A 72,089-nucleotide genomic window follows, 5' to 3' on the forward strand; every position below is an offset into this window, starting at 1 on the left:
CATGCCTTAGGTGAATGTCTGCTAATGAATCCAACTTCTGATCTACTCTGTGTCTATGTCAATGCGAGAAGGGAACTGGTAGAGACCCCAGGAAGGAGTCAACCATGACCTAGTCCTATTGCTACTCCATTGCTTGGAGAGGTTATGATGCATGAGTTTCCTGTGGGGTGGCTGACACATAGCTGACCTCATGCCAGTTTTCTTCAACAGAGTTCCTGCAGGATGAGGGGAACAATAGCAGAGGCCGTGGAGAATGCTACAGATGGCAGAGCTATGGGGTGAATAGGAGAATCAAGCCAGAGCATTTCCCCTGGGAAAGAAACTATACTGTGTGGTGTCCCTACTAGTTGGTATCTTGGAAATTACAAATCAACTCCACTAGAAAGACACCCACTACTCAGAGAAAATCCAAGGTCAGTCCCCGTCAACAAGGGGAAGGGCACAATAGTACTAAGTCAGTGATGTTTGAACTTTTTCATCTCTCCTAATCCTCTATCCCATTCCAACACAGGTAAAGGAATCCAGAAGAGAGAGGGGGAAGAAAAGTTGCAGGAACTGACCACATCTGCTTTCTCTGTTAGGTCCTTTAATCCATCACAGTGGGAGAGAAAAGCATTAAATAATTTAAATATAGAGCACGGTGGCTCACGCCTGTAATCCCAGCACTCTGGGAGGCCAAGGTGGGTGAATCACGAGGTCAAGAGATCAAGACCATCCTGGCTAACATAGTGAAACCCCATTTCTACTAAAAAATACAAAAAATTAGGGGGGGCGGAGCAAGATGGCCGAATAGGAACAGCTCCAGTCTCCAGCTCCCAGCGCGAGGAACACAGAAGACAGGGGATTTCTGCATTATCAACTGAGGTACTGGGTTCATCTCACCGGGGAGTACCGGACAATCGGTGCTGGTCAGCTGTTGCAGCCCGACCAGCGAGAGCTGAAGCAGGGCGAGGCATCGCCTCACCTGGGAAGCGCAAGGGGGAAGGGAATCCCTTTTCCTAGCCAGGGGAACTGAGACACACAACACCTGGAAAATCAGGTAACTCCCACCCCAATACTGCGCTTTAAGCAAAGGGGCACACCAGGAGATTATATCCCACACCTGGCCGGGAGGGTCCCACGCCCACGGAGCCTTCCTCATTGCTAGCACAGCCCACCGAGCCTTCCTCATTGCTAGCACAGCAGTCTGTGATCTACCGGCAAGGCAGCAGCGAGGCTGGGGGAGGGGCGCCCGCCATTGCTGAGGCTTAAGTAGGTGAACAAAGCCCTGGGAAGATCGAACTGGGTGGAGCTCACAGCAGCTCAAGGAGGCCTGCCAGTCTCTGTAGACTCCACTTCTGGGGACAGGGCACAGCTAAAAAATTAGCTGGGCATAGTGGTGGGCGCCTGTAGTCCCAGCTACTTGGGAGGCTGAGTCAGGAGAATGGCGTGAACCCAGGAGGCGGAGCTTGCAGTGAGTGGAGATCACGTCACTGCACTCCAGCCTGGGGGACAGAGTGAGACTCTGTCTAAAAAAATAAAAATAAGTAAGTAAATAAATAAACAAATAAATAAATAATAAGGAGTTGAAACCTGACTGGACTGGACTTGTTATACCCAGAATTGCTAGAACATAAAATGTGTGTAAGATAATGCGAAAGAGATGGGAATTTAGTAGAGAATGATTGAATACAGCTATTAGAAAAAGAGAAAGCTATGTCATGCTCATATCCGAACAGTTTTTAGACTGCTCAGTAAACTTCATGCTATTTGGAGGCACTGCAGTTGCACAGTAGTTATACTGTCTGTCATAACACTGAAAGTGAACTCACAGAACATGCCTGCTTTCATAAAGAACCCCGAGAATTCAATCTTCTTTGTAGAATGACTGCATGATTAATAATCTAAGATTCTAATCACTTGACCCACGGTAATCTACTGTGATTTTAAAGTAAGCTGTTAATTGTCTTATGTGCAAGGCTGGCTTCTGTTTTCTGTGACACATTCTGATAAGAACTTCTCAATGGGAGTGATAGATTTTCTTTGGATTTTCTATTAAAAGGAGAGAAGAAACTTTGACAAATCGGCATTTTAGATTTTGATGTCTCTAAGGAGTCAGTTTTTATTTTTTAAGAGAAGACCTGTTACACCCAAGCATGCATTCAAAAGAGAGAAAACTAAAAGAAGCTTGCAATGGGATGGATCATTAAGGACCTTCTCAGAAATAGATGAAATGGATGTGGGCTTTAGCAGTTGTTGTTGTGGATGATTCGGCACTTCAGGAGCTTGAGATAATTGTCGATCTTATGTGAATCCCTGCGCAGGCAGTGGAGCAGGTTATAATAAGCAGAAAGGCGAGACTCTTCATCAGCCATCTGCAGGGATGGAAGTCCCGTCCAGACAGGGTAGATCTCATTTTCTTTGGTTTCAGGATGAACCTAATCACAAAAAAACAGTGACTTATTCTTCATATTATTAGCATTTGTATGTCCTTGTTCTTTCTAACTGTTGGATTAAGAATTGAGAATGAGAAATGAACGTAAAGTTTTAGACAAAGGCAATGATTTTTGTATATCTGGGCCAGTGTATCAGGAACCTATTCATCTAAAAACTAGAAGCAGAATACACGTTTAGGTTTTCTGACATCTATGTGATCACAGATGAAGTATGTTTTTGCAGGAGTAGACAGATGAAGAACCGGAAAGGTACTATGTAAATATCGACATAGATTTGACCAAGAGACAATGGAGTAGCTCGCTTCGGTGCTCTCACTCGAGGAACTATTTCATTTCCCCATTTCCCCAGTCTTGTCCCTGATGTATCCTTTGTGCTTTATTCTTCCTGACATCCTTTATTTTCTTCCTGCTTTGAACTCAATCTATTCCCTATCTAGTGTATGTTCCAAAAACTTAAACAAGATGAAGATTGTACTTGTACTTGATGCTTTGGGGTACAGATAATTTAGTGATGACCATGACTAAGAAAAGCTGCTTAGCAGTCAGGAGATTTTCATTTCCTCAAATTTCTAGGGGAAACAATTGCTTTCTTTTGAGGTCCCTGGGCTGGGAGGTGCTGGGAAAAGCACCTACAAGAAAGGGGTACAGGCCGGGCAGGGTGGCTTACACTGGTTCACGTACTTTGGGAGGCTTGAGGTCAGGAGTTCAAGACCAGCCTGGCCAACATGGTGAAACCCCATCTCTACAAAAAAACCCACAAAAATTAGCGAGGCCTATTGGTGCACGCCTGTTGTTCCAGCTACTTGGGAGGCTGAGGCATGAGGATCGCTTGAACCCGGGAGACAGAGATTGCAGTGATCACGCCACTGCACCCCAGCATGGGTGACATAGTGAGATCTTGTCTAAAAAAACCAAAAGGTCGGGGGGTTGCCGGCAGCAACCCTTCAGTGGTGAGGGCTGTGTGGTAGGGTTGGGGGCATGGCTGTGATAACAAAAGGAGGCTGAACAGCACAACAGAGGGCATGCTATGTTTCTTCACACTCTATAAGCCTTTGCAAACCAGGAAAGCCCAGAGTTCTTAGAGACCAAGTAACCATTTTAGCAACTTTAGGGATGTCAGCTAGTTTGGAGAGCTATTAGGTATAAATCTGCATGTAGACACGGATCTACTAAACCTTTTTCTACAGAGTGAGAATATTTTTCAAATCTGGGATTCCCTATTGGAATTTAAAGTGTGTGTGTGTGTGCACGCCTGTGTGTGTGTGTGTGTCTTCATTGACTGGCTTTACGTTTTTATTTTTAATTTTTGGTACTTGAGCCCTAAGACAAAATTTACTGTGTAAGGGATAATGATATGAACAAGAATAAATAAATAAGTGGTAGAGAAAAAAGAACAGAAAATGGAGTACTATAGAACAAATTAGTGACCTCAGAAATTAGGTTTACAGTAATCATACATTCCAAGGTTAATATGTACTTTGTGTTTGTTTTGGACATATTTTTCTCCCATGAAAATAACAAAAATGATACATGATAACATGTACTTAGTACACAAAAGGAGAAATACAAAATTGTTCCTGTTATTATTCCTATAATCATATATTTTTCTTTAGATGGTACATTATCCCTGAAAACCTCAGAAGCTGTTTAGGTATTATCTCACTAATGTTGAAATTATCCCATCTGAATGGAGATATCTATTGCAAATACTAACACAATCTAAATATGACAGATTATTTGGGGGAGACTAAGTACAATGACCTGAGTTTTGATTTTGGAGTCCCAAGAAAAAGCAAAATTTAGAATGAGGCAACTTTCTATAAATTACAAAACAAAGACATTCCAGAAAAGATATATCCCCTTCTTTTGTGACTCCCTGCCATCTAGTGCTTGTGGGATCCCCTGAAATCAATGCAACCTGTGTGCACTGATGTCATTGTCTTGTCATGTTAATATCTGCTCCTCCCTGACAAGTCTGTGCAGCAGATGGGGTGAGTGGCTGAGGGCCCATCTAATCTGATTTTGGTTTTCTTCTTTCTCCCTTCCCACTCTCATCCTCTGGTAAGGGGAGAAAAGAGAAAGCATCTGACCAGAATTTTCAATAGTGGGTGTCCTGGGATACTCTGCAGAAAACATGTATCTTGCAGATTCTATTCTCTAGTTTTCTCTCCCTTGAAAACACTTAACTTCCTGTCCTCAGGAAGGGGCAAGTCTTTTGTGGTTTTGCATATAGAGTAGGGAAAGTGACATCTGTCAAATAGCATTCTAAGATTCATTTACATTAGAATCTATGACTATGAATGACTAGGCTCTTGCTTTATTTAATAGCGGTCTAGAATATGGAATGCCGAAATTTTCTTCTTTCAAAGGGCAATATTTCTCATCACAGAGGTCACCACCGCTTATATTAGTGAGAAAAACAAAGAAGCACCAGGAGGCTACTCACCTGGCTGACTATCAGCTCCATGCCCTCTAGAAGCCGTTTGGTTTGCTCCTCAATCTCTACGGCTTTGGATAGGATAGCCTCCGGGGCTTCTTGCATACCACGTACTTCCGCGACTAGATGATACAGGGGCTCATTCCAGGATCGCAATATGCTGACTATCAGGCTCAGAAAGTCTTTTTGCTACGAAACCATATAGAACAATTGCATTAAAATAGGTAAAGTACAATGGGGTTAGTTACATGTGATTTTTGCTTAGAGAGGCTGGACGAAAATATCTTTTTATTCCTATGTGTAGGTATATTTTTCTTTAGGTGATAGAAGTTGTAGAAATGTAAAATTTAAACTATTGGCCTAAACTTTGCTAAAATTAAAAAAAAGTCTGGCTTATTTCAATAACCACTTTTTCTAATAAGTGTTCTAATTGACAAAATGAAGAATTTTGTTTTTCCTCTGAAATTCTACCATCTGTCCACTTAGCAAGATCTTTTGTATTTGATCGATTTGCTTGTCCCTGGGGAGAAACTAAAGTTTTGCCGGAATTCAGTAGGTGCCCAGAGTATCTGACTTGTGAGAAATAGATTCCACTGGGGTCCATGTCAAGGGGCCCAAATCACTCTCATCCAAGCATTCATTTATACTAATGAATCAAATTGTTCATCGAACTATTCATAATTTTTGATTTGTAGTTTTATTTGGGGATCTTAGAACGAAGAGACAATGAAGATGACATGGAATTCATCAACATGCTTTCCTTGATCTATACAACCCCTGCCCCATGCTGCTGGCAGAGCAGTCTGTTCTCTCGGCTTATGCAGGCAAGTAAGATGGAACCAATGTTATCTGGAATAACCATGGAATTCACAATGGCGTTCTGGCTGCCTAGTTTTTGCTTACTACCCAGATCGTGTAGGAGACTCCAAGTAGCTGATTATCTCTGATGTAAAATGCTTACTTTGTAGAAGTACGTGAACTAGTCTAGTGGTAACAAAAAGAATAAAGAAGAAATAAATGGACATTGCAATGGAAACATGTACGAGGATATGAAAGAAAGGAGCTATAAAGAGGTACAGGCCATAAAGTGAGTGTCAGTGTAGTTTTTCTGGGAGCATTGCAACACAATGATTAAGAGTAAGGGTTTTGAACTGAATGAAGTCCAGGCTCACTGCTTATTTGCCATGTGACTGGTACAAATTCCATAGCCTTTCTGAGCCTCAGTTTCCTTATCTCAGTAAGTGTAATAACAGTACCTCATGTTATAGGATTTTTATGAGGATTAAATACAGTAATGCCCATAAAGTGCCTGGCAATGTAGTATAATTTGAGCATTCCTAATTAAAAAATCTGAAATCTGAAATACTCCAATGAGCATTTTGTTTTTTTAGCATCATGTAGGTGCTCAAAAAACTTAGGATTCTGGAGTATTTGGGATTTCTGATTAGTGACAGCTCAACCTGTAGATCTCAATAAATATTTCCTCTTCCTCCTCCTTCTCCCCTTTCTCTTTCTCCTCCTTCTCTTATTATCATAATTATTATTAATGAACATAGCAGACAGAAATATTGGTGCCATTCCTATAATTGTAAATGGAGAATACGTTGAATTTGTAGGGGGCATATATATAAAGATGTTTGTTTTAAATCACGTTAAGGCTGTGATTATGGTAGACAACAAAAAGAGAGAAATTACAGCAACAGAAGATTGAAGCTGAGATACATGATTGGGGCTGATACACAGACTTGGTAGTCATCAGAACAGTGGCAATTGTTGTAGCTGTGAAAAGCAAAATATTATGTTTTACAGGATCTGTTTTTTTTTGTGAGGGGACTGGTAACTTTTAACTAAGAAGTAAGAGAGGGCAGAAGAGTCAGTGAAGAATGAAAAAGTAGGTGTCAGAGAAGCAGAAATAGAACCAGAGTAGAGTCTTGAAAGTCCAGAAGAGATGGCTCCAATAGTGCAGGGGTCAGTAATGTAACATGCTGTTGATGTAGGAGTCACGAGTAACATGTAATAAATAAAACTGCATTTGTTTTTCTTACATATGCATAAATGTATATTTACCCACAGAAGTCGAATTCAGTTCAAACTTTCATATAGTATATATACAATCCTAGCGACAAGGCATTGGTTAAAATAATGTTATCTGCAAGGACAATGTACGGATCTGCTATTTAGATTGCCACTACCATCTTTACTTAGCATTTGATTTGACTCATATTTCATCAGCTACATAATGTAATTTGTCAATTGCTTATTCTCCCTATATTTTTCTCTGCATGTACAATTACTACTGTATTACAGCACCTCTAATAACCTATCACCATGATAATACGGTGTACTGCCTTGGTTGTTTTGGTGCAAAGCCTGGATGAAGGACTCACATTGATCTGTTGGGCTTGCTCCTTGTCTTCGGGGGTGGGAAGGGAAGAAGTGTGGCAGCTGTTGATTGCCCTGGTAATGAACCCCCGGCCATGGGTATACCGTTTATCCTGGAAATGATGAGACAAATTCAATTAGTTGGGGTTGTTTGGGCATTGAATAAATGAATCCATTGCCAGAATACTAATACATTTGACAGATGTGTAATTTTTAAAAATTAGAGCTACATAAAAATGAAAACCAAAGAATTAAGAAAGTAACCCTTTTGCCTACTTCCCCCCATTATCTCTGTAAACTCATTTTTTCATCTAGTTTTCATAAATCTCAATCTTTTCCCTTCTTTGCAATTCTCTTGTTGTTTACTTTTACCATTCACACAAGTCACACAAGTTACTATTTGGAAAGCAAATGCTAAAGATACCAAAAATATGAAACAATACATTTTGTATTGAGAATCATCTTTCTTCAGCATTTGAGCCAAATGCCATAGTGCAAATGTATTTACATGTGTTCATTTAATCTCTTATTTACTGTGGGCCCAAACTGATAGACTTCTCTTAATAGGCATTATAAAATTATAACTTTTCTCTAAAAAGTGTCTCAGAGTCCACACACCTGTACCTTACTAAGTTCACGATCGACATGGAATACAACTTTTTTTTATTATGACAAAATAAGTCAAACACAGGGCACACAATTTTAGGAAATATAAACAATGGACTGAGGATAAGAGCAGAATAAAAAAATGAGCTAACAAATTGACAGGAAAGACTAGTCTTTAGCAAAACTTATAAAAGTCCAAAGGAATTACTAGGAAGATTTGGAAGACAAAAGATGGCCAGTCAAAAATGGAGGATGAAAGAGAAATCAGAGAGTAAAAATAATTTTATAAATGTACATTTATTCTCTATGGAGGTCCCTGATTTATTAAAGCAGTAATCTATTGTCTGCTCCTTGATTGACCTAGAAGAGTTAACCTATGATTTCCGAAATAGGTTATTCAGAAATAGAGTACATATTTCTGAAAAAGAAAAGAAACGGGGGAAGGAAGGAAGGAAGGGAGGGAAAAAGGAAGGAAGGAGGGAAGGAACTAAGGAGGGAGGGAAGGAAGGAAGGGGAAGAGAAGGGAGGAAGGAAGGAATGAGGGAAGGAAGGAAGGGAGAAAAAGAAAGAAAAAAGCACTGGTTTCCAATTCTAAACTAGCCCTTTATTGTAATTATAAACCCATACACTGAAAATCCCAGAAAAATGATTTCTAGCATTTTGGGGTTTTTGAAAAGTTATCAATTGTTTATTTTCCCCAGCATGGATTCAGCTCAGTTTAATTCTATTCAATCCACCCAATTCACTGCAGTGCAATTCTTCGTTATTGGATATCTATTCTGTGCTAAGTGAAGAATGCCTGTGGAGTCGGACCCCTACATTCAAGAATAAGAAATCAACACTCTTCCTTCTCCTCAGCCCCAGCTAAGCATGCTTTAGGTCAGGTGTTTAAATTTTGTTTATTTTTTAAAAATAAAGTGAATTAAAGAAAAAATTTAAAAGTCATTACATTCTTTGAGAATCTTTGTGATTTCATGGCACTGTCCCTTTCTTCTTGTTCCACATCGTATGAGCTGGTGTCTTCTTTCACATGTTAAAGTGTAACATTTGAAATTTGGCTTGGGAGGTTTTCTAGGTTAACATGTAGTAGAGCCCAATAGATCATGGGAAGTCTCCTTCAGGGAGGAAGCCAGAAGCATGGTACTTACGAATTCGCTGAACATTTCTGAGGAGAGGTTATGGATGTAGTGGGACAGGACGACTGCGCGGTCAAACAGGTCTCGAAGGGTCACCTGGCATCTGGCAGCCCCACCAGGACAGACAGGCAAGGGAGCCACGTTCTGGCACAGGAGCAGGTTTGACACCAGCAGCAGCAGGAGGGACCCTGCTTAAATAAGAATGCGAACTACTCTGAGATGATCTATTCCACGGAGGTTCTCAAAAGAAATCCTGCCGAGGAAAGCCTTATTGCTCCCCACTGCCCTCAGCTGCCTGATTTGGTACTGTAATGGCCGGGATGGGGGAAGAACCAATGCCTTCCACTGTGTAAATGTAGATATATATATAATTGTGTTTGCACAGATATATAGTTTGAGAAGTGGGTTACTTCTTGCATTTTTGTATGGTTCCCAGAAGTGCTTCTATACTTTGCAAATATTTAGAGCTTAAATTAATTCTGAGCTAGGGTGCTCAGGTCATTCTCTTAAGATAGTTTAATGTCTTGGGAGTTTCTGCAGGTTTTTAGCAGTCAGGCTGTCCAGGAGTTTGTAATTTTTTTTTAATTAGGTGTGTCTGATAATTTACATTTTAGACACTGATATAACAAAAACAGTACAGTTGATCCTTTCGATTTATCATCCTGCCTGATAAGAATAAACACATGATTGTTTGATTGCTAATACTGAGTATGAAGAGAATTCTGACATAAAAATAATGCTGTAGCTTAGATCTGCTAACTCACCATAATAATCCCATGCATTTGTTTGACACTTTGCCAAAAGCATTAAATTTGTTTTCTATATTTGAGCTTCATAATAACCTTGTGAGATACATTGGGCCTTTGTAATTATCATCAAATTATATTGATGAAACAGATGGCTTAGGGAAGTTAAGTGATTTTTCCCCAAGTCGTATTATTAGTGGGTGAGAGAGGCATGATGCCAATACTGTGGTCTTTGCACATCGTCTTGTCACATCGCGTACACCTGTGGGCTCTCAGTCTGCATCTGTGTAAAGGGGGCCGCATGAGTAGTTGTGATGGCTCAGTTTACGCAGGTTGTTGCCATCGCTTATAAAGAACAAGTTCTTTGCCTTTGATTGATTGCATCACAACAGAGGCCCCAGAAAGCTTGATTTTATCCACTTTTCCTGCTCTAATTACAAAACACTCTGATCATTGTCGAAGGTTTTCAAAGCTTTGTCATCAATTTGCTATCTCAGCAAATGGACAGTTACAGTCCTGTAACATATCAATAACTTATACTTTCAAAAGGAAAGAAATGATATATAGCTACCAAATGTAAATCACTTGTTAACTTCAGTGACACTACCCCAAAAGAATGCCCAATATAAAACCGTGTTTATCACAAAACTTAAGTCCTTCGAAACCTTTAATAAATGCAATCGGAAATGTCCAAGATAAAACTAGGCAAATGCTAAAGATTAGTTTGTGAAAGAGTACCTAAACCTAAACACTTAAAAATACCTAAAAAATTGTTTAGTGTAGGAAGTGACCTTTTAGTTGTAAAATAAAATTTTTGTTTGAGATGATTCCTATTACAGACTTTTAATTTTTCAAAAACATGATGCTTCCAAAAAGTTTATTTTATGCAAACTATAATCATATGATGAAACCAAATGTATATTTTATCTGTATGTGTAAATAAAATGTGCTTTGTGGATAGAGAAATTGGAATAACAGGTCTAGGAAATTCACAACTGGATAGATGTTCTGTATCTCTGAGTACATTTATCTGCACATTTAGCATGGAAGGGATTTTTAAAGCCCAAGATGAGATAAAATAGACACATGTTTTTGTTCTTCATTTCACTAGAAACAAATTTTATGGTTGTTACTAATTTATTTTCCTTGCAAATGTCAACCAAGAAAGTAAAGGTGATTAGTTATTACTAGGTAACCTGTTTTTCCTTTTGAAATGTCATTTGGCTTGAACCAAATTGACAAAGAATAGAAAAGACAATTCTGCTATTAGTGCCTGTTTTATGGCTTCACAATTGAAAGTTTCATCAGGTTGATTTGAGTTGGCCAATCCACATTAGAGGCCTGATAACCAGAAAATGTTACTTTGTCCCTTTGAGAGTTGTGGCAAATTGGACCCATAGACTCTTTGAGTCTTATTCTAGTCCAGAGTTTCTCAATCTTGATATTATTGGCATTTTGAGTTGAATAATTTCTTGTTCTGGGGGCTGTCCCGTGCATTGAAGGATGTTTAGTAGCATCCCTGATCTCTATCCATTAGATACCAATAGCACTTTTCCCTCACTTCCCCACCTCAGTTAAGACAACCCAAAACACCTCCTATCGTTGCCAAATGCCTCTGGGAGAAGAGAGGATTTCCCTGTTTGAGAACCATTGTTCTGTTCTATGGTGCGCTTGTATAATTGCTTCCTAGAGCAATCATTAGATTGCACTTCTAAACATTGTAAACCTGCAACCTCTTATTAGTTAAAATTTCACATTAATCCCCCCCACAGGAGTGTTGATACAACCAACAACCCAGTGAGTTGTCACACATACCTTTCCATGGCGATCCTTTGATGTTCATGTTGGTGATCGTTGTGGGAAACGCACTTCACCAGAGGAGATCCGGAAGTCTTACGGTTTTCTCTCTCCCAGATATTGGCTTTATAAACCTTTGACATCTTCATGAATATAATGAATCAGGCATTCGTTTCTCTTTTCCTGGTCATCTATTTCCGTCATTGAGATTACCCCCATAATTTCAAACATCAAATGGTATTTTATTTCTTATTCATATTCAGGAAGACATTTGGTCAGAAATGAACATTCTAGGAAGGATTTTGATTAATTAGGCCAAAAGGAAATGAGGGAAATGATGAAGGTGAGATCTGAGACTAGTTTGGTTTGGAGGATCTATAAAACTACAGAAGTCATTTACTTTAAAATTTATCTTATTTCTCTACAGTTTGTTGAATATATAGAATTATATTTCACTTAAGTAACAGTCTCATGTATTATCAGTTATCAAGTTTCTTCCTCAAGATCGCTAGGTAAAGATTTAAACATTTTTACACTAAATACCAAGAGATATAGAATAAGGATTGAGAAATCAGAATTTTCAGTCTCCTGTTACACTGTCATTAAATTTCCCTCATTTTGTTTCTTTTTACATTTTGTCTTTTTAAAAATACATTTTGTCTTTTTAAAAATAGCATATCTGTATGGTACTTTCAATGTACATCTTCATCTGTTTATTTCTTTTGATTTTAACATATGTGTTAAGTGGTATTATTCTCTCCAGTTTACAGATGAAGAAACAGGAGCCTAGAGAGACTAAAGGTCAAGAATATGAAATAAGTAGTTCAGTGCAAAAGTAATTGCGGTTTTGGGCTTTACTTTTAAATGGTAAAAACTGCAATCACTTTCACACTAACCTAATAATTCTACAGTTGAGTTAAATGAAGGAACAATTATTACTTCACGGAAAATCAGGAGTCATGTGAGGAAGGCTGGGAAATGAATTCTCTTGTAAACATCCTGTGGACCCACTTCTAAGACAAACAAGCTATAACCCCTGATTTAAGAGTTTATTTTGGGGAAGTGATACAGTAGTTTTCCAGGGCAAACACACGTGTGTGCACGCGCACACACACACAGACACACTTACACCCATCATCCTGCTATACCATGTAATAAACTGAAATTCTAGCCAGTAATTTCCACTCTTTTCAAGGATAGGAGTGTGTAAGCTGTTATTAACTTATGATCTCTCTACCTTCTCTGACCCTGAGCCACTCCGGGGTTAAGGTGACTAAAATTCATCTTTCATGGGCTTAAAAATTCCATTCACCTTTTGAAAATTTCCTAAATGAAATGATTATAATGAATAAGAACTAAGTTTTATTGATGACTTTCTCTAATTTTTAAGTCCATGCATCTAAAGCAGCCTGTGACCTTTAGTTTCAAATTTGCTGTCTCTTACAATAGACTGATGAATGAGGTAATTTAAAAAATAATCTTCCTATGGCATTTACTTTTTCCATAGTTCCTAGAGCCACATATGTGCTTTAGCAATTATCTGACTAAGTGCTCTTATGGGGACCTAGAAATCTTAACGAAGACTAACGTCTCTGAAAAACTATCTTCCTAATTGCCTTAGTTTAAGGCAATCCTGCATTTTGAATCATAAACATCAAATGTGATGATTCATAGACTCTCTCAATCTGAAAGCTGGGTCAGGATTCCATATATTCACATTAGGTATTCATTTTTTCCCTGGATGGCGAAAGTCTGAATTATTAAGAGAGCGGAGCTGTGTGGCAGAGAAATTTACATGATCCCGTATTCTCCTCCTCTCCCGTAAACTTAAGAGTAAGAAAATCTGTTACAAGAACTGACAATGACAACTTAATCTTAAAATGTAAAGGTGTTGCAACATTTGTAGATAGCCAGGATAAGAGCAATCTAAGAAAACCTAAGCTGTGTTTATTCAGTGGCAGTCAGTCGATTTATTTGACTGCAAAGAGGTACGTGTTTCTCTGTAAAATTTATTGTGTGTTTCCTTGCTGCTCCACAGCCCCACATTTCCTGTGAATGGAATATTGCAATATATAAATAATGCAAAGACATATTTTATGCAAAAATCATAGTTGTCCTATTCTTCTAACTGCTGTGCATGTTATCCCTTTTCACCTTAATTTTTATGTGTGCTTATTTGTCAGCCTTTCTCTTTATCAAACTGTGCCCTTAATTTAGAGCAATAAAGAAGTTCAGTAAGAATCGGGTTGTATGTTTTAAAACTTTACAAAACTTTGTTTGCCATTTTTGGTCTGAGGTCTTGTGATGAAACTGGGGGCTGATGATTGATTTATGTCAAGTAGCTGAGTAAATAGCTCAAATGATGCTAAAATTCCCATACTATGTTTAGTACCTGAAACTAATAAACAAGTTTGCCATCTTTTCTAAAGAACTCTAATATTTAACATTAAGTAACATCAGGTTGGTTTTTATTCCTAATTTGGAACAAAGTTTGTGTTTTCTTCTGTTTATCTGTTTTTAAGTTTGGAATAATTTTGTTTTTTCTTCTGTCATGTATGAAGCAAAGTATATTTAAAATCTTTCGCAGGCCGGGTGCGGTGGCTCACGCCTGTAATCCTAGCACTTTGGGAGGCTGAGGCAGGCAGATTAAGAGATCAGGAGTTAGACACCAGTCTGACCAATATGGTGAAACCCCGTATCTACTAAAAATACAAAAATCAGCTGGGCGTGGTGGCGGGCACCCACTGACTAGTCCCAGTTACTCAGGAGACTGAGCAGGAGAATCGCTTGAACCCAGGAGGCGGAGGTTGCAGTGAGCCATGATCGTACCACTGCACTCCACCGTGGGCCACAGAGTGAGACTCCATCTCAAAAAAAACAACAAAAAAATGTCTTCACATAACTTAAGAGGTGTCTACTGCAAGATACGCTAGGGGATATTAAAGAGTGAAAGAAATTAAGAGTTAAAAAAATCCTGAGAATAAATGTATCACAAAGATATTTCAATTTATATTAGTAGTGAATTTTCTTAAATAAAGTGAAATATGAAATGATTAAAGGTATATTGTTTACGAATTGAAAAATTCTGAATAGTCATCTTCTAATGCTTGGACTAAAAAATTAAATAGTATGTATGCTGTTTTCAGTATAAAATATTAGACAATGTAAAGGGCACATTGGAGAAAAGATCAATAGTGTTTTTTTTGAATGGCACTATTTTTAGAATAAGCAAAATGCAATGACTTAATTACATCCTACTATTTAGATTAACTTCATACATATTGTTGAATTGAATTTGGCCTAATGCTGCCCCATTTTCAGTAAACTGCAGTCTAACTTAGTATGTAAACAAACTGCAGCCTAAATTAAGAAGATATTCTTGTAACAAGTAGCTGAGTCTTCAACAATCTTAGCAGCTGAGCTTTCAGCCAGTTACAGGCTACAAACTGCTCAGACATGTCCAAGTAGGGCAAAGGAGGAGCTGTAATCAATGACACTATTTCTGTTTGTCATTTTATTTTTCTGTCTGTAAATACTGCCCGCCCACTTTGCAGGGAGGAGCTCTCTAAACCATTACTCACTTAGGGTGCTGCCTCATTCATTAATTGTCTCTTTGCTCATTTAAACTCTGCTAAAATCAGTTTTTCTAAAGTTTTTTCTTTTAACAATAATAAGACATGCTTTTGTTTTCTTTTGGAAGTGTTCCTGTTCAGTGTTTGTTTTTGCTAGGGCTTTGGAGATCATCAGTTTCCCTTAGCGACCCCAGAATGCAAGTTCTTAATCTGTTGTCAGTTCCTTGAGGGCATTTACTCCTTAAATAAGAAAACCACAGTGGAAGCATTTGGAAATTTCCCCTATAATTCTTATTTTTTTCTTTTAATTACTGCTATACTATTCGTATCATCTGGTCTAGTTCTATGAGATCTCTATGAATTATATGTCACATGCTTGTTCTGAATCATGTCTGCCTTGGGACAAATTTTAATGCCTGATATAAAATAATGCCAGATTTAAGGATGATGTGTCTGGAGACTTCACAAATGTAAATCTCACTCTTTGAGAGTTATGTTTTTTTTTTTTTTTTTAGGCAAAATAATTAAATATTTAGCTGTATGCTAATCAGAAGTGAGGTGGATAACTTTCCTTGTGAAAGGTTCCTCACACTTCAATATTATGTGTATGTGCACAGGCACACACATTTCTTATCTGATGGAAAGTAGAGCTGAAGCATGCCTACTTCTAGCTAGGGATCAACTAGTCTATCTATCTATCTATCTATCACCTGTCTATCTGTTAATCATCTCTTATTATTATCTAATAGGAAATGGGACTCTCAGCCATGCTTACTTCCAGGGATAATTTTAAATTTTATAATTTAAAATTCTAATTAGCACAGACACCATCAAATAGAACAGAAAGCGATAGCAATAGATCAGGGTGCCTGAGGCCCCCTGAAATGATAGGCATTAATTTTTTTTATTGTTTCATAGTGGTGAGACTGTAGGGGTTGACCTATGTGAGGGGCTGGGGGAGTCTAGAGGAATCAGAGCACTTGGGAAGTCAGGGAGTTGAGTCTGTGCTGAGAAGTATTTTGATATTGTAACAACGCTTAGGGCCATGCATGTGCTGACACACTATCACCCCTAACTTCCTCCACTGCCAATTTTTTTGCCTATATTGAAAGATTCAGATTGAAAAGTAGAGCAGGCTCTTCAGAGAAAATGCTACCCTTCAAATCCAACCTACATACCCTTTATCCTCCAATACATTTTTCTGTTAGAATTTGTCTAAAATATCTTAGCTGTGACATATCTGCTTAGTTTTTTTTTCTTATTTATTCATTCATGTCTTATCAGTATAGCCAAAGGGATTATTTTTTAGGAAAGCTCCTTACCATTACAGTTGATCTAGAAGAAAATGGACATATAATTAAGAATTAATTCTTTTATGGAGTGCTCTATTGTCCAACAGTACTTAAAACATGTATAATACTAGGCTTTTAAATGACATATGGGAATGTAGAAGTTCAAGGTGATGAAGAAGTCTTGTGGGAAAGGCAGGTCACAGATTCATGGATCTCACTAATTCTAATAAAATAAATGGAAAATAAGATTAAAAAGAAACTAAAAATACACTTATCAAAATTGGAAGGAAGTATGAACATGTTCATTTTTAAAAATGGTTTATATCTGAGAATCAATAGATATAGTCAAGCTGATTTTTATCAGTTACGATTTCAACAGACGATGCAAGTTCTGACTGTAACCCTTACAAAAATGGAAAACAGATCGTAAACCTTTTAAGTTGTCAGAAAAAGAAAATACACATACACACACATCCCCCCCCAAAACACAAGACTTTCCATTTAACAAAAAATAGAAAAAAAGGATATGTAGGCCACAAAAATATGCAATTAGGGGGCAGAATAAAATCAAGTATATCAAGATAAATCTACTTATTAAAAGAAGAAAATGACTCAGTTTCTCTAAAAATGGCAAATTCCAGTTAAATGCTTATATACAAGTGACATATCTTGTAGGGGAGAAGAGATTCCTTTTCTTGCCCATAGATAGGTTCATGCCTGACAGTCCTATAACAAAAGACAGTAACAAAATAAAAACGTACAGATTTATTCAATATAAATTTACATGAAAAAGAGCCTTCAGAAATGAAGAACCAAAGAAACAGAGAAATGTGTATTTTTATGCTTAAGGTTGATAAAAAGTGGACAGTCATGTAGAAATATAATTGTACAAAAAGGAGTATGATCTAAGATACTATAGGGAACTTACCAAAGCCTGTATGTTCCGATTCTTCTGGGTGTCTCTGTCTTTGAGGGTACTTCTGGAATGAAGGTTCTTATGACCTACTTTATAGAAACGTCAGAGGATTCTTTTATGGCCTGCTTCAGGGGAGAAGGGCGGGAAAAGCTCACAGAGTGAACTTCCTGTTTCTGCTGTTTTCTGAAATGCCAAGATGCCATATTTTGGGATAGTGTGTTCTGAACCCCATCAATCTAAAAGAGTGGTTTTCAAAGGTCAAGCACTTAGGTGGTGATTTTGCCTCCCAGAGACATTTGGCAATGTGTGAAGATGTTTATGACTGTCATAACTGGAAGTGCGGGTGCTGCTGGTATCTGGTGAGCAGAGACCAGACATGTTGCTAAACATCTTACAACACACAGAGCAGCTCTCAGAACAAAATATTATGCCATCCAAATGTCAGTAGTGCTGCTGTTGAAAAACCTAGATTAAAATGGAGTGTCTAAAAAAGTTAAAGTACAAAAATATCACACCAAGCAAATTAAATTGCTGGAGTAATAAATTTATTACTAGGCAAAAATGTTAAAGCAAAGTACAGTATTGTGATATTGTATTGATATGCAGTCAACAATGGAGATGAGACTGTCTATAGTCTTTTTGCATTCAATAATAGGATCAAAAATATCAAGCATGTATTAAGCAAATGTGAGGGAAAATTAACCAAGACACAAGATACGGGTGTGTGTATTTCAAGCACCTAGAACATCTACAATAGAATATATGGCAAAAATAATATATAAATAGTTGAGTTTGTTTTATTTTCTCTTACTGGTTACCATGATTGTTTAATGGCTGAATCTAAATAATTCCTTGAGTTCTTATCTATGTTAATTTTTGTTGGCATTCAACCTTATACTGCCCCCTTTGGCTGTCTTATTCAAATTCCTGACTTTACTTGTCACACCCAGGAAGATGATCCCAGCTCTGTTTATCTCTCCCTAAGTTCTCTTCTGAGTTACTAATTACCTGCTAGACATTTCAATCTATATGTCTACAAGTAAGATATAGTGAATTATTAAAGAAAATCCTTAACGATTCATCTTTTCTCTCAAATAGCTTCTCAGTCAACACTTAACATCTCAGAGTTGTGTTTATTTCCTTTTCTTTTGTTTCCCTTGCATCACACTCAACCAGTTGGCGGGTGACAATTATTCTGTCTCTCTAATTCCATAAAATTCTCTTTCCTCCTCTCTCCAGGTTATCTTGACTTGCATGTTACAATAGCTTCTCTTCCAATTTCTCCTGCCTATGTTCAATTCAATTTCAATCTGTTCATCCATTAAGAAGATTAACCATCCTGAGGCTCAACTTCTGGACAATCTCTAATTTGTCTAAATCACAGTATTTTAGAGGTAGAGGAAACATGGAGTAATTCTAACCAAATATCACATTACAGAAATAAAGTAAGTGTGGTAAACATATTTAATTACTGAAAGAACTGGCACTGGAACTCCAAATCTTTCTCCTGCCATACTGGTAATATTTCTTCTTACCTTCTGTCTGCCCACTTCTATATGCCTTTTGATGTGCCCACCGAGCTTCTTATGTAGCTGATGATAAGTCTTCGTGAGGAGATAAAGATGTGACCTTGAATACACATTTTGAAACACATTATTACTTCAAGGAAAAATGCAAAGGTAATTGGGTTTCCAAAGAGAGGAGAGATAAATGGAATGTTCTGAAGAATTCAGTGTCTTTAAGAAAACATGGCCACTGTCAAAGAGAATTTGAGTGTGATTCTAAATCATGTTATAAAAACAATACGTTTGTTAGACTATTTCTTAATGAGTTATGCAGATAAGGGATGAGAAGCTATTAATTTTTTTCATCTTCAAATTGGTCTTTGATTTATCTGCCATTTTGGTCTCTAAGAATTCTTTTACTAATATGAGTCTTGCATGTGTCATAAAATTTTCATTTAACTTTTTCACTTGTCACTTCTACATCATTAGTGGAATGAAAGTCAAAGAATTCTTGTAAATTAAAAAAAGAGATAAAAGGTTATCTGTCGACCACTTGAGAGATGCTATGCTATTATTACCATTAGAGGTGATGTGGCATTTGAATGTTCTCGTTTCTACAGGCATTTGGTACTGATATTTTATAAAATTAACTTAATAGATGAGAAATAGTGTGTTTCATCCAGAAGGGAGAATTGATTTCATAAAGAAACAAAGTGAATGAATATAAGTTATAAGTTTCTGTTCGTAACTGCAGAATAACAGATAGTCTTTAATTTCAGCTACATCTGAAAACAGAGAAAGTATCCATTGGAATAAGTGGAAATCATAGGTACATATGTAGGAGACAGCTATGAAATTATGAGAATGTTTTCATATTTGATTTATAAAAAGCTTTCTCATTGAGGTTATGTCAATTATATAGAAGTACATATTTTATCATTTAAGAATATTTTTTGAAGATAACTATGTGAAATAACTGTCTTCCAAACTCTTAGCTACATGAATGAAGTTAACAGTGAAATAATTATTTATGTGTTTTAATCTAAAGAGAACTTTAATACCAAATGTCAAGAAAAAATTTCTTTTTCCATTTCCAAGTAGTTTCAAAAAGCATTCATTGCATTTGCTTGTGTAGGTCTGTATCTTATTTTTGTTCAAAACCTTTTAAATTTTTGTTTATAGGTTAGCAAATTAGATGGTTAAAAACAGTCAATCACATTGTAGGTTTTGTAGGCCCTCAGCAATTGCTGGTGAAATTATGAATGATTGTTACCTGTCAAACTCCTTGATGACCCAAACAATGATGAAAATAATGAAATCCCTTTTTTCAGTGCTCTGATCAAAATCCTATAACATGCCATTAGTGTGTAGATTTTATCCATATTACTTGAGTAGTTTAACTTTAAAACTTGTACAAATTTTACTCACTGTGTATGTGTTGGCAGCCACTAGATATGTATATGTGTTTGTTCTGAATTACTCAGATAATTGTCCCAATCTCACTGTATATCACAAAACTTTACTACATGCAAAATATACTTTAATTCCTCATCAGTGTTTTAACATTTTTGGAAGATATATTTTTTAAAATTACATATAGTATTTTCATTATGTGAAGTATTTCTAGCAATACAACTCAAAATTTCAAATCCCATAAAAATGATTCCATTAGAGCTTTTAATAACTTTGCAGGAAGGTCTAGAATATGAAAGTGAAAATAATGGACAGCTTTTAATGGACTAAAAAATTTCATATTACATGTATATAAAATAAAGGATAAAAAAATAAGTTCTAGATAGCATCTTATCACCCAGGTCCATTTCCACTGATAACCACTGCTTCAAAGGTTAAATTAAAATGCACACTTGCAGAATATTTGTGTGTTTAAAGAATTCATTAAAAGTGGAATATTCCTTCCTGTTTGGCCAATTCCTTAATGAATATATTTGCATTTAATAATAGCATCTTACCTTTAGAGCTTTCTTGCTCATTTTCTCTGCCTTTATCCTAAGCAGTCAGATTTCCAAGGTTAAGACCAAAGGCTTTGTAAAAATGTCATGGGTTTGTCCTTGTCAAAAAAAAAAAAAAAAAATCTGAAAAGTCTTTTCTGGCAGTTTACTTCAATGTCATTTCAAGCATAAGAAACTTTATATCATCCCAGACATAAAATAAAAAATATTGTTTTGTGCTGTTATGAAAGATTTTATTATGTATATTCTGCCTTCGGACAGACACATTTCAGGGCAGTTCATAAAGATGACATTACAACTGTTTTACTTTCATTACAACCCCAAATTACAAATTTATGTCTTAAGCCTTGTCTTTGTAGAAAGGGTTGTATGGAAGCAAACTTCAAGATTTTAAATGAAGCAATATGTTTACTTTTAAGAACACATTTTATATTATTGTTTGTTAAGGAGTTATACAGACTTATGTATACATCATTGAATAGGGGAAATAACTTTTGAATTAAATTATTTGCTCCAATTCTGGCTTACTCCAGCAGTACCTACATGACAAAATAGTTACTTTATTACCAAATTTGATAGATACGATATGTCATGCTTTGTGAAAATTCCTGATGCCTCCACATGTCCTGTTGCTCATGAAGCTTCATAAACTTCTATAGCTAGCAACTTCCAGTGATACCTAATCCTGCCAAGGTATTATGAAATCAGATAGGCCAAGTACTCATTTGCAACAGTGGCCACTCGGCATAGGGCTGATTTGGTGATACTTTGACTAATGTTTAGAATATCTTCAGTGAGATAGACTATAAATAGTTGTCTTGATTATCTATGGCTGTAAAAAACAAAAACAAAAGCAAAACAAAATAAATGAAACTACCCTCAAATTTTGTGGTTTACAACAACAACAATCAATTTGTTGTTATCGCTCATGGCTCTTGCTTGGGATCTTTCATGTGGATTGCAGCCAAATGGTGGCTAGAACCAAACATACCTTGAAGGCTTCTTCACTCACATGTTTGTTAGTTGATATTGGCTGTCAGCTGGCATTGTCCGTCAGAATTCCTACTCAGGACCTCTCCATATGCTCTGGGCTTCCTCACAGCATAGTGGAAGGTCTCTAAAGCAACTAACCAAAAAGACCAGGCAGAAACTCTACTTCCTTTTATCAACTGCCTTGGAAGTTACATAGTATCATTTCCTTCCTGGTTGCTGGCAGGCCTGGATTCAAGGGATAAAATAGACCCCAACTCTCCTGGAGAGAGGTGTCAATATCACCTTGTAAGAAAATTGTGTGGAATGGAAGATTTTGTCCTATCCGTCCTGAAGAATATATCTGTGATAATCATTGTACTCCAGTGTAATATCATTATCTGCTTCTTTAATTATTCTGCAATGACCTCTGATGTCTACTACCATTTTTTTTTTTTTTTTTTTTTTTTTTTTTTTGAGACGGAGTCTCACTGTTGCCCAGGCTGGAGTGCAGTGGCGCGACCTCAGCTCACCACAACCTCTTCTGCCTCCTGGGTTGAAGCGATTCTCTTGCCTCAGCCTCCCGAGTAGCTGGGACTATAGGCGCATGCCAACATGCCCGGCTAATTTTGTATTTTTAGTAAAGATGGGATTTCACTATGTTGGCCAGGCTAGTTTTGAACTCCTGACCTCGTGATCTGCCTGCCTCAGCCTCCCAAAGTGCTCTGATTACAAGCGTGAGCCACCGTGCCCGGCTGATGTCTACTATCTAATTAATATTTTTTTACTCAACAGCAGCACATTTACTTGTATTCTCTTTCAGGGCTGCCCGATAGTGGCAGATTCCTCCTTTGGCTGAAATAACTTCTTGTTTTTTTTTTTTTTTTTGAGACGGAGTCTCGCTGTGTCGCCCAGGCTGGGGTGCAGTGGCATGATCTCGGCTTACTGCAAGCCCCGCCTCCTGGGTTCACGCCATTCTCCAGCCTCAGCCTCCTGCTGGGACTACAGGCGCCCGCCACCACACCCAGCTAATTTTTTGTATTTTTAGTAGAGGTGGGGTTTCACAGTGTTAGCCAGGATGGTCTCCATCTTCTGACCTCATGATCCTCCCACCCGGCCTCCCGAAGTGCTGGGATTACTGTTTCTAAAACCATTTCTTCTATCCTGGAACACAAGTCTTGCAAAGGAAAGAATACCAAATAATTATTTTGTTTCCAGATTCTAGATCAGGCATTAGCAAACTTTTTCTTAAAAAAAGCAGATAGTAAATATTTTAGGCTTTGCTAGCCAAGAGTCAAATCAAGGGTAGTATGTAGGTACTTATATAAGTATTTAAAATGTAACCATTAAAAAAAATGTAATTACAATTCTTAGCTCCTGGGCTGTGCATGAGCTAAGAATTCAAACAGCTAGTGGACTGCCTTTGGCTGGCAACCTATCGTTTGTCAACCTCTGACCTAAAATGTTAGGCAGTGGTGCAAATCAAAATTTGTAAAGCCCGTGAATGACTTTTCATTTGGTTTTATGAATGTATGTAGGTGTTGAAAAAATCTGACTCTACACCTATACTGGGCATTGCAAATTTCTGCTTAAAGCTTTCAGTTTTAATTGCAAATAATCTGCAGCATAATTTGAAGGGCTTTTTTTTTTTTTTTTTTTTTTTTTTTTTTTGAGACGGAGTCTCGCTCTGTCGCCCAGGCTGGAGTGCAGTGGCGTGATCTCAGCTCACTGCAAGCTCCGCCTCCCGGGTTCACGCCATTCTCCTGCCTCAGCCTCCCGGGTAGCTGGGACTACAGGTGCTCACCACCTCGCCCGGCTAGTTTTTTGTATTTTTTAGTAGAGACAGGGTTTCACCGTGTTAGCCAGGAATTTGATGGGCTTTTTGTAAAATCTGTCAATCAGTTTAAGTTATAAAACAAGTGTGAAAGCAAATCTCTAGATATCCAGAGCAAGGTAAAAAAGTATTCAAAAAATTCAACTTCTTTTCTCTTCCTGATGGACCTTAGTGAAGAACAGAGGCAATGTATTCATTCGTTATATTTTATTGTCATTATTGTTCTATGTGAAGCTACTCCCATTTTTTCTTTCTATCAATCATCATCTATCTGCTGTTATCTCCTGAACTCCCTTTCCTTTTCCCATCAACACTATTCTAATATGTTTGAATGAATGAATTTGTATGTGTTGCTGCAAAATATGCATTTTTTTTATTGAGTGTGCATATATTTTTAATTTACTTAGGTATTGTTTTAGAGACCTCTGATCTTTGTCTCGGTTTTCCTTCACTCAGTTATATGTTGATGATGTGTTCATGGTGCTATATTACATCTAGTTTGTCATTTCTAACTCCTTTATTATACTTCAATGACTGCATCCACATTTTACCTATCCACTCTTCCACAGTGCATCTACTGTCTGTCCTACTATATACAATACTGTGATACACATTTCCATCTGTACCTTTATGTGAAAGAGTGATAGAATATTCTCTTATAAAGAAATTGAAATTGGAGGTCTAGTGACAATTGTGACTAAGTCAGTGCTTTACAGATCTTCTTGGACTATTACAATTTCTGTTGTACAATTCAGTGATAACACACACAGAAGATACTGAAAAGAAACAATGCAAAAGGATTTCATTAAGAGTGCAATTCCAGTGATTATTCTATTGGAGCTAAATTTATTCACTTGTTTAGATTTGATTGAGGTGACAGTCACTGTCTTAAAAATGAATATTAAGGCATTTGAGTTTTTGTCAACATTTTAGTAGTTGCTCTAGAGATTACAATATATACCCATAGTTTTTCCCAGGATAGTTAACATTAATAATGTTCCATGCCACATAAAATATAGCAACTTTGCAATTGTATAGGTCTATTTACCTCTCCTCATCCTTTCTACTATAGTTGTCATATGGATTACATATATATATGTATATGTATATATGTTGTGCAACTCATAAAAACTACAGTTTTGCTTCACAGACTGTGAAAATAGTTTTATATATTTACCATTTCTGGTGTTTTCCATTCCTTCCTAAAGGTCCAAATTTACTTCTGCTATTATTTTCTCTAGGCCGAAAAACATCCATTCGCATTTCTTATATCACAAGTGTACTTATGACAAATGCTGAAATCTGAAAAAGGATTTTGTCTTTATTTTTTTTGTTTGTTTTTTGATTTTCGTGAGATAGAGTCTCACTCTGTCACGCAGGCAGGAGTGCAGTGGCATGATCTCGGCTCACTGCAACCTCCACCTCCCAGATTCACACCATTCTCCGCCTCAGCCTCCTGAGTAGCTGGGACTACAGGGGCCTGCTACCACAACCAGCTAATTTTTTGTATTTTTAGTAGAGATGAGTTTTACCATGTTAGCCAGGATAGTCTCGATCTCCTGACCTTGTGATCCTCCCGCCTTAAAGTGCTGGGATTATAGGCGTGAGCCACCACTCTCAGCCCTTGTCTTTATTGTTAAGAGACAGCTTTGCTAGATAAAAATTATTAGTTCATTTTTCTCTCTTCGAGCACTTTGAGTATGTTATGCCAATGTCTTCTGGCATCCATAATTTAGGATGAGAAGTCATTCGTTAGCTAACCATGGTATCCTATGTGTAATTTATTGTTTTCTTCCTGCTACTTTCAGATATATTTTCTCTTTTTGGGTTTCAAATAGTATGACTATTATGTTCTTAGACATGCTTGTTTTTGAATTTATACTGCTTGAGTTTCACTGAGATTGTCATATCTGTACATCTACTATTTTCACCAATTTGATAACTTTTTGTTTATTATTTATTTGAATATTTTTGCCCCATTTTCTTTGCTTCTTTAGTAAATTGGACTTTTGTTTTTGTCTCACAGTCCTTAAGGCTGTGGTCATTCTTCAATTTTTTTCTTTCTTTTTCAGATTAGATAATTTCCATGATCCTATCTTCAAGTTTACTGTTCACTTTGTCACCCCCATTTTCCTGCTAAGCCCTTTCTCTGAATTTTCTTAAAAATACAGGTGCTAAACTTTTCTGAAATTTTCATTAGGTTCTTTTCCATTCCATTTTTCTGCTGAGATTCATACCTTTTCATTCATTATGAGCATTTTTTTCTTCATGTCATTTATCATAATTGATGATTGTTTTAAAATTATTTTCTTATAGTTCTAACACCTCAGTCATCTATAGATTGAAGTCTGTTGTCTTTTATTCTGATAATGAGTGACAACTTCTTATTTCCTAATATGTCGAGTAATTTTGGATTGCATTCTTGTCATTGTAAATATAGGTTGTTTTTAGATTTTGTTATGGTCTCCTGAAGAGCATCACTGTTGTTTGCTTGTTTTAATTGGCAATTGATTTAACAAGATTCAAACTTCAAATGCCATTTCATGAGTGGCAATTCAAAATCTCAGTTCAGGCATTCTGCTTGGAGTCTGACACACACACACACACACACACTCTCTGTCTCTTTCTGTCTCTCTCTCTTTTTAGCCAGAAATTTGCATAGAGTTTAGACATAGAATTTTGGGCCCCTCCTCCTTTCTGTTTTCTTCCCATCTTGAATTCTCCTTTCACTTTTCAGTGGCTACAATTGTACGGAATAATTCTGGGGTTCCTAGCAGAGTTTTAGCAACTGTGAATGCTGTTATTATAATCTCTCCTCAGGCTAAAAGCCATGCAATATAGGGAAATCATCCTTGCCATTCCTTTTTCTGAAGGTTGACACTCCTCTAGAAGGTCCCTGCCTTTTTTTTTTTTTTTTTTTTTTTTTGGTGTCACTCTCCAGTATATTTATGTAGATTTCTACTTTTCTTTTCCTTCCTTTCCCCTTTCTCCTCTCTCCATTCCTCCCCTCCTTCATTCTTTCTTTCCTTTCCCTTTTCTCCTCTTCAATACTCTTTCCTCCCTCACTTCTTGCTTCCTTCCTTCCTTTCATTCTCTCTCCTTTCTCTGTTTCATTTGCTTCATTCCTTCCTTTCTCTCTCCTTCCTTCTTTCTTTCCTTCCTTCCTTCTCTCTTTCTCACATTCCCTCTCTTCTCTGTTTCTTTCTTCTTCTTTTTTTTTATTTCACCAGAATTCATCATTGTTATCAGCATAAGGACAGGGTATGGTAGGAGATTCAAGTCCATGCAAATTTTAGGATGATAACCAATGCTTCTTTGAAATCCAACAGAAACAAATATTTTAATATTCTACACTGGATAATAGATATGTTCTTGTAGTTATAAGATAAACCACGTGTATTAGTCCATTTTCACATTGCTGTTAAAGACATACCCAAGAGTGGATAATTTATAAAGAAAAAGGTTTAATGGACTCTCAGTTCCATGTGGCTGGGGAGGCCTCATAATCATGACAGAAGACAAAGGAAGAGCAAAGGGACTTCTTACATGGACGTGGATAATACAGAATGAGAGCCAAGTGAAAGTAGAAACCCCTTATAAAACCATCAGATCTCGTGAGACTTATTCACTACCATGAGAATAGTATGGGGGAAACCGCCTCCATGATTCAGTTATCTACCACTGGGTCCCTCCCACAACACATGGGAGTTATGGGAGCTACAGTTCAAGATGAGATTTGGGTAGGGACAGAGCCAAACCATATCACCATGATCTATTTTATATAAAATAGTGTTTTAGTTGGATAAGAAATAATTTCCAATAGCATTTTTAAAGCTTTACTAGGCTGTTCTTGCATCACTATAAGGGAATACCTGAGACTAGGTAATTTATAAGAAAGGAGCTTTGGGCTGGGCACGATGGCTCACGCCTGTAATCCCAGCACTTTGGGAGGCCAAGGCGGGCAGATCACAAGGTCAGGAGTTCGAGACCAGCCTGACCAACATGTTGAAACCCCATCTCTACTGAAAATACAAATATTAGCCAGGCGTGGTGGCGGCACCTGTAATCCCAGCTACTCAGGAGGCTGAGACAGGAGAATTGCTTGAACTCAGGAGGTGGAAGTTGCAGTGAGCCGAGATTGTGCCATAGCACTCCAGCCTGGGCCACAGAGCAAGACTCTGTCTCAGAAAGAAAGAAAGAAAGAGACAGAGAGAGAAAGAGAGAGAGAGGAAGGAAGGAAGGAAGGAAGGAAGGAAGGAAGGAAGGAAGGAAGGAAGGAAGGAAGGAAGGGAGGGAGCTTTAATTGGCTCACAGTTCTACAGGCTATACAGAAAGCATAGGACCAGCATCTGCCTCTGGGCAGTCTCAGAAGCTCACAATCATGGTGGAAGGTGAAAGGGGAACAGGCATTTCACATGGTGGGAGTAGGAGCAACAGAGCAAGGGTGGTGGTGGTTGGGGGTGGCAACACACTTAAACAACCAGATATCAAAAGAACTCACTCAATGTTATGAGTACAGCCCCATGACCTTAGGGATTTACTCTCATGGTTTAAATACCTGCACCAGCACCCACCTCCAACATTGGGAATTGCATTTCAACATGAGATTTGGGCAGGGACAAATATCCAGACTATATCATTCCACCCCCTGCACCTCAATGTCACGTCCTTCTCACATTGCAAAACACAATCATGCCTTCCCAATAGTCTCTCAAAGTCTTAACTAATTGCGGTGTTAACCAAAAGTCCAAAGTCCAAAATGTAATCTGAGACAAAGCAAGTCCCTTCCACCTATGAGCCTGTAAAATAAAAACAAGTTATTTACTTCCAAGATACAAATGGGTAACAGGAACTGGGCAAACCTTCTTGTTCCAAAAGGGAGAAATTGGCCAAAAAAAAAAAAAAAGGGGGGGGACCTATAGACCCCATGCTAGTTTGAAACCCAGCAGGTAGTCATTAAATCTTAAAGCTCCAAAATATTCTCCTTTGACTCCTTGTACCACATCCAGGGCACACTGGTGAGAGGGGTGGTCTCCCAAGGCCTTGGGCAGCTCTACCCCTTTGGCTTTATAGAATTCAGACTTCTCCACTGCTCTCAGAGGTTGGTGTTGAGTGGCTGTGGCTTTTCCAGGCACAGGTTGTAAGCTGCCAGTAGATCTATGATTCTGGGATCTGGAAGATGGTACTCTTCTTTCCACAGCTCCACTAGGCAGTGCCCCAGTGGGGACTTCATGTGGGGGTTCCAACCCCACATTTCACTTTGGCACTGCCCTAGTAGAGGTTCTCTATTAGGGCTCTCCCCCTGCAGCAGACTTCTGCCTGAGCACCCAGGCTTTTTTATATATACTCTGAAAATCTAGGTGGAGGCCATCAAGCCTCCTTCACTCTTGTACTCTGCATGCCTGAAGGCTTAACAACACAGGGAATCTGCCAAGCCTTATAGTTTGCATTCTCCAGCGTGGCAGCCTGAGCTATACTTGGACCCCTTTGAACCACAGCTGGAGTTGGAGTGGCCAAGATGTGGGGAGCAATGTCCTGAGTCTTTGCAGGGTAGCGGGGTCCTGAGCCTGCCCCTGCCCCCCAAAAGCATTCTTCCTTCCTAGGCCTCTGGGCCTGTGATGGGAGGGGTACTGTGAAGGTCTCTGAAATACCTTTGAGTCCTTTTTCCCATTGTCTTGGCTGTTAGCATCTGGCTGTTTTTCAGTTATGCAAATCTCTTTAACAAGTGGTTACTCCATAGCCTACTTGAATCCCTCTCCTGAGAAAGCTTTTTCTTTCTCTGCCATTTGGCCAGCCTGAAAAATTTCAAACTTTTATGCTCTGCTTTCTGTTTAAATATAAATTCCAAGTTTAAGTCACTTCTTTGCTCCCATATCTGAGTGTAGGTTGTTAAAAGCAGCCAGGTCACATCTTGAATGCTTTGCTGCTTATAAATTTCTTCTGCCAAATACCATGAATCATCACTCTTAAGCTCAAACTTCTACAGATTCTAGAGCATAAACAGAACGTAGCTGAGCTCTTTGCTAAGGCATAATATGTGTGACCTTTGCTCCAGTTTCCAGTAAGTTCCTCATCTCCATCTGAGATTTCATCAGCCTGTACTTCACTGTCCATATCACTATCAGCATTTTGGTCATAACCATTTTACCAGTCTCTAAGAAGTTTCAAATTTTCCCTCATTTTCCTGTCTTCTGAGCCTTCCACAGTCTTCCAACTTCTACCCATTACCCAGTTCCAAAACTCCTCACACATTTTCAGATTTCTTTATAGCAATGCCTCCACTCCTCAGTACCAATTTTCTGTTAGGCCGTTCTTGCATTGTTATAAAGGAATATCTGAGACTGGGCAATTTATAAGAGAAGAAGTCTAATTGGCTTACAGTTCTGCAAGCTGTACAGGAAGCATAGTGCCAGCATCTGCTTCTGGGGAAGCCTCAGGAAGCTTTGAATCATGGCAGAAGGCAAGTAGGGAGCAAGTGTCTCACGTGGCAGCAGCAGGAGCAAGTGAGCGAAAATAGGGGTGGTGGTGGTTTATTGTGTGCCATGAGAGAATGGGGGAATTGTTCAAGTGTATGACACACACTCAAACAACCAGATCCCACAAAAACTCACCATCATGAAGACAGCACCAAGCCATGAGGGATCTGGCCTTATGGCCCAAACACCTCCCACCAGGCCCCACCTCCAACACTGGGGTTACATTTCAACACAAGATTTGGGCAGGGATAAATATCCAAACTATATCAACAGCCATTTACTAATTTTCCTTTATATAGAAAAGATACCAGAGGAGAAGCAAACTTTTTTTTGCTATCTGAAGTATTTAATCTTCTTCTTTGTTTTAAATACCCTTACTTTTAAAGCCTCATTAAAAATATCTCTGAGAAAAAAATTTTGAAAATATGTCTGCCAAAGCTACCACTGTCAGGTCAGCACTAGTTTTCAAGCTGCCATCAACTTTTAATGAACCTTGGTATACTTTTTGCCCCTAAAATTAGAAAGATAATATTAAGAAACTGATTTTAGGGTAGAAAAGCTAGTGATCTTTGTAAATAAGCAGAATTTAAGACTTAAGTGAGCAAGAATTTAACCTGGGCAAAGATGGATGGATAAAAGAAATTTTATCATCCTTGATGAGATTTGATCATGGCTATTCTTCCAATTTATTAAAAGAATAGTAATTAAATTAAGGATAAAATATTAGCACCTAGCAGGTGTTTTGTTTCATTTAATTTAATTTAAAATTTAATTTAATGTAACTTAATTTAGGAGAGCTAAGTAATTAAACATGAGGCCAAAGTACATAAGAAAGTGGCAGTCTTTTATTGCAAATATGCACACACTCTCGGACGAGGTTCTCTGGTCCTCAGGTGTGGGGGGGCCAGGGAAGTCACGCGGGCGCTCTGGGGTGATGTTCTCCGTCCACGAATGCGGGGGCCGACGAAGTCACACTGGCTCCTGCCAGTGGCAGACTTTTATGCATTGGTGCTGGAAGGGGGAGGGCAGTGGGCGGGATAAGGGCGTGATAGGGGCATCTCCGTAGGCGTGGCCGGGTAAGTTTCGATCTCTTCCGGTTAATGTCACCTGGTGCATGCTCGGTTGATCTGCATCTTCCCGGGGTGGGCTGCATTTTCCCACGCGCAGGAAAGTTGGTGAGGAAGAACCGGGAAGCAGCATGGATTATGCCTTCTTGTTCACCTTCCTCCATCTTGTCCTTTCTCCTTCACCCAAACACCAGGGTTTCTGTACTCTTAGTCAATTGGGAATGGCCATAGTATCTAAGAACAACATTGTTATTTTTCATGAGGTGATAAAAACAAAATTAATGGCCCTCAAAAGAAAGAATGAGTTGTGATTAAGGCCCTTGACATACTAAGAGCTCATTGTGGCAAGCAAAGAGGCATGATAGTTCATGTAGCATAGACAGGTTGGTCCCGATATATTTCTGTGTAGATATATATGTGCTGTGCCTAAATATAAATATGCATTATATTCTTATTTGACACTTTGAGTCTCACCTAAAGTAGATTTTATATGTGGCAATAAATATATCAAAATATCCTAAGTCCTGATGTAATTAATCATTTTATTGGTAAATGTGCAAATGTATAACTTTGTCCCATGAAAATGTTATTTATTTATTTATTTATTTATTTTTGAGACCGAGTCTTGCTCTGTGACCCAGGCTGGAGTGCCGTGGCACAATCTTAGCTCACTGCAACCTCTGCTTCCGGGGTTCAAATGATTCTCCTGCCTCAGCCTCTCCAGCAGCTGGCATTACAGGCCTGCGCCACCATGCCTGGTTAATTTTTGTATTTTTAGTAAAGATGGGGTTTCACCATCTTGGCCAGGCTGGTCACGAACTCCTGACCTCAAGTGATCCGCCTGCCTTGGCCTCCCAAAGTGCTGGGATTACAGGCGTGAGCCACCATGCCTGGCCGAAAATGTTATTTTATGAACAAATCACATGTATGAGTAGCTAATATATCACCAAAGATGGTCTCAATGGCTCATCCAGACTGTAATCTGAAGACATCAATCACCATTGGATAAATATGCAAGATTTTCATAATTTAATGAGAAAAATAAACTGACAAATACTATTGTCTTTGATTCAGTGTCACAGCGAGATTTAATCCCTGCCTGCCTTCATTTGCAGATGCCATACTACCCAAGTGTTAAAATTGTGGTGGATCCCAGAAGAAGTGTGCAGACCTAAGTATTGTTTCTCAGTGTTTGCTCTGGGTACTGGAGCCTCTTCTGTTTTCTGGTCCATCCAGTTCCCACCTTTCACTCCTCAGCATCCTCTGGTTCTGTGGCAACCTTTGTATTTTAGCTTTCCCTTTGTCTCCTCTTATTCTTTTGATAAGACTAATGAGCCTATTGATGGTTAACTTTTCAGGCCCTTTTGTACTTTGATATTCCTGATACTCATTAGTGTAGTTGGTCTCAGATCTGCCTCTGCTCCTGAATTACAGTATTTACATAAACCCTGCTCAGCTTCTGTTATTCATGTAAATTTTGGCTTTCACCTTCATCATACTTTTTATGGACTTAGTTTTCCTTCTGGGGCAGTTTCTGGTATACGTACTAAGCTTGTCCCTCACTCCTGGCTTGTTCTCAGCTTCTCAAGAAAATGTGAGAACTTTGCTTTTTCTTTAGGCTATGCCATCCCTCATTCTGATCCTACTGCTGACTCTGTAATTCCATTTCCTGCCTCTTATATTCTGTCTTTGTCTTTCTTTATCACCATAACTTCAATACCATGTGCCTCTGTTTTGGTATTAGTTTTTGGTATTTGGTATTAACCTGATGGGCCAGATAATTAAAAGTAATAAAAAGTAGCAGTCATAATACATATCCTACAGAATGATACAATCCATTGGCTACATTTTTTTCATGATTAAGTATCCATCTATATTATTGATGTCCCTTGCTTATTATCCCTGATTGTATGACTCAGTTTGGAATAGAATTTAGAGAACAGTGGATTGTTAAACTGTTGAAATTATCTTGCTTTTTATGTCTCATTAATAATTATGTGAATATTGGTTATTGCCCAATTTGGGGTTGCCCTGGGGCCCCTGTTATAGATCACTGTAGGGTGATTGCTATTGAGTGAAGGAGGTACACTGTGGGCTGCCAGGCAGACACCAACATTCTTTGGTGCTTGGGAGGAGGAGCTCGTCATGCCTCTCATCTGGAGTTTAATTTTCAGACTTATCAAAATTCTTGCTCTTCTTCCTATGCACAATTTGTGACTGTAGTTATATTGGTGTTGGTGTCTAAGTAGGAAAAAAGGAACTTGTAAAGGCCTGGTATAGTGGCTAGCTCCTGTAAGACCAATGCTTTGGGAGGCCTAGTCAGGAGGATTGCTTGAGGTCAGGAGCTTGAGTCCAGCCTGTGCAACATAGTGAGACCCCCATCTTTACAGAAATAAATAAGTAAATAAATAAATAAATAAATAAAAGCTGGGCATGGTTGCCCATGCCTGTAGTTCCACCTACTTGGGAGGCTGAAGTGGGATCAGAATTTGATTCTGCAATGAACTATGATTGTACCACTGTACTCTAACTTCGGTGAAAGAGCATGACCCTGCCTCTAAAACAAACAAACAAACAAGCAAACAAACAAAACCCTCTTTTTCTTGGAAGCATCTTCTTGAGAGACAGAATGCAGAAGTTATTGAATGATTTAAGCAAAAGGGTTAATTATTTCAGTAGTTCCTGATGGATGAAGGTAGATGACTGGCAATTTACTTTGCTTTACATAGGACCCTGTTTGTTTTTGTTTGTTTGTTTGTTTGTTTGTCTTTGTAATGTATTTGTAGAAGCCATCTCTTTCAGGGCAAATAAACAGGCCAGCCTTCCTAAAAATGGTCGTTCATATTGCTGGGTGGCTGATCCCCAGAAATGCCAAATCCCTTATTATTTGAAACAGCTTGCGTGGAATAAAAACCACCCACTCTCTCATTTGTGTTTTTGGGGAGATTGTTCCGGGGGAGGGGTTTTGTTTTCCGAGCTGAGGGCCTCCTCCTGTCAGGACGAGGTAGATGGTGTATGAGATTTCTGAAGCTGTTTGAGCAGCAGTGGAGGCTGTAAGTATGTAGATGTGTGCCACTTATACACTCACACACACGTCTCATAATAAAGCTATTAGCTTGGGACTGAAAGTGAGAATCCCACTTTCCACTCCACAAAGAGACCTAAAATTTACACTCACTTCTGTGGATTTTTGTTGTCATCCTAATTTTCTTCTTTTCAGGGTAAAATCTGAAAAGAGAGAAATGAAGATAACACACCAAAGAACATGGAAATCAGGAGATAATTTTAACTTTCCTTCCATTCTCAGAAAAGATACGTATATAAATAAAAACACACTTGTACATACATACACATATATGTGAAGTGTAGCTGAGAGATCTCTTAACAGGGATGCCCTTAACTTTTGTCTGCCAGGACTGTGACAGTGTTTATGATGACCAGCCACTGCAGGGATAAAAGCTTTTGATTTGCCTGAACTATTTTTTTTTTTCCTGGACACATCAGGTTCTAAAGGCTTTGTGGAGCTACAAATAAAAACAGATAACCTTGCTGTTGCGTTGCTATGATCATCTCTGTAATCCAGTTTTGAGCTCTTTGGAGATTCTTGTAAACAGAAGTTTCATCTGACATGGCCGCTGTTAAGGTTGCTATTTATCATGTAGTGCATATTTTATTTTTAAAACAATTCCATTGTGTGTCAGCATAATAGATGGAATTTTAAAATGATTTTCCAGTAGTAGGAGATGTATTATTTTTTGATGTGTGTGTACATATTAAAGTGATAAGGACTTCACATAGTTTTTTTTTTTTTTTTTTTTTTTTTTTTTTTTTTAATAACCCTTTGACCATTTGGAGCTGGCAAATACAATTGGGGTGAGCTAATCGCTCTCATTCCTTTTGCTTGGTCACACAGTATGAACCACATCAGACGGTGACCATTCTGCCCCTTCTAGAATTCCTGGGAAGATCACACCACAGTCTCCTTTAATGATTCATCCACTCTTGTGCTCAGCAAACCAGACTGTTGGAATTTCTTATTACATATACCTTGAAGCTTGAACTTACCCCATATCTTTTTTCCCTTCTTTTCCACAATTTGAGAACCTACTTACTCTAACAATGCTTTACATACTTAAAGGTTGTGTTTAAATTTTATTGCTATGATTACATTTTTAATAACAATTTCTTAAGGTAAGCAATCTTAAGCATTTCAACATTTTTTGTATGTCTTACTTTCCACTTACTCTGTCTTGTGTCTTTTTCAGTATATGATTAATAATCGTAATAGAAATTATTATAAAGCTTTGTAGTTTGCAAGGCACTTTCCTATTCATGTTCTCTTTCATTTGATCCTTCCACAAACCTTGTGATACACAGGGAGATGATAGGTTCATTTGGTTAGGCCAGAAAGGAAAGAATCTGCAAGGAGGGTGAAGTTATTCTAATGTGAAAGAAAGAATCTTACAGAGAAGGAGATAGATATGATAGCATGAAAGAGTGCCACGATTCTGTATTTCTTTTGCCAAGCAATGTAGGAGAGATGTATCTGCCTAGGGTAGTTTCCCTTTTTGGATCCACTAAGTTTCATATCAAAATCAAAGCCCATCGTTTTTGCAGACTCTTCTAGTTGGGTGGACACTAAATTCCATTGTAATTGAGTTGGTGCACAAATGTACAGCATGCTGCGTGTACACATGCAGATCTTTATAAATGAAATGAGTTGGTTACCCACGTTGTGGCTACTTAGGTGCTCTTCATTCTCCCCTCCAGTTTGTTTCCCTCCCGTTTTCTGTCCAGTTCTTCTTTCACTAGGTGGGCAGGGAGAGAGTGGAGTTCAGGCATGTCATTATGTTAAGACCTCTGGGATAAAGTTAGTTCACAAAATGTTGAAGTCACCTCCATTTAGGTAAACCTCAGATAAGTCATTTCTCCATTATTCTTTTCTAAGCAATGCTGAATATGATTTAAAAGCTGAATGTTTTATGTTATATTAAAAAATAAGAATTATTTGCTAAGGTTCTCACTAAAGAATGAACAGATAAACTCAGTCCCTGAATATTTAAAACCCTAGAACTTCTTCATGTCATGATGAGACCAGGTTGCAAAACAGAAGTTCAGGTCTTGTTTCCACAGTGAGTTGACTGGCAGATGAGGGGTTGTGCTTTGAGCTTGCCGGGGACTGTCTGCTTGTCTCCAGCGGGAGGAACAAGAAAGTCTAACAGGTTATTAGGGGTTTTCTGTTAGACACCCAGTGGCAAAACTTCCCCCCGTCCCCGGTCCCACAAAGAAAACAACCCCTTTTTGAAATTGGAAACTTTGAAGGAAGATTTATGAACCTTTGGGTTTATGAAACCCGAAAGCACCATCTGGTACTGTGGAGTTTGCAGGCTGGTTGCTTTGACAGTCCTATGTTTGGGCTGGCCCCCATCCCCTCTTCTAGAATTCAGTCTCTACATTGATACCAAAAATGCTAGTCTTCTAAACTTATTGGATAGCTTGTAAAAATCAGTAGGATTTAGGATAGTATACCTGTGACTTTGAAAGGGCAGTTTTATGGTTTGTTACATGCTGCATTAAGGAGTCCAGTTTGTGAACTCCGAGTCTCCACTCTGCTTAGCTTCCTTGCAGGAGCGCTGTGTAATTTTGGTTTTGTTTTGACAGTTGGTGACCTTTGACCCCTCTGAGTAAAATGTTTAGGCTGAGGAAGACTGAAAAGAGCTTTCAGATGGGATATTTCCAACCTCTTTCAAGCTAAAGCAATCTTCCCCTCAGCACAGCAAACCCTTATATAGAAGTGGTTTCAGCCTCTCTACAATGTTCTGGTGGAACAAATCAGATCAAAGCCTTTCTTAATATGTTTGAAAAATGCACATCCGCATTGCAGAGCAAAAACATGTTATGGAAATCAATAATATCATATTCAGGCAGCCCTAACTTCAAAGTGAATCCTATGTGTGTTCTCAATTTCAAAAGAAAATGGAGAAAATGAGAACAGGGTGCATACGTTTTCTCTGCTTAATTCTATTTGTAACTGAGCTGAGATCTCGAATGTCTCTTTACTGCTTTTTGACGGGTCCCTAAGGACTCTGGGTATAGGGAAATCTGCTTATTAATTGCCTGCACCTGTGATAATCTTGAACACTTAGGTTAGAAGAGTGGCAAACTTTCTTCTACCTCATGCTTTGGAATGCAAATTATTTACATTTTATTGGAAAAGTAGCATTTTAGGGGAGAATATAAAATGAGAAACACAAAGATAATGTAGATTAACCTTGCAGATTCTTTTATTGAAAAGAAAATCATTTCGTGTTGATAGTTTTTTTTCTATTGTTAGTTATACTATTTGTTGTGGTCCCATTATATGGCTATCTGTCATTTTCCAAGGGACAGTATGATTGTATATTTAAATTATACAATGTTTTGGGGGTGGGACTGAATTTTTTAACACATTGAACATGCTTTGTGATAATATTAGAACACATAATTGTATGTGTAATTTTATGCATTTAATTAGTATATAATATCAATATTTGACACCTGTGTCATGCATGCATATATTCTTTTATTTGTTGGGAAGTAAATATTAAGTATATTTTACTGAAAGGAGTGTCTAAAAATTAACTCACTGGCCTATTCTTCTTTTTTCGTCTGTGCATCTTTCCTGCAGTAGTGATGGTAAACTATAATACTGTGGTGTTCAGGTTCAGGATTTAAAACTCAGACGGAGATGCCCAGGGGCTGAATCTTGATATCCAATCTCTTTCTTAACTTTGCTGTTACCTGTTGGACATCACATCAAAGGTCAGGCAAAGCAATATGATTCTTTCCACAGCAATGTCTCTTATTTTGCTTCTCAATATCTGATACATTTACTTGCTTACAACCTTTTCCCAACATAGTGTAAACATGTCAAAGTTTATGTGATAGACTGAAATGAAACGGTTTAAATTGTGGGTTTTAAATGATACTACACAGTCATTTGTTTAGAAAATGGGGAGATTCCAAGTTGACCAGATACGATATACTCAGATACTTGTCTAAATCGATCCTGGACCTGATTCATCTGTGACTGAATTTTGGTTACCAGAACTGCCTTTCATTTCAACTTAAACTTCAAAAATGCATCAAAGATTTTGATAAGCTTTCTTTGAGTTTACTTTTAGATAATTCCCCCAGATGTAGCTTATAGACTAAAGCATGCCTCTTGACACTCTACAAAAGAAAATTTCATAGCCTGAAATGGTTCCTTCTTATGCTGCTCAGTGACTGGGATTGTAAAGAGGCAGACTGACTTGGACTGCTTTCCTTTGGACCATGTTCGAATTGGTAGGAAACAAAAGGTAAGCATTGTTAAATGAAGACACAGAAGCTCAGGACTTTGGGCCCCCTTTTCACCGGCCCCCTTTGTTATCCCTGTATCCTAGCTGTCACCAGTTCTCTCAGACTTTTCCTGAAAACAGCAGGGATTTTCACTTGACTCTCACTTCAAGTGTTACAAAAATATTTCTGAGTTTTGACAGAAGTATCAACTTCAGTTTTTCTAACTAGTAGCACCAGATAAGCTCTGTCCTGGGGATTACTGCCCTTCAGTCTCCTGATTAGTTTGGCCAGTGTTTGTCACAGTTTTTTAGAAAGGCATGTTAAAAAAATTACATGATGTAGAGTTGGATGAACCCTGAGAATCCTGACTGAGGGATTTATCTCTGAAATTGTGATATATACACCTTTGAGAGGTATCTCTCTCTCTCTCTCAAAAAAAAAAAAAAAAAATATATATATAAAATCATATATATATATAAAAAATCATATATATGGCTATTGGTGTTTTAAAAAATCTTTTATTTTTCATCAAGAAAGAACCAAAACAAATTCTACCCAACCTTGCAAGTTAGCACATTTGTCCTTTCTCCCAAATTCATGAATCAATTTCTAATTAGTGCCAATAAATCTGAAAAGGGTTTTTTTAAAAAAAAAAGGAAAGAAATTTTATTCCAGAGAGGTTTGCAAACTGGGGAGATGTAGCCCTGGGTACAAAACAAAGGTGTGTTCCAAGAGAACAAAGGGGGTTTGTGTTGGGTTCCTGCCCAAGTTCCCACTCTGGACCACTTCCTTAGTCCTGACTGGTTGGCACTAGTTGAATTCTGATTGGTTGATGCAGGTTGCACTCTAATGGCTGATTCAGGTGGTGTGGACGAGAATAGAAAGCAATGAAAGTCCTAAAGTTTAGTGAGTGTGGGGGTTATCCAGAAATGTAGAGTGCATGTGTGACCTCTGGTCAGCAAATGGCTGCTTGGCACTGTTTTGGATTTAGGTCCAATTAGCCACTCAAGATCTATCTTGAAGGGTTGGCTCCTTCAGGGTTCACATTTGTAAGCTCCAGACAAAGTTTGTTACTATTCCCTGACTCATTAAATGCTTCATCCTGGGGTCTTGTTCATTTGTTTTTTGACCACTAAATTTCACCAGTGCAAACCACAGCTTGCTTCAAGTCCATAACAAGAGTTTTCCAGCCTTGACCTCTTGATCAATGGTTTGGAATTTTTATACTCACATGTAACCATGCTTTTCTGCAATATTATGGTAAAAATTTCAGTCAAGTTGTTTTCAAAAGGGAGTGAGAAAGCTGTATTTTTAGTATTACAGTGACCCCTGGGTCCTGGGTAAAGTGCAGTTGCAGAAAAAAAGACATGACCAGTTGAGGAACTTTGGCCTTTGGCTCAGAAATATGTCTTGATGGTTCTCTGGCTGAATTTCCACAGAGATTCTTAGCACAATAAAACTGACAACCATGAAGTTTTCTCAAATGTTTATACTGTAGTTTCTCAACAATATGTGAACACAATTGAAGCATTAGAAATAATCTTGAGATTCTTGAAGTTCACAAACATTTGTCTGACCTCAAAAATGCTATAAGCAAGAAATGTTGAATCCCTAGTTCAGAAAAACCAAATTAAATGAGATAATGTATGTGAAAGTATTCTGTGGTTTGTAACTTCCATACCGATGTCATATTTATAGTTTGATAATTTTCTTTTTCTTCCATGAAGGAAGGTTCAGGTTAGGTCAGTGTTATTTGATTTATGTATATGTCGATAGTAAAACACAAATTGAATGGGGTTTGTAATAAGAATGGACTCCTTTACTGTTTCTAAATACCAGAGCTATCTGTTGCTTTTGCCTATGCAGCATTCCTTTTATCCCTACTGCTGACATAAGTTGTTTTTATTTCAAGAGTCATTGATTCTCTGTCTCAGTTTTTTGAGTGTGGCTCATTCTATTATCCAGTTCCAGGGATGGACAGTAATCTTAACCTGACCAACTAGAATTCTCTGTGATTAGTTCATGGGTGGGCACAGGACTGCTGCTAGCTCAGTGATAATCATCTAGGACTTCCAAGAGAAGTAATCTTATAGTTTCTGGCACTTATGTTTTTGATTGTGTGGGGACAGCCTGCCTGAGAATGAAACCAACACGGAGAAGAAAGGGATGAAGAAAGGAGACACTTTCCTGTTGACAAAAGTCAAGCTCCTGCATCTACCAGCGCTCACAGTCAGTTCTCTTGAATTTCCCAGCTATGTGATCCAACAAACATCTCCATCTTTTTGTCTGTTTAATGAGTTCCAGAGAAGTTTCTGTTACTGGCAGCAGAGTGTTCTGTTTTAGTCCCTCTCTGTCGTTCATTGACTGGCTAAGTAGCTGTGTTCCCTTGTGCATGCCACCTAAATTTTATCAGATTGTTTCTCCATCTGTAAAATTAAATTGTATAATTTAGATCTCAAACAGAAAGCAGATGGCACACTGAAATTAGAATAGTGCAAGGAGTGTTTATTTATAAAGGTGTGGGAATTTGGTAGTATTGGATGAGCTGCTAACACCCCAGCTCCAAAAGGACGAGAGGAGGAGATGTATCAGATAGTCTCGCAGAGGACAACACCTTGAAGGAATAGTGAGTTGTGTCCTGGACAAACTTAACAGGATGGAACCAGGGGAAAAAATTCACTGTCTTCTTTCTCCTTCCTTCCATCCACCTCCTGTGAGGGTTTCCCACTTGCTAAACACAGCAGGAAGGCAGAAGCAAGAGGGCCTGTTGATGTGGTCCATGGAGCCCACCCTGTGGAGTAAAACAAAACAACAATGACAATAAAACGGGAGGCAGGGAGAGTGGACCTGGAGGGACATAGCAGATAACCTTGAACTTGGCTACTATTTCCAAAATTAAATAGGAATCAGTGAAGGAATTGGAATAAAGTGAGTTTGAAATTAATTTGGATTGATGTACATATGTAAGTGAGAAAAGAGGAGGAAAATATTAAAATTCGCTTTGTTGTGTTTTTTTTTTTCACATTTAACATTTCAATTCATTAAGAACACAAATAAGCTGGGCGCGGTGGCTCATGCCTGTAATCCCAGCACTTTGGTAGGCCCAGGTGGGCAGATCACAAGGTCAGGAGTTCGAGAACAGCCTGGCCATTATGGTGAAGCCTGGTCTCTACTAAACATACAAAAATTAGCCGGGCATGGTGGTGCGTGCCTGTAGTCTTTCAATAATTAGAATGGGATTTTATCTGAGCATCAATTTTTAAAGTGGAGAAAAAAGTAATTTCATTTCACCTACAGTGGAATTATATGGCTTTAAATTGCTCAACTATGTGGACTTAATAAAAGTACAAAAAACAGACTTTTTTTTTTTTCCCTTGTTTCCAATATAGCTGTTAAATGCAGGCCTGGTATTTCATCTGGTTTCTCTATTGAAGAAACAGTAATTTGTTTCAGTGCTGGAAGAAAAGCTAACTGTGTGAGGTTTATTTAGAGACAGTGAAGTATGTGCAAAACCAGGGATATTGTTCTTCATGGGCAACTTAAGGAATGTTCGAGAGTGACTTTGACTCTAGGCAGCTTTTTCCCCACTGACTTGGTTGTTGAGTAGGATGTGTCCCCACTGCATGGCACATAGAATGCTGAGGGAGAAAATAATACTTTTGCATAATGTTATGCAGGTCTTATTAATCTAGAAAATGCTCACTCAATTCCTGTTCTTTTATCAGAACTGTGTCCTTATAAATGTGAAGTATAAATCCATGCATGTTAACACGTAGCATAGAAAGTTCACCTCTTCCTTGTTGGGAGCGATGGCCTGTGTCTCTACTAAAATGAGCAGATCAGGCTCCTCCTGTCCTGCATTGCTGTCTTTCTCCTGTACTCTGATCTGGGGGGGTCCACATATGGCCAATGGCAGAAGTGCCCACTCAGTACACATGCACCTAATGCACGGTCCTAAATGCAGTTCTGCAGGCCCCCAAGACTCTGTTTTGGCCACTGTGGGTTGCAAAGTATGCAGTATCTCAAGATTTTATTCATTCCCAAAGGCTTTCCCCACGAGGGGTTCTGCCTACTGCAGTAAAAATAGACTTCATTGGAAAAGAATGCAAACATATGGTCTTCATTGTCTTCACAAACTTAATTAGAAATCTTACCAAACTGATGGAGATCTATTCTCAAGTAATATTTTTTATTGATTGCTCAAGGAATATCTGCAACATGTAAAGGAAAACAATAACTAATCTGGAGGACTCGCTATAGGCAATTTCTACATAGTGATAGACAATGTGACACTGGCCACACTTATTCCCGTTTGCATTGGGGCAATTTCCCATCACTGCCATTTGCATTTGTGCACTCTGTCCTTAAGCACAATGGAAGAGTTCAAAGCTATTGGATATGACCCAGAAGGAAATAATCCAGCTTGCATTACTTGTGAGAAGCGTGAAGTTTGGTTTCAAACTAAAAAGAGCTATTTTCGTTTTTTTTTTTTTTTTTTTTGATTATCTGTTACTGCAGGAGATATTGAATACACGTTGTCACATTTACATTTCTATTCACACAACAACATAGGTTAGGGTTAATATCCTTATTATTGTTATTATTATTATTTGAGACAGGGCCTCACTCTGTCACCCAGGCTGGAGTGCAGTGGCGCGATCTCGGCTCACTGCAACTTTGCCTCCCGGGTTCAAGCAATTCTCCTGCCTCAACCTCCCAAGTAGATGAGATTACAGGCACGAGCCACTACTGCCTGGCTAATTTTTGTATTTTTAGTAGAGATGGGGTTTCACCATGTTGGATAGGCTGGTCTCAAACTCCTGACCTCAAATGATCCACTCACCTTGGCTTCTCAAAGTGCTGGGATTACAGACGTGAGCCACCGCGCCTGGCAAATATCCTTATTTTATAGTTGGAGAATCTCTTTTTCTCTTGCTAGTCTTGTCTGCCCCTGTGTCCCAAATATAATGTTGCAAATTTTGATCATTCTTTTCCCTAAATCTCTCACAGATTTCTCCACTTCTTTCCTGATCCTCTACCACAAACGGATCTCTCCCTCTGCCTGGATAATTCACAGTTCCCTAACTTATATCTCTGTATCCACTTTGCTCCATCGTATGCTCTGCTCTGCAGCTAGACTAAACTTCAAAGATACGCATCAAATTATGTCTTTACTCGTTAAATTCTGGGATGTTTACCCCTGGTCCCTAGAATAAAGTCCAAGTACCTGTAACATAGTTCACGGGTCTCTTCTAGCTCTGGCCTATGGCAGCGACTTTAGCCCCACTCTTGCTGCTGTCTTTTGCCTTCTCTCTTCAGTCCGTCCATCCACACAGGACTTCATAATTTCCTTGAGCACCCCCATCATCCTGCACTATCTTGCCATCTTTTATTTCCTCTTTGTCTGAATGCTTTTTCCTACAATTCCCTCAGCTTTCTCCCATGTATCCCTTAGGTTGTAGCTTACATAGCAGTTCCTTAGACAGTTACTCCTAATCCTTTAAAGTGGGTTCCCTTGTTTTTGGTCCCACACAGCGCATCCTTCCCTTTTAAGCTACTCTTCAGGATCACAATTGCTTTTTAAAATAGCTCTCATTTCCTCTAGAATATAATCTTCATGAAATCAGTGCCCTTGTTTTGTTGTCAAGGTATTTTCATCTCATAATGCAGAACCTGGCACAAAGCAAGCATTCAGTAAACATATGTTGAATAAGTAAAGTTTTTTTTTTTTTTTTTGAAACGGAGTCTCACTCTCTCAACCAGGCTGGAGAGCAGTGGTGCGATCTTGGCTTACCGCAACCTCCTCCTTCCAGGTTCAAGCAAATCTCCTGCCTCAACCTCCTGAGTAGCTGGGATTACAGGCCACGCATACCCAGCTACTTTTTGTACTTTTAGTAGAGACAGGATTTCACCGTATTGGTCAGGCTGGTCTCGAACTCCTGACCTTGTGATCTGCCCACCTCAGCATCTCAAACTGCTGGGATTACAGGTGTGAGCCACTGCGCCCGGCAAGATTTTTTAAGAAAACAAATACCCTGAGAGGTGAAATCACCTGCCCGAAGACACATGGTACAGGTGGCAGTACCCAGATTAGAACTCAAGTGTGTTTGATGACGCACGGAGCTCCAGCTTTATCTCCATTTCACGGCTGCTCAGTGGAAGGGCCTTATGTATACTGGGAAAGTTAATTTATGTTGTTTTCATATTTTTCTTTTAGGGAAAGTATTTGGGGTTCAGTTTTATATAGTGTAAGTCAAACCTCAGCCTGAGTTAACCTAGTTTTTGCTGACATCACAATAGAGACACATAAGCATCGGTTGTACTCTAAGTTCTTTATGATAATGTAACATTTTTATTTTATTTTTTAAAATCTGCTTAGAGACAGGGTCTCGTTCTGTCGCCCAGGCTGAAGTGCAGTGGTGCAATCATGGCTCATTGCAACTTTGACTTCCCAGCTTCAGGTGATCCTCCCACCTCAGCCTTGCGAGTAGCTGGGACTACATGTGTGTGCCTGGCTAATTTTTTGCACCTTTGTAGAGATGGGGTTTCACCATGTTACCCAAGCTAATAAAAACGTATTTTAAAACGATTTTTTGAAAAATAGAGTTGACTGGTTAGTGAGAAATCTGCATTGTCTTAAAAAGTTATGTAATCTAAAACCCTCCCCTGAAAAGCATTGTAGACTACTTTTAGTTTTTTGGGTTTTTGTTTTTTTTTTTTTTTTTTGTATTTTTTTGTTTTTTTTTTTTAAATTTTCTGTTGCCCAGGCTGGAGTGCAATGGCATGATCTTGACTCACTTCAACCTCTGCTTTCCAGGTTCAAGTGATTCTTCTCTGCCCCAGCCTCCTGAGTAGTTGGGATTACAGGCACGCACCACCATGCCCAGCTAATTTTTATATTTTTAGTAAAGACGGGGTTTCACCACGTTGGCCAGGCTGATCTCGAACTCCTGATCTCAAGTGATCTGCCTGCCTCAGCCTCCCAAAGTTCTGGGATTACAGGTGTGAGCCACTGTGCCTGGCCTGCTTTTAGTTTTTATTTGGAATTTTGTGTTGATTTACAATAATTATTATTATCATCTAATCTTAAGTAAAATTTTCCTGAAAGATTACTTTTAAATCACACTATTTCTTGGCTATGTACTTTTGCATATGTGTTACCAAGAAGAGAAAGATAAGCTGCTGCTGCATAACTATGCTTGTGTATATTAATAAAGAAAAGAGAAGGAATGAATTTGTCGGCAAACCTTTGGGATGTGGAAGGTGAATCTGGCTCATGCTTCTCAGCAGTTAGTTAATTTGAGAAGTTTATTAATTCCTATTCCAAACTATGGTGAGTAACAGAAATGCAAAGATTGACCCTGGCTTTGTTTAGTATTTTTATGGGTGTTTGTAAGTACCTCTTTAGTATTTAGCAATTTCCAAAGATTACAGTTGTCTGAAACCCAAGACAATGAGCAATGTAGAAACATCCCTTATGTATTTCTCTTTTCGTATCTTATTTCTTTTTCTGGCATTTCTAATGAGATCAGAATAACTGAAGACATGGAAACAGTTATCTGTGGCTGGTTCGTGGTAGGAGGGTGAGCAGTTAAGTTAGTTTTAGTTTTGAACTCAGGAGTAACTGATGTTTGCCATGTGCTGTCTGGAAGTTACCTGATTCCAACTGGTGACAGCTCAACTCTGAATTGCAGGGATCTATGGAACAGAGAGTCTGGAAGGCAATGTACCTGGCTTTCTGATTGGTGAAGGTTTGACTTGCTAGGAAGAGTTTTTCTTTCCAACACAACTTGAATACTTGTGGAAGTTATCTTTTGTTCTAGTTATCTTGTTGCCTGCATATAATTTGTAACTTTTCATGGACATTCCTGTGATTCCCAAATTAATTTAGGCAGCTGTAATGTAGCATTTGTGGTGTTTACGGCATAATAGTAACAGTGACAATTTTGGAAGGTTTGTTGGTTTGTTGTTTGAGAGTTAAGAATGTTCAGCTCAACCATGCCACTCCCCGTTGTTTGCTTGTACAACAGACTAGTTATGGTTGAATAAAGTTGGTTAACATATTTGAGCTTAGAGCTGTCTTCAGCCTCTCCCTGACTCCTACGATTGACATTATTTAGGTGGCATTTGGGAAACTATGACAATGGTTCAAATGACTCATGAATGCAGAAGAAAATTCTCTGTTGCAGTCCACCTGAAAGATGAACTTAGCTTTGAGTGTTAGCAATGGAATACATGACTTTTATCTTGAGGTGCTTTAAAGCAAAATATCTTTGAAACATTTATTTATTTTACTGATTTATGTCTTTTGCAATTTTAGAACTAAAATGAATATTCTTTAAGGGGGAAAAAAACACTGGAAGTGACATTTTCACTAAGAACTCAAGATTTACTATTTGTTTTCAAATAAAGAGAAATGCTTCATGTGATACTCTTTACAGACACCCTTGGTTCATTTCACAACTAATTTCTCAAACTGTGAAACTATTTTTTTTTGTGAAGCAAAGTGAAAGTCCTAAGTTGTACATCTAAATTGTCTGGAACAAATTCTAACCGGGTATTTGTTGCAGGAAGATTCTTGACATTCTTGGTTTGTTTGGTGGAAAGACGAATTTGCTTATAATAATAATCAGATAAATGCTATCTGCAGTAGACAGCTTTGTTTTTGAACTAGATCTTCTACTTGTGCAAATTTGACCATCAGGAGAGAGAAGAACAAGGTATGTGTATGTGCAAATTGACAGGATAGAAGAGTAATTGGAGCAATAAAGTCATTTGTTTTTCATCCTTTATAACAGCTGCCATAGACTATTTATCTCGGTATACTCTCCTTTGGATTTAGAAATGAGGGGTTTGCAAGCTGCTATGTCTTGGACAACTCCTTATTGCTTACTATCACCATTACAAATGGAAGATCTAAAAATCTTGGATGGTGTGGCAAGAAAAGTCACCACTACATTCTTGATCATTAGTTAGACCCTAATTAGATAGCATACTTTCTGCCATAGCTCTGTAAATGCCTCATGAGTTGCAAATGTATTTTGAACCACAAATGGATGCTTTATCAGTCGGTCATTCATTCCTATCTAAATGCTTTTGTAAACAAACAGTGCCTTGAACTTTCTCGTACTATACTACTATCTTAATTGGTAAAAGGCAGCATGAACTTGGGATAACTGAGGCCAGTCTTTGGATGACTCAACTAGACAGTGAAAAAATAACCAGGATCATCTTGTATTGATGATACTTTTAGCATCATTCATACTGTAATGTATGAATAAATTTATTCAGACTTAAACATTAACATATATATTTTGAATACTTTTTCTTGATATAGCATTATGGAATTTACCTCATAAGACAGAAATAAGAAACCATATTTTCCACCCTAACAGGCTCTGTAGTCTTCCTGGGTAAATAGGACATATAGTGAGAAAATAACTTCATAGTCGATCTTCTTAATGATCACAGATGATTTTAGTTTTGAAAGAAGCTTTCTGACCTCTGAGATCAAGCTCCTTCACAATGTATTTTGCAGAACAGTGGCACACAGTGAACATTCTTGCAAGTGATTCCCCAGTTAACTCTCCAGCTGTAGAGATGCTCTATGTTCCCCTCTTTCCGGTATGTACTGATGCCCACTGCTCAGTGAGTAGTCACCAATGGGGGCCATTCTGTAGCTCATCTATCATAGCTCCCTTCAGGTGAGTTGATGCTAAGAAGGCAGTTTTGTTTGTCTTCATCCTGGATTATGTCCATGGTGCTTGTTGCTATAATTATATACTGTAATGAAATACTGTGTAAATCAGTGACATATGAGTGTGCAAAGAGAACTATATAAATAAAAACTAAAATTGAACTTTAGCAAGACCCTTGAGTCAAAAAGCATTACTATCAAATTAGGAATGACCTATCAACTATAAACAATTTTAAAAAATCAAATCATAAGGGTCTGTACTTAGATTTAGTTTCCATTGTTTTTATATTATTTTAATTAAAAGAACCCAAATCTAGAAATCATAGATGATGTAGTATGTGTGACTTTTATACACACACACACAAGGGAGGGCTATGCTGGAAACTCCACTCATAGAACGTACTCAAAGCAGAGATCATGGCCACCTAGAAAGTGAAAGTAAAGTTTTTTTTTTTTGAAATGGAGTCTCGCTCTGCCGCCCAGAAGTGCAGTGGCATGATCTGGGCTCACTGCAAGCTCTACCTCCCTGGTTCACACCATTCTCCTGCCTCAGCCTCCCGAGTAGCTGGGACTACAGGCGCCCACCACCACGCCCGGCTAATTTTTTGTATTTTTTTAGTAGAAACGGGGTTCACCATGTTAGCCAGGATGGTCTCGATCTCATGACCTCATGATCCACCTGCCTCGGCCTCCCAAAGTGCTGGGATTACAGGCATGAGCCACTGCACCCGGCCAAACCTTTTTTTTTTTTTTTTTTTTTAACATTTGTTAATTACGATTATTGCCTTTGATAAACTTTTTCAATAAAGAAAGACACTACTGGTGCTGATCAGTTGGTTAAGGGAGATTCTACCATTGACTGTAGTTTCCTATGAGATAGTTACAGAGTATATACGTGTATTAAGCTTCTGATAACTTCTGCAGTAAAGAAATTCAATTATGTTTATTTAACTCAGTGTTTCACAAATGTTTGGATCTTACAACTCTTTTCTGGCTCACATTTTGGGGAATTATAATTCTAAAGTAAAACGTTCAATTCTCTACTATTTGTGATATATTACCGTGTTAAAAACTATCCTATGTCCTATGGGGAAGACAAAGATAACTCAGATATAGCCTTAACTCTCAGGGGTTTGTTATTTAATGTGAGAAAATATACGTACATAATTAAATATAATATGCTGAGACAGACACAAATATGTTAAAATAGATTAAAAATCTTAACTTTATATTTGAAGATACTAGGACACATAGAGGTTTAAGTATCTTAGTTAAAGTTGAGCAGGGTAGCATGAACTAGAAGCCTGATACATCTGACTCCTAGTTGGATATTCTCTTTAGTTCAACATGATATAACATATACACATAGAGTCTGAGAAACAGGAAGCAAAGTTTCATAGTTTTCACTGAAATTAGTTATTTTTAAGAAAATTGAATTATAAAAATAATTTTATCACTGATTCAGGTTCCTAATTTTGTTTTATGGCATGTGGAATAATGCATATAAGAAGCAATGTATAACATTTTTAGTATGCTTCCTTTTAGGTACTTAATTTTTTAAGCATTATTCTTCAGTAAACCATTCAAACATTCTCCCTGCCCCCAATATTATACTAATATTAGTATCAATATTAGTATAAAAGTGTTTTCCCTGGAAAGATAGTCTGTATTGATAGCCAGCCAGTCACTAAAACATACAGAATGCCACCTATGACTAGAACAACTACAGCCTCATCTTCCATGTTATAATGCCAAGAAATTTTGGCCTGGAATGGTGGCTCATGCCTATAATTCCAGCACTTTGGGAGGTTGAGGGAGGCAGACCATTTGACATCAGGGGTTTGAGACCAGCCTGGCCAACATGGTGAAACCCCATCTCTACTAAAAATACAAAAATTATCTGGGCATGGTGGCTCATGCCTGTACTCCTACTCGGGAAGCTAAGGCAGAAGAATCGCTTGAACCCAGGAGGTGGAGGTTGCAGTGAGCTGAGATGGTACCACTGTACCATCTGGGTGATGAGGTGAGACTGTCAAAAAAAAAAAAAAAATTCAAAAACGTGTTTTTATTGAAAAACATATTTCTGGAAAGTCTTTTAATGGGTTGTTCCAATTTATTGGATTAAAAGATCAGAGAAGAGAATACAGATAGTTTTTTTAAAAAAATCTGCTATTTATATGTATTTAGAAAATATATTTTATGAAAATAATATTCCTGAACAATACACTTATAATGATTACTTGTTGAGGGGTTATTCTTGGACAATTAACTTATACAATGGCAGAATATCATCTATTCCTTTTTCCTTATTGCAGTAAAAGTTTCTTCCCAGAGACAGAAAAAGGATGCATTAAAAAAGAAAACACACGCACACCACCACCTAAGATGTTATTTACAGTAAATACTAATGTCGTTGTTTCCCTTTTTCTGTTTTTTAGAGATACTGGCTCACTCTGTTGTCCAAGCTGGAGTGCAGTAGTGTGATCATAGCTCACTGTAACCTCAAATTCTTGGCCTCAAATGATCCTCCCCTCTTAGCCTCCAGAGTAGCTTGGACTACAGACATGCACCATGATACTCAGCTAATTTTTAAATTTTTCTGTAGAGAAGGAGTTCTCACTATGTTTTCTGTGCTGAGTTTGAGCTCCTGGCCTCAAGTGATCCTCCCACTTCTGCCTCCCAAAGCGCTGGGATAACAGGTGTGAACCACCGTGCTCGGCCTGTTGTTTCTTTCTAAAATTCAATGTAGATGTCTAAAAGGCAAGAGACAATAATGTACATTTAAAATCAATATTTTCAGTTATAAAATTAGAGGATTAAAAATCCCCTTACAAGTTTAAAAGCACACTTGAATTTTTCATTATTTTGTGACCTTCCCTTTTAACCCCTTTATCTATCTGAAAATGCTTCTTTATTTGTCAGATCTGTTTGGCTGTAAAATATAATTCTAGGGTTTTAAACATATGTCCTTATTTTCTGGAAGCGACGTCCAAGAAATGCCTGCATAACTGAGCAGTTTTAGAAGTATAGGAATGGCATGTCAAAAACACAGAGACATGAGTGAGTAAGCTTTGTCCAGAGAGCAGCTGAAAGCTGAAAGTTCCTTTCAGCCCATTTTGCCTGGAGCATGGGGTATGTGGTTGGGGTGTATAAAATAATTTAGGGTTAGATTGAGAAGAGACTGATGTGACATGTTGATGACTTTGAGTTATTTTCTTAAAGAATGGTAAACTTTGAAGGAGGTTGGAAGTGAGGAAAATTTTTAGGAGGAATATGAAAGCAAGGTTTTTTTCCCCTAGAAAAGCACAGACTAACATAGTTACAGACTATGAGTTTTTTCTGTTAGAAACCGGACATCTGAACTATCATTGCCTTAGGTGTAACTACTGTTCCTGTAAAATAAAAAAGAAGTAAACTATGTATAGTTCCTCTTGCATGTCAATTACTCATTTTAAAGGTGATGTATAGTTTTTCCTGCATGTCAGTTATTCATTTTAAAGGCGAAGCAGCTGCTTTAAGTGTACGTTTGTAAGAGTGTTTCACTGCAGCAGGATTTTGTCCCCTTGGACAATCTTCCTTCTTTCAGAGATCTTCAGTGCTTTTCCTTTATGAGAGCTCAAAAGAGTATTGGGTATTGAGAAGACAGAGAAAAGGCAGGTTTAAAACAAGCTTTGACATAGTCTGAAAGTGTGATGCAACCAAAAGAAAGGCAAACAAAGGGAGAGAAGACAGGGGGCTCTTGCGAAGTCCAGGCGTGGTGGCTCCATGATGTGGATAGATCCAAAAGATGTTGTTGGTAGAATTGCCAGATTTGGATGACTGTAAGGGAGAGGAACAAAAAAAATTAGTAGAGTTTGTGATTTGGGCAACGAACTACATGGTGAGACAGGAACACTAGACAGGTCAGAGAGAGGAGAGGTAGAGTGCCTTGCAAGTGCTTGGGTGTCTGTTTCCGTACTAAAGAGTTTGAAACATTTTCAAGAGAGAAAGATCTCCATACTTATCAAACTTACAGGTTCATCAAGAGCTATGATTCCTGCTTCCTGTTAAAGCTGCCTAATGTGATTTTTAGCATAGCTGCAAACAGATGGACTTCTCCTTTGATTTGGGCAGGGTAGAACAACCCAGGAGAATACTTGTGTTTTTTGTATGTCTTTATTTATTGGTACTATTGCTTTGGTAGCTCCATACCATTAACTTAATATATGTAGTGTTATTTAAGAGGAGATGTGTTACCCAAAAGATAAATTCAAATCTGTATAACAACAGGCAGATATATTGTATCTTTTAGTAAAGGAAGTAATTGTGTATCTAATTCTGCCTTTACTATACAGGAAAATAGCTATTCCTTACCATAAGAAATATTTGTTTGAAGGAGGTTGAAGACATATATTTATGTATGTAGTTGGTTGTGAGTGACACAAAAAATGAAGTTAGTAAATATCTATTATGTCTTCTACCAGAAATTTGACATTCATTGTAAATTGGGCAATGCTATTTTACATTATTACTGAAATGAAATGAAACATGTAAAATGAATGAGTTATATTTTATAAGGTAGGACCACTTTGTAGGTGATGTATTTGTAATGGTATTTTATTATATGTTTCCTGATGTGAGGGAAATACACATTGTGACGTAGTGTTCTGAGGTGATTTAGATTTCTATGGGACAAATGAACTGGGATTTTTGATTGAGATGAATACATCAAATTGTTTGGTTTAACATTTCATTTTGCTTTACGTGTAGACTTCATAATAGAGTTTCGAATGTATAGATGGGAATTCATTCAATAAACTAGAGTTAGAAAATCATTTTAAATATTTATTGATTTAATTCAGTTTTATTAGTGTGACACTCTGCACTGCCAATAAAAAATTGACAAGAGCCTCATCTGTTTTTTCCCTTTTTGGACAGCAGTATTATTTTAGATTTGTTTGTTCTGTGTTTTTATAAAGGGATAAATACTAATTTCTTAAATTGTTTTTCCACATCCAATGAAATTACCAAGAAGAAAAACAGTAAGAAATTTCAAGCATTGAAATCAACAGGATTTGCCTATTATGTTACTCTGCTGATTCAGAATCTGATATTTTATGATCATGTCTCTAGAGAACATTTGATTTGCTTTCCTCTCTCTATGGTACTAGGCTTTGCCAAAATACTGAAACTGTTTCATGTCCTAGGACTCAGGCAAGGACACAACAGAGCTCTCAATTGCACTGGACCTAGGGGCAAAGAAGGGAGTGAGGCAAGATGGTGGTCAAGCCAACAGTGAGGAAGAATGAAGAGCAAATTGCATAAACAACACCACTCTGCACATTGTGTTCACTGTGAGGAGTTTGTGGCAAGTGAAGGAACCGCAGGTTTATACTTCAGAATTATGTAGGTATTCCTAGGGTACTGGTTATAGAAATACCATAGAAATCAGAGCGAGACTTTGGCCATGTGCGTCACTGTGGCAATTCATATTCACATTCTACCTATACTTATTGATATAAGAATCTATGCCCATGTAGTTCTGGACAATTTGATGGCTTGAGAAATTTTACTGACAAGATGAGAGAAGAGGAAGAGAGTACATAGATTGTAATATTTACCCAACGGGCAGCAGTTGGCCCTGGGTAGCAAAAGATATTGTTCTCTAGAGTCTCCTAGCTTATTCAACCTGCCCACAGGCTGCATGCAGACAAGGACGGTTTTGAATGTGGCTCAACACAAATTCATAAACTTTGTTAAAACATTGTAAGATTTATTTGTGATTTTTTTTTTTTTAAGCTAATTAGTTATTGTTAGTGCTAGTGTGTTTTATGTGTGGCCCAAGACAGTTCTTCTTCTTCCAGTGTGGCCCAGGGAAGCCAAAAGATTGGATACCCCTGCTCTAGACTCTCTGTATAAATCCCTGCCCTATGTCCACTGGTAATCAACCGTAAAAGTTACCTTTAAATATGCTTCTGAAGAAAACATAATATATGTTTTAGAGATAATAGATGTGGATCATTGTTAGCCATCTTCTTTAATTTTGGAAAAACAAATTTAATTCACCAAAATTCACCCCTACTTCTGTCAGACTTTTCAAGACTTAGCATCACAGGCTATAGGAAGTTACGCTGAGAAATGCCTTGGATTTTCCGTATACTGTTGAAAGTTGGAAAGTTATTACCAAAGTTGAGAACTGAGCTTCCCATTATGGTAGTCACATGCAGTTATTTAAATTTAAGTATAAATTAATTAAAATTAAATAAATAAAAATTTAATTCCTTCCACAGTCCTGTGTGATTCATGGCTGCCATGTTGGATTGTCCGAAATGTTTCCATCACTGCAGAAAGTTCTATTGGGCAGGATTGGATTTGAAATTATGTGATCATGTTGCCTAGAAAATAGCATTCTTACATAGGGTACTACTAGGCACAGTGACAAGCAAAAGCCAACATCTTGGTTCTGATGAGCATTGATCATTCATTAACCTTCTAATGTAGATGTTTCCTGTTCTCAGGTAGCTTTTCTCCTTGTGGTGAAGGTCCAGACTCCTCCCATCCTGTGATTCTGCTATGTCCTAACTCCCTGGAGTTCTGCTACCAGCTGCTGGAAGGGGGGAAAAAAGGGCACTGGCTTCTTAACTATCTTGGCCTGAAAGTGATAAAAATCATTTCCTTGTAATCTATTCACGAGAACAAGTTTTACAGTCCATACGCTTGCTACTGAAGCTTTCCAGTAGCAAGTCTATCTTATGATAGAAGCCGTTGAGAAACCACCACAGATGGTTTCTCAGTGGTTGAGAAACTGTGTAAAATAAATGTGAAATTTCAATGGAAAAGTAGCTAATGGTCAAGGGATCATTTTGTAAATTGTGAAACTAATTACATTCTTTCATCTTCAGCATATATTTAACTGTTTTTTGCCTTTTTAAATGAATTGGCTTTCACATTGTAATTTGATAATCTCTAAGAACCAATGAATATTATTTTCATATTCTTAGTCATGGAAACTCTGTTTTACAAACTCAGAACAACTCAGTAAGACAACCTCATTTTTACTCATTCTTATAAAAAGTTATAGATTCATGGGAAATTTAAATGAAATTGATTATATATATTTATATGTATAATCTTATATATAAAAACCTACATATATATTTATGTAGTTTTTTTATTTTATAGAAGCAATGGTGATACTCTTTGTTTCTAGAATTTTTCCTTTGTACATTTAAATATTATATAATAGAGAAGAATAGAGTTTATATAAAATTATGATTTCATGTATTATATGGAGTAAAGGACACTTGCAAAGGAGCATATATATGGAGTTGTTAGCAGAACTCTCATGAAATTGTCTCTTGTAAATCAACACTCAGGTTAAAGATAAATTTCCAGATGACCCATACCCAAAGTGCGCATGTTTTATGATTGTAAATATGGTAATTGGATATCCAGTGTAAATACATACATCCTCAGTGAATTATGAGGTCCCTTATTGACTTTGGTACTTGGGAGCACACACACAAAAAGAGAGTGGTGCAAAGTTACCACTGTATCCAGACTCAGTTTTAACCATTTTCTTCCCTCCATCCCTCTCTTCTATCTTTTATTTTATTTTATTTTTTATTTTTTAATTTTTTTTTTTTTTTTTGAGACGGAGTCTTGCTCTGTCTCCCAGGCTGGAGTGCAGTGGCATGATCTCGGCTCACTGCAAGCTCCGCCTCCTGGGTTTACGCCATTCTCCTGCCTCAGCCTCCTGAGTAGCTGGGACTACAGGCGCCTGCCACCTCGCCCAGCTAGTTTTTTGTATTTTTAATAGAGACGGGGTTTCACCATGTTAGCCAGGATGGTCTCGATCTCCTGACCTTGTGATCCGCCCGCCTCGGCCTCCCAAAGTACTGGGATTACAGGCTTGAGCCACCACGCCCGGCCCTATCTTTTATTTTTAAGTTTTATTTTAAATTCAAGGGTGTATGTGTAGGATTGTTATAGAGGTAGACTTGCGTCATGAGAGTTTGTTGTACAGGTTATTTCATCACCCAGATAGTAAGCCTAGTACTCATTTGTTATTTTTCCTGATCCTCTCCTTCCTCCCACTCGCCACCCTCTGATAGGCCCTGTTGTATGTTGTTCTCCTCTATGTGTCCATGTATTCTCATCATTTAGCCTCCACTTATGAGTAATAACATGTGATATTTGGTTTCCTGTTCCTGTGTTAGTTTGCTAAGGGTAGTGGCCTCCAGCTCCATCAATGTCCTTGCAAAGGACATGATCTTTTTCTTTTTTATGGCTGCATAGTATTCCATAGCATTTATGTATCACATTTTCTTCTATCCAGTCTATTACTGATGGACATTTAGGTTGATTCCATGTCTTTGCTATTGTGAATAGTGCTGCCAGGAACATACATGTGCATGTGTCTTTATAATAGAATAATTTCTATTTTTTTGAGTATATGCCCTATCTATCTATCTATCTATCTATCTATCTATCTATCAATCAATCAATCATCTATCTCTCCATCTGTCTATCTACCTACCGACCTATTATCTATGTGTTTATCTACCAGCAATCATTGCTTTGCAGAAGTGTGGGATTGTAAAAATGACCTTTCAAACTGAAATTGCACAAAGCAATGTTAATTATCAATGGGAAAATTTAGTATTCTTTCATGACCTTTAAAATTTTTGTCAAAACATTAAAAAAAATTCTTTCAGTCTTAAATGTGTAGGAAAATTAAAAATCTGTAAAAGTACCTATTTAGTATATTATGATTTAAAACAGAAATATGGAGAATTAAAGTCTTTTATTTATTTGTAAAAGCTTATCAAGGGTAATTGGAACCATGGTTGCCTTCTTTCTATATAACTTATGAAATGGAGCTAATATCTTTTCTATGCCTTGGTGAATTGCCATACTCATTTTTAAGTTTAGGTCAGCTTACAACATTTTATTCTTTATGCATGCAATGTCACGAATTATCCCCAAGAGTTTTTTAAATGTGAATTTTTTTCTGACATCTCTTCCTCTGGGACATCTTTCTTTTTATCACAATCACTTTCCTCATTTATGTTGGTAAGTTCTCTTTCACTAAGTGTTTATGGATACATGTCTAGAGTTTCTAGAATGGTGGAAGGATCCACAATCTCATGGTCAGCTATTTATGAAATGTTCTAATTTCATGTCCAGTGTCAACACTTTCCTTTATTTGCTGTAATTTCATCTTTGTCAGCCAATTCTCTCTTTTGATTGTCTATTTTGTAAAATATCATGTGGGATTATCAATGGAAGACAAGAGGGAAACATAATTACATGCTTTTCTGTCTGTGCATGCAGTGAGTAACATAAGGACAACGACCAATCACCAACAGGCTTTGAGAGATGTGCATGAATTCTTAACGTACTGATTTGTTGACTGAAGAGCTAGCTGTGATGTTTGACCTTCAATTATTACTCCCAGTTAATACATTGTAGTCATTGAAATTTGAATCATACTGTTGGAGACTGGTGTTGTTAAAATAAATCATGGTAAATTCAATTTGTATACATTGGAATCATGCAAACAAAGACTGCCTCTGTGTGTGTGTGTGTGTGTGTATGTGTGTGTGTCTTCTCTTGTTGGAATCTTTCTCTGGCCCTTAGATTATTTCCCATTCTCTGCAATCATTGCTAGTGCTACATACCGTATAAAATGAAGCCCCCAAATCCTTTTATTTACTCTCCTGCAATGTGTCTATGACATATACAGGGACTGGTTTGAGGAAAGTAAGCACCAGCATTGAGTGAAGTTCATAAAACACTTACCTTTGGAAATTGAATATTGCATTAAATTGTAGAAGGTTATAGAACACTGCAGTCTGTAGGGGGTGCCACACCCAGGTAAACCTATAGAATCTGTTGATGTGATAGCATTCTAATTCAAGAGTAAAATGTTCACTACTTGAAATAGAAAGCATAATTTGAAACTAGTTAATTACTGGCTTTGGGAAAGAGCAATGCTGATATTTACAAATAAACTAGATATGTCTTTGGTGTGTCTACAAAGCAAATTAAAACAACTTTAAACTACATTTTAGTAGATAAGCTTTTCCTTTGGGTTATCTCTAGTGGAATTTAGATCAGTGCTTTTTAAACTTTAAAATGCATTTGAGTCACCAAGAGTTTCTGTTAAAACACAGATTTTGGGTGGAGTGGGGTTTGAGTTTCTGTATTTTTTACTGGCTCTCAGGAGATGCTGATGCTGCTGACCAAACATTGAGTAACAAGGATCTCCAGCAACCTAGGTTCTGCTGTATGAAAATGTAGGAAGCCAGTGGCTTGACAAAACTGCCTTATTTAAAATTGCTTTATCTGACCATTTTCCTTTTTTAAGAAGTTAGAACAACGTTGGAACCTTGCTTATCTCCCAAGCTTCCCCCTTGTGTCTCTTTCTTTTCAACACCCTCTAAAAGATTCATCTTTCTCTGACTCCTACATAATCACCTTCCATTCATTCATCAGCTCACCAAATCAGGCTTTCACTTGCATCTAAACTGTCTGACAAAGACTTTCTAAATACAAATAGGAACCTCTCTGTGCCAACTTGTATGGTGTGTTTATAAGGTCTGATAGATACTATTGAGCTGCCCTAATGAAATCCTTCCCTCTTTTGGTTTCTGGAACATCAGTTCTTCTCTTGTTTCTTCTTCAACTTCTTTGGTGTTACCTGCTCCATTCCCTGCATGGGCATCTCTGTTTGTCCAGTCCCTTCAATGCTGCTGATCTCCCTGGGATTCATTCTTTTCTCTTCTAACTGACCAGGTGCTCTCCACCCATAATTTCCCCCCATGACCCCAGTTATCATATATATTTCAGTGACTTCCAGCTTTTGATATTTCTACCTCCCAGACTGCCATAGTTCTACTCCCAGGCTAACTGTGTGACCTTGGTCAAGGTGCTTAACTATTCTGATTCTCGGTTTCCACCTACAATATTCTGTGGGGATTAAACAATTTACCACATGTAAACTGCCCGGAAGAGTGCTTAGCACCTATTAAAAATTACAAAATTCAAGCTGTTGTGTATTTGTTAAAATTTTGAGCAACAAATGGAGGCCTTTTTTTTTTTTTTTTTTTACATTTACATTGCATTCTTTTTTTAAGATTTTTTTCTGTTATGCTGCATAATTTAGGTATACAGTTAGGTGTTTTAAATAATAAGGATCCTGAAATTCCTTTGATTTTCTTTCCCATTTCTCTGCATTGCAAAGGAGCAAGCTACAATAAATGTATTGATTTGAATTACTCTAGGATAAGACTGGCTAGAGTTTTGGCTTTATGTACTTAGTAATGTCTGATTTAATGGATGCATCTAATGTATAAATATGACACATTTTCTTGGTCATGTTTTTAGTTGTGGACATCCTTCTCCATTTAAAGCCATACAACATATAACCATCAGTTTTTATCAAGGATTACATTATATGTCAAATATCTGTCTTTCTAGATGGAATTTTTGGAATTAGTCACATTTGGAAAATATTTTAAACTAATTTTGAATTTATGATTCTATTCCTTTACGCTAATAAAAACATGGTACTAACCTAAGATCTAACCTAAAGAATTTTAGCATGACAAATGAGTTTGATAACCAATTTATAAATAAATGATGCATTTAGTGCATTTAATTCAATTCACATTTATTAAACATCAATGAAGGGTCACTAGTTGAAGTTAAGTCTTGCTGCCCTCAAATTTCTCATGAGGAGGCAAATGTGTAAATAAATAATTATAGTCAGGTATGTTAAATTCTATAGTAAATGATGGTAAAACATGCTAGTAAACCAAAGGAGAGAACAGCTAGTCTGTCTAGAGAAGTCATGGGGATTTTTGAAAACGAAGTGGAATTGGATCTGGAGGACATCACCAGGAGTGAGGGGGAATGGAATTTCAGGAGAAAAGCAGGTGCAAAGACATTTAAACTTGGAAGAGCACTGTAGGTTTGGGAAAGTGATACACAGGTTCATTCCATAATCTATGTGGAGGCTGAGAAAAAGCACTTCATGGAGGCCCTGACTGTGTCCAGCACCTTCCTCTTTCTCACAGCTTTGTCTCTACTTAGAGTGGCCTCTGGGCAGAAGAGTGGACACAACGAGCCTGGGGATAAACACCTCACTGTCTGTCTGCTCCAGGGATAAGCTTCACTCTGGCCTTGAAGAGGGCTTAGGATACTTGAGGAAGGGAATTCTAGGGCTTCAGAGTTTCAGAGTTCTGGGTCTAGAAGGGTGAAGACCTGGGCCCTGTGGGGGAATGTCTTCTTGATCTCAGGGAAGATGGCCAGAGCAGGGGCACCATGGCAGGTCTGAGAATGGAGCCCAAGTTCCTTGTGGCTCATAAATGGGTTGCTTAGAAGTGGTTGGTTATGGAAGATGGAGCTGAGCATTTGGATTAGGGGCAGACTGTATTAGGTTTTTTTAAAATGTAATGACCATTGCCTTTGACTACACAATTGGTGTAATCTAATTTTACTGTGTGGGATCAACAAATTAAATCAGAAAAATTATAATCCTCAGTTTATGCCATAGCTGTGAATGAATTATTGATTAATGATAGTATTGTTCATTTTCAAAGAATTAGAATGCCAAGAACTATACTTAAGCCAAAAGTTATGTTGGACATAAGTAAATCTTTTTTTTCCCCTTCAAATTTGATTGTTGCCAGAACTTTAAATTTTATAGTGATTCAATTTAAACAGTCTATTAAATACTGTTAACATCAACAAATTAAAGAATTGTGATGATGTTAATCCTTGTGCTGTAACTACCATTCATTATAATTCATATGTACTAAAGTTATTTTACAAATATCTAACATAAGAGTGCTTGTATTTCTTAAATATTAAGTATCATATCCATGAGTGAGGCCTAGCAAATACATAGCTAAAACTTTCAACCAAGATAGAAAGTTGTAATTAAAGAGCTATATTACCTTGAGATAAATGCAAGATTTTTTATTTTATTTTTTTCCACCATTTTCGATGTTTCCTTTAGTAATTCTAATTTCTATCTGAAAGTATTCATCATAGAACATAATCAAATTTGCAATAATTCTACCAAATTTGCTAAGAAATCCTGTGACTGCCAATGTTACAATTGAGAAATCAAATGGAAAGAAAAGATTAAAAAGTAGACGTATATAAAGAAGGAAATGGAGAAAAAAAAAGAAAGGAGAGTAAGAAGGATTAGAAAATTGAGGGATAAATGAGTTCTATGCACTGGATAAATTGTTGGTGATAAGGTGATAACTATTTGCCCCTTAATGAATAGTTGCCAGAGATGTATACCTCTAATATACATGTATGTTTTACAGATGTGCAGAATATTAAAGACCGGGGGTACAAATTTTGCTGTAAAACTTCTATTTCCTGAGGACAGTGGATAATAAATAATTAAAATTTGGTTGCATTTTGATAAGTACAATTTTTAAAAGTGTTTTTTTAACCCAAAATATGAAAACCATGCTAAAATCCTGATTGCTCCCTTGAACTTTGGAACCAAATTCTGAAGATGATTGTGAGTTCCAAACTCTTGTTGCAACTAATCAAACATTGATTTTTCAGGCTCCTCTTTGTTAATTTCAGGTAACTGTGATAATAGAATACCACTATACTACACCAGTAAGCTCTCATTTCACATGCCCCAAAGATTAAAATAGAAAGAAAGAAAAAACGTTCCCATGGCAACTGTAACTCAACATGTTGTTTTAAATCTTTATTCTCCTCGGTTTCTTATAAGTAGAACTCATTTATTTTGCAAGAGAAAATTTAATGTGAAGGAGATACATTGGGTGTGGCAGGAAAAAGTCACTTTTCTCAGCAAAAGACATCTTAATCTCAGGGCATATTCTAGAATTAGCAAGGCTATTATAAGGCAGGCAGTTGCACCATCTCATAAAAATAAAATAAAACACCGTTCCGTTGGTCAGTAGAGATTCAAAATCTTCAGTGTTAGATGAAACATCCAGCTGCCTCAGAAAAAACAGCTTTGTTAAATTGCCCAGATACTGTAACATTGTGTAGACAAAGTCTTGGTTCTATAAAGGTTCAATTAGACAATACCAGGTTTTACTGCTAAGTTGATGAATATGACTCAAATGACTGGCTGAAACATTAAAAATTCAGGTAAAAAAAGTATGATTTGGCCTTGACAATACATAAAAAATGTTAAATTGTTGAGGTCAGTTTGTTTCCAGTTGGTTGGTAGATATTACATAAAATCTTAAAACCATGCCTAGAGGAAAAAAAAAAAAAGCCATATAGAATAACGTGGTTAGATTTTTCTGTCCAAATAATAACTTTGTACAATTATAGAGTTCTCTACATTTTTCAAAAGTTTCCATTTATATTCTTATTTAATTCTCCAAACAATTTTTTTTAGCAATACAAATAAATTATTGTTTCAAATTTAGAGATTAAGAAATTGAGTCTTGGCTGGGCACGGTAGCTGATGCCTGTAATCCCAGCACTTTGGGAGGGTGAGGTGGGTGGATCACCTGAGGTCTGGAGGTCGAGACCGGCTGCCTGGCCAACATGGTGAAACCCCATCTCTACTAAAAGTACAAAAATTAGCCGGGCATGGTGGCGGGTGCCTGTAATCCCAGCTCCCCCGGAAGTTGGGCAGGGGAATCTCTTGAACCAGGGGGACAGAGATTGTAGTAAGCCGAGATCACGCCATTGCACTCCAGCCTGCGCAACAAGAACGAAACTCCATCTCAAAAAAAAAAAAGAAAAAAAAGAAAAAAAAAAAAAGAAATTCAGTCTTGGGTTAATTGACTAGCCTCCAGCGGTGGATCATTAGGATAATACCCCTAACATTGTTTTCACTTCCCACTGTCTATGTCTATTCCCTTTAAGTAGTCAGTCTTTCCCTGCAGCCGCACCACCGTTGAGCTTAGTTGTGTGATTGTTTCTGACCAATGGGATAATAGCAAATCAGGTGCAAACGGAGGCTTGACAAGTGCTTGTGCATTGCGCATGCCTTTTCTTCCTGCTGCGAATCATTCCGCCACAAGTGAACGAGCCTGTGCTGGCCTTGCGGAAGCCCAGCCGAGGCCTCAGAATTTGGATGAGATCGTGTGAGACCATCCACCCGAGGAAGCCAGCAAAGTGGCTAGAACCCGCCATACGCCCGCAGAATCACAATTGCTGTTCTAAGCCACTACATTTCAGGTGACTTGCTGAGCAGCAAACAAGAGCTGACGAACCTGAAGTCAGAAAATGCTAGCGGAAGAAACAGGACCCAGAACTCCATTGGAAAATGGGTGAGTATTTTACCCAGAAGGTGGACAAAAATAATCTAAAGGATTATAAAAATGGAAAAGGGAGAAATCAAATCCTTTTTATAGTGAGTATCAAAGGCTTTAATTTTAGTTTATTTTTACAAAATTCTTTTATCTTTTAGTTAAAATAGCTGTTATCTCCAGACACATTTTTCTACTTCTATATTTGTCCTGTAGTCTCTTGCATCATAGTACGTGGCTTTTATGTGGTTAAATTTTCTAGTAAAGATGTAAGATAAAACTGTTCAGGTTCATTTATTATGTTGACATATTTATAATTCATGGCATATGTATTTTACCTTATTCAGGTCTACAGAGTTTAATAAAATAACCAAGGAGATATAAAGTAACATTTTCTATTTTTAAGCTTCCTTCTATAGTGGTTTTGTGAACTACTGAATCAGTAGTTCAGAATTTAAAGTACGCCAGCTTATTTTTTGTTTTTGCTGTTCACATGATATCAGGATATTGTGCAAAATATCCCAATGGGGGAAAAAAAATCGTTTTTCAGTGTTTGTCATCTTAGTAGTCGCCTTGGTGAATTTCCTTCAATTCTTCATCAAGTTTTCTACTGGTTTTGTACCGAGATTGATCACTTTCAGGCATAAAATAATGTTTTTAAAATAAAGATTTAATTTGCAAGGGATTAGGGAAGAGGGTAAAACAATGGCTTTTCAAAGGAGGCTGGCAGTCACTTTAAAGTCCAGAGCTGTAACATGGCTTCATAATACCCCACTTAAAAAAAAATATATCTCACAGTAAAGTAAACATTTTGACAAGGATGTAGACATCAGTTGGAGCTTATCCAGTATTAAACAGAAACATGTGTTTTGTTCAAGGCATTTGCAGAAACAAAACCATCTTGCCTTTATTTATTTATTTATTTTTCAATCTTCTATTTGTGCCAGGTCATGGCAAAAGAAGGCCAGGGAGTTGGAAACAAAGGCAGATTCTTTTTTCATTTCATCTAAAAACTGAAACAGTCTCTCATCCTCCTCTTCTCCAAATGCCTTTATCCATTACCTCAAAGCCTAGGCTCTCACCTTACCCAGACTTACCCCTCTGTCTGTTAACATATAGACATGCTTTGGTCCAGTGGTAATTGTCAGTGCCAATAAAAAGGAAGCTGAACACATACTCCTCCCTTTGAAGAAAATGCTGGGAATCCACTCTCTTTTTGGTTTTATTTTCCACCTTATCTGAGCTGTACCTGCTGGTACTGCTGTTCCCTGTGATATGAGAGCTTCCCATTCTGGAAATGGAGAGAACATTTTCTCTTCTAAACTAAAAGTTTAAAACGTTATTAATATCTCATACAACAGTGCCAGGAGAGAGTGTACCTGCTTCTTCTGGACCATACAAACCCCCAAATTTGAGGCACTGCACTATATTAAGTGGCACAGACAACAGCTATGCAAAACCAAATGTCAAGTGACTTCTGTCCGGTAGGGTAAATGAACACCAAAAAGAGGAAATGCATCTCCAACCCACAATATTTTTGTTTGTTTTTATAGGGATGATGTAACTGGTTAAAGTTTTCACTTTTCAACTCATTACAATGATGCGACTTTGATGCCTTTTTTAGCTCCACTCAGAATAATATATTGGGGTAATTTTAGAGTTGCAGGGACGATGAGGCACTGACAGTGTTTTGGTTAAGTTTTTAAAAAATATTTTTTGTTTTCAAAGTATGGTAAAATAATCTGTGTGAGGTAGTTTTACATGTTAAATTTTCAAATTACCCATTTACAAAATTTAAAGGTAGTAAAATGGGAAAACACCCATTTTTCATATTTCCATAAAATCACAATTGTAACTGATGTTTCCACGGTCACCCATCTGAGGAGGGGGAGGACAATATGGTCATAAAAGTGACTCCAGATCCAAATGATAATTCCATGGCTCATGCTCACCATTTGGCTTTCTGAAAGGAGCTTGAGCTCTCTTGTTACTTCTTTCGAGAATTTCTTTCTCAGACCTAGGCAGAAGAAAGGGAACTCACAAACATTTTCCCATTAAGAACACCTTTTGGTACTGGACATGGTGGCTCACATCTGTAATCCCAGCACTTTGGGAGGCCCAGGCGGGTGGATCACTTGAGGTCAGAGGTTCGAGACCAGACTGGCCAACATGGTGAAACCCTGTCTCTATCAACAGTACAAGAACTAGCCAGGCATGGTGGTGCATACCTGTGATCCCAGCTACTCGGGAGGCTGAGGCAGGAGAATCACTTGAACTAGGGAGGTGGAGGTTGCAGTGAGCTGAGATCGTGCCACTACACTCCAGCCTGGGTGACAGTGTGAGACTCCATCTCAACAAACAAACAAACAAACAAAGTACACCTTTTGGTGATTAGGACCAGCTCAAGCTGCTTACTGACTGAAGTCTGTTTTGTAGCCTTGTCATTTTCTTTTACGATTACCAACATCAGTCGGGATGTTGACCTGCCATTTTCAGAAGGGTTGTGAGCTAAGCCACTCCTCCATGGTGCCACCTGAGGTTAGACCGCATCACTTCCCCTGCCCAAGGTTGGTGGGGGGCCTGTTTCTCACAGCACCACTAGGTTCACATCTTACCAGTCATCATTCATTATAAACATTAAAATTCCACTGTCTCTCTCTCTCTCTCTCTCCTTCACTTGGACTTCAGATTAAATTCTCCATATCTTCCACCCCTATCCCAGTTTATTTATTAATGATTATCGGACATTGGTTCATGGCAGCTTTTCTGAAATTTAAGAAGTTGGTTTAAGAAATTGGATCATTCAGACTAGTTGTTACCAAACTAAGTATCCTGGGGTACATGAAGAGTCCTGGGGAACATGCTCACATGGAGAGCTTTAAGGGGACAATTTTCAGACTCTGAACATTCTCTGTGTTTTCTGTTCTAACATTTTCTTTCTGAGAAGGCATTTGTGTTTGAAGACCCAAGCAGGTCTTCTTTCTTACCTCCCATTTCAGAATCGCCCTTATCCTGTTTGTAAAGAAAGGCATGCCTTTCACGAATTCAGAACCTCATTATTGTTTGGTGTTCCAGGGTATACAGACTTCGAGGATGCCAGACAAAGAGATCATTTGAAATATTGTTGTCACTAAGCCTTCTTTGATCAAGACACCATGAGCTCATGGTAAGTCTTCATGTTGTTCTGCCTTATATTTACTTTTAAGTGAGAAGAGTTGTATGTTGCAACATTCTGAGGCTGCGTGTACCATGGAACAGGACAGCAGGACTAGACAATTTTCACTCAACAATCTTGCCTTCTTTGGCTATGCACTTGTCTGTGGACATCTATTTCAAATGGAAGAGAGACAGTGTGCCTATGAACATGGACTCTGGACTCATATAGCCCTTGTTTATAATCCATCTTCATTACTCACTAGCTCTGTAACTATAGGCAAGGCAAGCCTCAGTTCCTCATACATAAAATGCCATTAAAAGTAATGCCTACCTCATAGGGCTGCAATGAGGATTAATAGAGACAATGCTGGAAACGCATTTCAGAGAAGAACCAGAGCAAAACAAATGCTTGACAGATGCTCATCTCATACATAACCATGCTATAGATTTCCTTATCATAGAGTTACAGCAGGAGAACATCCTCAGGCAAAACCAACTGTCCAGCTTAATGGTAAAGAATATTTAACCTTGCCCAAAGAAAGTCTGGCTTTTGCCCTTGTCTCATGGGAGGTAATCTCTCTAAATCATTGGGATATCCTATCTGATAGATGTGTCTCTGTCACATGCAGGCTTTGGGCCAACTGGATGATAACAATGTGATTTAGGGTAGGAGTTTTGGTTATGCAATATCTGCTGGGCCTCTGGAAGGGCTGGAGACTGAAATCAGCCATGTGGGCAGTCAGTCATGCCTGTGTAAGAGAGTCCCAATAAAATCTCTAGACACCAAGGCTTGGATGAACTCCTTTGTTTGGAAATGGTCTGTGCGTATTGTCACACATTGATGCTGGGAAAGTAACACTATTCATAATTCCATGGGGAGAGGACAACTAGAAGCTCCATATTTTGTAATTTCCAGTACTATGTCCTATATGCCTTTTCCCTTGGCTGATTTTAATCTGTATTCTTTAGCGTAGTAAACTGCAACCATGAGCATAACAGCCTTCAGTGAGTTCCGTGAATCCTTCTAGCTAATTGTCAAATCCAAGAGTCATTGTGGAAGCCCCTGAATTTGCATTTGATTGTCAGAAGTAAGTGCAGTTTTGTGGACTATTCTCTCTAAACCTTGCATCAACAAAACATCTTTTTCCTTGCATCTCTAGGGGTTGATGTTTTTCTGTTGGCCAACTTGTATTTTGTGATAATTTGTCCAGGAACTCAACAATTAACTCTATCTTTCCAAGTAATAGCACACATGGAGGAGTATTGCTTCTCCTGACTGACAGTCAAGGAAGAACCTGGAAATGCTCAGTAGTGAGTGTTCCTCATGCAGCTGGCAGAGTACCTTGGTTTCCAATCAGCACCACAGGGCACTCAACAAGGATGGGGAACTGAGTTACCCTTGACAAGTCAGTGTCCACACTGGCATGATTAAGTGGGAAAAAGTTTGTCACTTTCTCTATCCCTTCCGTACTAGTGAAGGTGGTGCAGGAAGCATGGATATCCCATTCCAAATTGAGTGATGTGTGGATGGTAATGTATTCCACTTAGCTTCAAAGTTCCTTTCTACATTCTTGAACATGCTTTTTATGTCTTTAGACACTCATTTTACTCCACCTGCTTGCATTTACTAGATACTATAAGTTGGGAATTGTGATGGTTAACTTATGCGTCCACTGGGCTGGTCAATGGTGTGTACTTATCAAACACCAGTCTAGATGTGATGGAAGTATTTTTCTTAAGATTTGCTTACTTTTAAATCAGTAGACTTTAGGCTGAGCATGGTGGCTCATGCCTGTTATTTCAGCACTTTGTGAGGCCAAGGAACGTGAATTACTTGAGCCCAGGAGTTTGATACCAGCCTGGGCAACATGGCAAAACCCAATCTCTGGAAAAAAAACCCAAAAACATAATATTCACCTGTTGTGGTGCACATGTGTAGTCCCAACTACCCAGGAGGCTGAGGTGGGAAAATCACCTGAGCCCAGGAGGTCAAGGCTGCAGTGAGCCATGATTACACTACTGCTCTCTAGTCTAGGCCACAAAGTGAGACCCTATCTCAAAATAAAAGAAAAATAATTAATAAATAAATCAGAAGACTTTAAGTGATGTGGGTGGATCTCATTCAGTTAATTGAAGGCCTTAAGAGCAAAGACTAAGGTTTCCCAAGATAAATGCAACTCGGCCTCAAGAGTATGACATATAAACCTGCCTGTATTTCTAGCTTTCAGATTTTGACTAAAGACTAAAACATCAACTTTTTCCTGAATTTCCAGTCAGATGGCCTGTTCTACAAATTTCAGACTCACCAGACCCTATAATCACGTGAGCCAGTTTCTGAAAATAAATCTCTCTCCCTGCTCTGTCCCTTTCTGTACACTCTATTGGTCCTGTTTCTCTGGAGGACTCCAAAACAGGGGTGAAGGCACTTGAGCGTTATCTCAAGGTCATCACTGAATATGAACTTGACCTAGCCTACTGGAATAAAGGAAACAATAAAGACAGAATCCCTGTGTGGGAACAATGTATAGAATGCTTTTCCATTTTCCTCGAAGTCTTCTATTTCTATTATTTTGCTTGTGCAAAGATAATTTGCCAGGAATATATTGGTCCCAGTGTATTCCCAACAGATTGTTTCCCAGTCTTCTGGGAAGCACGTGTTCTGCTAATAGTATCCACAGAACAATGACAACTCAGAAAATCTAGTGGAAACTTCTGGCCCAAACCTAAGGACAGCAATGGCAAACCTCTGTGAATTGCTGATCATCTTCCATGGGATAAACACTACTGATACATTATCTCATTCAATCTCTGTCACAACAATGCCCAGTAGTCATCATGTCTACTGTTTTAAAGATGGAGAAAGTGAGGCTCAGGAATCATAAGAAATTGTGACAGTTATGAAGACAGCATAAACAGAAGCAGGATTGACAGTCAGGATATCTGATTCCAAAGTTCCTTATGTTTTGATGCTTCTGTTAAAAGATTCTTTCTAGTCAAGGCTTCCTGGAGGGAAGAGTTATTGGCTCAGCCTGATATAGGAAGCACAGGTGGTAAAATGGGACCACTACCTGAAGGAGGCTTTATCTTGGCAAGTGAAATGAGATTGTCATGCAAGCGATAAACAGCACAGGCCAACAGGGCATACGTTGCCACCAGAAATCTTGGTTGCCGTGTGTAGGGAGTCGTGTATGTAAGTCATGAATTGTGGGTATCAGCTTTTAAGAAGTAGACAGGAGACAGGGACTCAGAGATGGAGCAGCTGGAGCAACTGTGAGGCCAGAGGCTGAGTTCCAGGCTGCATTCTAATTTAACTGCTCTTTGACTTCGGACAGTTATTTCCACTTCTCTAGGCCTAAACTTCCTCACCTCTGAAAGGAAACTGGATTAGAAATGCTTTACTTGTGTAGGTCTCTATTTAAAACGTGGTCCCCAGCAGAGTATCTGGTAGCTTTCTCAGGCAGAAATGTTATTTGTTGTGCAGTTTCCCCATTTGAGTCACTTATATTTCTCATTATCTGCTCTTTCTCACAGTGTATTTGTCTAGATCAGTTTTAGAAAAAAACAGTCGGGTAGGAATCGCAACTACTGCTCTGAAACATTATTTTAGCTTCTTTGGTCTTCTATTTAAAAGCCTGAGTTGTGGTCACCCTACTCTAGGGAAAGAAATTATTTCAGAATGTCAGCACATGACCTTGAGAAAGTTTACATCTTTAAAAATGTGTCTTGAAGTGTGCAGAAGAGGCGTAATTTGCATACTTTTGTTTCCTGCAACAGTGTTTTTCCAAATAACACATCTGTTATGTCCCTAATTGCCTGTAGCAATATAGAATGCATACTCTCTTTGACAGAAAAAATTAATAGTGCATTAGGGAGCTTTCATTTCTGGAATAGCTCTTCAGATTTAGTCTAGTCATCTAATCCAAGATATTAACATCATTTTGGGTGCATGATCCTTGGGAGAGTAAAATTCCATATAAATGGCCATCAGCGTCAATTCTGTGTTTCAATTTGACAGTCACTCTTTTCATATATGCTATGAGCAAGGACCAAAGCCAGGTGAGATGTATAAATGAAAACAACTTCTTTGAGATTCAGTTTCTTCACCTCTTGTAAAGTAATACAATTATTTTGCTGAAATGCTAATGATTATGGTATATACCTCCAATAAGAATTAAATGAGGTGGTGGATGTAAAATGCCTGGCACAGCTCCTGGCATGGTGGAGATACTCAAAAAATAGTAACTTCAAAGCAAAAAGTGGAGCCCTTGTTGCCCTGAAATAATTGAATTCCAGTAATGGGAATCTAAAGCGAGATCCCAAACAATAAACTATAATGTAAGATAGAATACAATCAGTGCTTATCGTTTCATAACAAAAATGGAAAGAACAAAATTGGGAAGCATAGAGAAGAAGGCAGATAGTATTTCTGTCTAAAGAAATTAGGTGAAACTTCATTAAGTAAGTGACAATTTTTGGACCTTACAAGATAAATTAGGTTTTGATATGCATTGTAAGGGTATTTGGTTTTTACACTTCTTAAAATAGCAGCCATGATCAGCACAATATAACTAAGAAGTTAAACTTCCATGGTAAAGGATTGTAATCCTACAATTAAAAGTAGTTTCAAGTGGCAGGTTTCAGAGCCCTGTCTCTAGTTTTGGCCCAATCAGCCCTTCTGTCAATGACTTGATTATCACCTTATCAGGTGATATGAAAGTGGGAGATAATTTAAGTCCAATGAGTGGGCTCAATCTAATAAGACGATGTTTAAAAGCAATAAATACATTTATAGTTCTGTACTTAGGTCCACATAATTAGGCAAGAGAGTTTAGGTTACAAAGAAACCCAATGGTTTTAGTCGACTGTAAGTCCATGCATGACATAGCATCCAAAATTTCGCTGAGATTTTTTTCTCTTCATTAATAAAACAGTCTCACTGAATAAATATCCAATTAGGTCCTTCTGCATGCAAAGAACATATAGCAGTACAGCGTATGCATGCACATGGACATTATAATCTTGAAACTGAAATTTCAGTAGAATGAAGAGAAGTGAAGCAAATTTTTTACAGTTAAATGTTGCACAACAATTGTGACAAATGTTGAGAGGGAGAAGTGCGGGGTGTCATCCATGAACATGAGATGGGGACCTGAACTCTTGTCAGAATCAGGGAAGGCTTCCTTGGGAAGTGATTTTTACTGAGATCTGAAAGGTGAGTAGGAATTAGCCAGGTAAAAAGCAGCAAGAGGGTCTCTCAGGGGAAACAGCATATTTAAAGGCCATTGAACTGTCCCACAGGGTCTTGTATGTATTGCTTCTGCTTCTGATGGTTTGATGCAGGTGTATGTATATGGGGGCCTTGGAAGATATATATTGATGGATGTACAAATTATTACTATCAATTTGGAAAATAATCGGCACTAGCTTCAAAATTAAAACATTGTCATACTCCATAGCCAAAAATGAGAAGATAGAGTGAGAAGAGAAGGCATGCCAGGTTTGAGCCTTAAAGGCATTTAGTT

The 72,089-nt window shown here is 38.0% G+C and overlaps 1 protein-coding gene across 2 annotated transcripts; it reads right to left on the reverse strand.

The window, feature by feature from the left end:
- Positions 1–2,068: 2,068 nt before the first annotated feature.
- On the reverse strand, positions 2,069–17,408 carry PRL (prolactin). 2 transcript variants are annotated; one of them, XM_007973568.3, is made up of 6 exons: positions 17,332–17,408; positions 11,558–11,682; positions 9,009–9,184; positions 7,260–7,367; positions 4,882–5,061; positions 2,069–2,417 (listed from the first exon to the last, which is right to left on the reverse strand). In XM_007973568.3, the coding sequence occupies exons 2-6, from the start codon at positions 11,583–11,585 to the stop codon at positions 2,226–2,228; spliced, it is 684 nt and encodes a 227-aa protein (XP_007971759.1). In that variant the 5' UTR covers positions 11,586–11,682; positions 17,332–17,408; the 3' UTR covers positions 2,069–2,225. The 2 variants fall into 2 exon arrangements, with proteins under 2 accessions (XP_007971759.1, XP_007971757.1); XM_007973566.3 differs by lacking the exon at positions 17,332–17,408 and having other exon boundaries at positions 9,009–9,187; positions 11,558–11,671.
- Between the last annotated feature and the right edge of the window lie 54,681 nt (positions 17,409–72,089).

This window comes from Chlorocebus sabaeus, chromosome 17 (genome assembly GCF_047675955.1).
Source record: "Chlorocebus sabaeus isolate Y175 chromosome 17, mChlSab1.0.hap1, whole genome shotgun sequence".
NCBI classification, from domain to species: Eukaryota; Metazoa; Chordata; class Mammalia; order Primates; family Cercopithecidae; genus Chlorocebus; species Chlorocebus sabaeus.

Bases quoted from the DNA above. Each gene is read 5' to 3' on its own strand.
- PRL (XM_007973566.3), bottom strand. From the start codon at position 11,585: ATGAACATCAAAGGATCGCCATGGAAAG. The intron at 7,368-9,008 runs GTAAGTACCATG...CATCATTTCCAG, and splicing joins CAGAAATGTTCAGCGAATTC to GATAAACGGTATACCCATGG. The intron at 2,418-4,881 runs GTGAGTAGCCTC...TTTTGTGATTAG, and splicing joins TGGAGCTGATAGTCAGCCAG to GTTCATCCTGAAACCAAAGA.